Genomic DNA, 72,089 nt, shown 5'->3' on the forward strand with positions numbered 1-72,089 from the left:
AAAGAAATATAAACTAGACTAGACTAGAACTAGCATAAGAAAGGCAATGTTATTGATAATGTTTCTTTTTTTTCTCTTTTTGTGTGCAGGTGTTTGCAATTACACAAACTAGACAAAGTCTGCATTTAACACCAAACAAGCTAAATATAAATCAGATGAATCAACAATTAAATGGAAGGCTATAATTGAGCGGTATCAGATCTTACTGTACTTTAGCTGCCTGCAACCCTTTGGCTCCTGGAGGAGTAATGGTAACACATTAAAGTGTGTGTGTTATCCTCACCTGCTGTAAGAAATAACCTGGAAAATACCCCCTCTCCCCCAACAAAAGAAACTGACATTTGGTTTGGGTTTTTTCACTTTATAAAAAGATTCAGTCCACAGTAGTTCAGATTTTGGCACCAACAATATAAAAAAAACAAGTTAATCAAAAAAGTGTACACCCCAATGAAGCATTGAAAAAAATGCATGAATAATAAGGGATAAATTAAAGAAATGAATTAAAAATTTTAAAAAAAATACAAACATGTATGTAATTAAAATGCATTTCACTTGGAAATAATGGTGAATTTTACAATACTTTTTTTTTTTTAAATACCAGTTTCTCTTTTGGTCAGTCAGCTTTTGCTTTGTAATTTCATACATGCTATACCTTATGTACTTTTAAAAGAACCAAATTACAGGTCACAGAATCCCATCTACATGATGACTCAAATATCTGTATTAATAGCAAGTCACATTTTGTAATAACTCAAAAGAAACAGTGCTTATTTTTTTAAGGAAAGTTTGTTTTGAGTTTCTTGAGATTTAAATTGAAATCTTAGTGATCCATTGCTCACATAAACTCACATTCCTGATTCAGATATGCCTTCTATCATTACCTAAATATTTTCTGAATAGACAGTCACAGTGAGACTCAAAATCATGGGAAATGCAACAGATGTGGCTACAGTCATTAGGGATGTCTAGTCTCAGTCAAAGGAAGAGAACTGCCATGGAATGTTTTTGAAATATTCAAAAAAAGTCCCATTGCAACAGTAAAAATACAGGTGTGTGGGTAAGTGTGTGTGTGTGTGTGAGTGTGTCAAGAGTTTATGGTGTAGGCAGGTTTGAGGGGGTCAAGCAGCAGGATGTGTGCTCAACAGGAAATCCTTGTTTCTATTGAAGAAGGACCATAACCAACATTAAAAAGATGAACATATGTTTGAAAAGGCACAGGTGTGTGTAGAAATGTCTTGTTAAGGCACGTTCATTTGGTGAAGGTAGAACCTTTAAGTACAGATCTGATGGAAATGTCTTCTCTATAAAACTAAACAAACAGGAGAAGGCTTCCTTCTTGAAGTGGTCGTGACGCTGTAGTAGTGACACTTCATCCTCCTGTACTCCTACTCCCCTCTAGTCTAATCTAAGGGGTTGTTAGCATCTGCAAGCAGCTCCGGCCTCAAACATTCAATGGACACTGGATGTTCTGGAAAGCAGAGAAAGACAGGGCAAGAATGGAAGGAAAGAGAGAAAATGACATGTTGTGATTTATTAGTTTTGACTGTATTTTTAGCAAAAAAACTCCAGCTTACAAAAAGCTGAATTCAATAATTAATACTTTTTTAAGGGTGAAAAAAAAAAGAGTACTGTGCGTGTGCTTTACTTATACCCTTCCATTTAGGCAAGTTTAGATAAACCAAGTCTCTTTAAATTTGAAGGATCAGTGGAGATGATTAAGTTGTTAGAGTATGTATACAGTGTGTCAATGTCTGTGACTAAATAGGAATATTTATGTATTGGGTTTCTTTTATCAGAGAGCAGAACAGTAGTAGCAAAACTTATTGTGAGGAGACTGACCAGTTTGCGTAGAGCGTTTTCTCTGTATCGGTCGAAGGTATCAGAATGAACCGGTTGAAGGAGGCTAGCGTCCACATCAGTCTGTCCTCCTGGCCTTCGGCAGTTCTCACAACGCCAGCCCTAAAGAGGTGGAGGGAGAGGTTAATGCTCTTCTGATGGTAGGACACATAAACCTATACATAAAACAGCAGTGTATACACACACAGTGTACCTGTTGTCCTCCATAGCAGGTACAGGTACAGATGGCGCCCAGGTATTCCTTCTGCCACTGGTTTCCAACCTGGTACATTTTACCATCGTCATAACAAGTCGACTCATCTGGAGGGTGAGAGGAACATTAAAGTGTATTTAAACGTGTTCTCACTTCCTTTCACAATAAACATGAATGGGCAATTGAATTCCCATGAGAAATGATTGAAAGAAGATATATACTTAACAGAATCAGCCTGTATCACAATACTGCAAGCCTGATGTCTCAATTATTGTGTGTGTCCACATAAAGTATACTTACGGGGTTCACATTTGAATTCTCCCTTGCCATTTCCCAGGCAGGTGCAGCTCATCATGTGACCGTTTTCAGCCTGGCGATCCCACTTCTCGCCGACGCGGTAGTTGTTATTGTTGTCATGACACCACTCTGAAGTAGGAGGAGAGGTAGTAATAAGGAGAGAGAGAGAAGTAAAGGGAGTGAAGATGGCATGGAGAAGGAAGAAGGATGGTTTGAGAGCAAAGGTTGAGAGTGTGGAGGAAGGAGTATGAAGTGGATATGTGGGGGAAGTTCATTAGTTGATGTAGAGAGCAGCCGAAAACAAACATTTACAAATTAAAGAATTACAGCGTTCACAGAGACCGGTTGTGACACAGCTAAATTCACTGTAAAACAAGCATAAAACATATTTGTATTTCAAACTACATGTGATCACATCCTTTAAATTTAACAGAGCCTGAGGGAGCTTTACTGGTTCCCAGTTAAGTATCGTCCCAGTGCGGACACACACATAGACATCATCACTCAGAGAGTGAAATGATGATTGGTGATCTCAGTTTCTGGTATTGTAATGTTAGCTAGATGGACAATACAAATAACTGAGACCGTCATTAGCTTAGCTTTCTGCTGTCTGTTTTCACAGTATACAGAGGCAGAGCACAGAACAACATGGGCAGACTACAGACACACTCACATATAGTAAAGAAATAATCATCTTTATAATGAATGTATGTATTAAACAACATATTACACTATAAACAGTTGAACTTCACACGAATACAAAGGCTGCCCATGATGTGATTGTATTACCGTGTGCTGCAGCACATAGAACTGCACAATTCTATGGCATTCTGTAGCTAAGGAATTTATAAAGTATATGATGTCAAATGTATTTTTTGTTGTGTTCCACATACTGTAACTCCAACCATTCTTTAGCATTTTCTCAATCTATTTGTTTTATTATTTTCCTGTTATAAATTCCTCTTGAGTAAATCACATGGTGTGTGGCTGGGTGAGCAAAGCATGCTGTTATGGGGTTATTAAGCCACTCACTGGATGAATCACACCTAAAATGGCCACTGCCCAGCCCCAGGCAGCGACACCACAGCTTAAAGCCCGTCTCAGACATGCGCTCCCACTCTGAGCCCACCTCGTGGTAGGTCTGTGTGAATATGTCATAACACACATCCCGGTTGGTGGAAATGGGGATGTCACCTGGAACTAAGGGATGGAAGAAACGCATGTTTAGAACAGAACTGACATGATACACACAATCCATCTTGGGATTTGAATGCTGCATTCATCAAATTGTCCATAATTAAACATTGTTAAACATTTATTACAGTCTTTGCAAAGATTTTTACGATTAAAGCTATAGTGCGTAGTTTCTGTCTCCTCCATGAGGAATTCTAAGTAAAGACAACAAAACGGTCGGTGCATTCTACATGATAAAGCCTTCCCTATTCAGCCCCAGCTCCTCCTCCGCGCAGTTGCTAGCAGCCAAGGAGGACACAGAGGATTAAAAAAACATGATGGAGTCATTATCTTCACTTGAGTTTCTGTGCACGAAAATCGCCAGAAGACACAATCTTGTGAATATTGATATACTGAGAAATACAGAGAGAGTTGTACAGGACTAATAGTCTTAATTAGCTTTGTAGCAAATCATTTGGCAATGACTGAAATGTAACGGACGTTCAGTAATATCAAAAAGTTACGCACTAAAGCTTTAACTCGTCTTTTTGTACACATATGCTACATAGGAATGCACATTAAACTTTATTTTGGTGTGAGAGAAAAATTCTCCCAGCACACTTTTGTCAGTGGGGACTACTTTACCAGCGTTGCCAACGGTTACAACTTCCTCCAAAACCTTCTCTTTAGACCCGTCCCTCATGGCCTCTACAACAACGTTATAGGATGCCCCGGATGTCAATCCTATCAGTGTGGCACTGTTGGAGGTGCCAGGAAGACGCATCTACATGGAGGGAGAGAAAGTTAACAAGCAGTTCTTGCTTCTCCAGCAATAAATATGTGTGTGTGTGTGTGTGTGTGTGTGTGTGTGTGTGTGTGTGTGTGTGTGTGTGTGTGTGTGACTATGTGGGTGCATATACCTGAAAGCCCCTTTCCTCCAGGTGTGTAATAGGATTACAGGACACCTCATACTCTGAAGTATGAGGAACGCCAGACCAGGAGATGGTCGTGATTGTCTGTGCTTCGTGGGGCAATTCTGTTTCGTTGTCAGGGAAACCAAATGCAAGACCTGGCAGGGGACCCTCGCTCACCTACAGGATCGAACAAAACGTTTAGAGATAATGTGAGCTCATAAGCTCACCAAATATTTCACATACTGTGTACACGTTCTTGTTAAATATGAAAGAATCGCCTGCCAATGTAAAAAGCAACACAGGTGTTCAGCTTCTGGTCAAGTTTTACATTTATTAATAAGAAAAAAATACATCATGTATGAAAACTACATATCTTAACCCTTGATATTTGTTAAAGTAAGACACTTGAAGTTAGGCATTACTGAACAGTGATTATCGATCATCAGAGACTTATTAATTTAAACCACGGTTTCATGTGGCCAGCTGCAATCCTGAACTCAAGATAATATAAATCTAAATGATAGTGGATACATATAACATTTGTACTACAGTATTCAAATATCATGAGGTACATCAGATTTACAACAGATCATTTAAAGTCTCACACACCTTGACCAAGGGTACTCTGTTTCCATCAGGGCCTGCAACAGGAATATAGATCAGAGGTTCTCTGAGAGTTGGTCTCTGGCCTTCTCTGGGTCCACTGAAGGGGCCATGCAGTCCATTATTAGGGCCCAGGCTCTGGTACTCGGTATAGATGTGCTGGCCCTGCTGGCCTGGTTGGTTTTGGCCACTAGTGCCAGACAAGTGAACATGGTTGGTGTCAAAACTGGACACAGAAAGAGAGAGGGATGAAGAAAGAAAAGGAACAGGAGATCCAAACGGAAAGAATAAAAAAGCATGAAAGGCAAATGGGGAAAAAGAATGAACAAAAACAGAGAAAAAATATGATTAAATAAGATAAGATCAAAAGCACCAATTCACTGCACATATATTTTATGCATTTTTGGTTTTGCATTTTTTTAGTATGGTTATGCAGGCTCTTACATCTTGTCATTGAAGGACTCTGGAACATCCAGGATGTCAGTGGTCGGCCGATGAGGAACAGGAAGCTGTGGCAGCTCGGGAACCAATAGGTGATGATCTGGAGCTGGCTCTGATTGGACGAGAGGCATACGTATGTTAGCTGTTGCAAGCAAGCAAGGCAAAGACAATACGCAGATCCACTAGCTTAACTTCTAGCAGGTAAAACACAAGACGGTTGTGTTTTCTCTGTGCTGCTTAAAAAACAGGTAACTCATTTACCCGCCTGTCTCTAATAATGCAATACACAAAGAAAACATCTTATCTAATTATGTTCAATAGGAAAACCAAAACATATTGAAGATTTGAGGGGTGAAAATGCAGCTAATGGATCCATTCAAGCCCACACACAGACTGAGGTAGTACAAGTTATGGGAAAATGGGATGATAGAATAGTTTGCTGATTAGTGTTGACTAGCTAGCACAATGCTGTTATGAAACATAGATGGTTAATAGAATAGAATATAAATGAAAATCATTGTCAAGGGCTACATGCTGTAATTCTACATTGGCAGCAGTTAGACAAGAAAGGCAGCAGAGGGCAGCAGAGCATAGCTCTCAAATACATGGCTTACGTACAGTTATAAAAAAAAGAATTAAAAGTGTCTGTGAGAGAAGTTATTCTTCATTACAACAGTCCTGACAAATAAGCATAATCAGACCAAGTTCTCTCCTTGAGTGGAGACACTAGATTACCCCCCCTAATTCTTGACACAATTCCTGAAAGTGGGTTATATAAAAACAGCCCATAATGTTGTATTTCATAGTTTTATGATCACTTTGTGGAAATTTAATAGCAGATAGTTTTGTTATTCTACAGAATCAGTTGTGTTAATTTTTCAAGAACTCAAACTCTAAGCTGAAAGGACGCTCATCTTTGCAAGAGAAATCCGCAATGTTCTGCTTCTCCAAAATGACAGCTGAATGTCTTTTGACGTCACAATGTCTTCCATATTTTCAATATAGGAGCAATCTTTACTTTGATAAAAGAATTAAGTTTGCACAGGCCATACATGCTTGCAAGTGGATGATGGGTGTACTCACGTGTTCTGGCTTTGCCTACAAGAGGTGTGCTTCTTAAAGCATTCTGCAGGGCGACAATCTTAATGACATACTCTGTTCCTGGTTTCAGACCTTTGACCAAGCACAAAAATTACACAAAAAGTTGTTATTTGCTTTTTAAAATCATTTGTATTTGCGTGTATGTTGTATTTGCCTGAGTAAATCTGATGCTCCACACTCACCATTAATAATGGTGTAGCTCTGGCCTGCATGGGGTCTGGGGGTAACCTCTCTAGGCAAACCCCCGGCTTCCTCATAGGTGACATAATACCCAGTAACCCCTGGACTGCGTGATGGCTCCCAGGTGAATGAGATGCTGTTAGGGTTCAGGGAGGTGAAGCGGATATTGGTGGGCGGCATGACCACTGGTTTGGCTGGAAGAGACAGACAAGTAAGTAAAAACTGCGTCTTATTTTGCGCATGCGTACTAGCTACACCTACTGAAGAAATAATAATTTATCTGCATGTAACTAAAACACTGATTTGAATGTATTGAATTGTGTCTGTTCAGCACTATGTAAGGGGGGTCAATTTTATATTTACAAATTACAGCAAATCTTACAATATAAATATGCCAGTTTGGGATATTTTTATTTAAAATTTTAAGCAGTACTACTGGCTTGACCAATATTGTAGGATTGAGATGAATAGTTACCTGTGGTGGCAGTGAGTGTGAGAGGTGCACTGCGTCCGTTTCCTTTCAGTGTATAGATGTTGATCTTGTAATTGGTGCCTGGCTCCAGACCTGAAGTGAAGAAGCAGTGACAGCTTAGTGTGGGATCATGTGCTTTTTTTTAAAAAAGTAATCCTAAAAAACTGAGGTTATGATTGAATTATGCCATATGCAATTCTAACTTATTCTTACAACTGTGTGTTTACACTACATCTTTGTGTACGTAAATGCATGAATATTGTCCTATCTGTGTACCTGTAATAGTGAATGAGCGTGAGTCAGAGCCAATGGTCTTTTGAATGGGTGTGTAGCCTGTAAAGAGGTGGTGGGTGTGGCCTCAACCAGGAAGCCAGAGATGGGTTCTGTCTTGGAGCGCCAGGTCAGGGTGATGGAAGAGTCATTAACGTCAGAGATACGAACACGACGAGGGGGGCTGATATCTTGAGGTGGATGAGGACAGAGAGAGTATTAAGGGTCAGAAGGAACAATCCCAGTTGTGAGAGAGTATAGATCTTTTAATGACGAGATCAACGCAAGAAGAGATTTTGCACAACCCAAGAACTGGCAATGTTACTTTAGCAAAAATGCCGTCTCTCTGTTTTAATGTTAAATCAATGCTTTAATTTGTCAGAATTCCACAATTTACATGTTACAAACTCACTCTCCAGAGTAGTGACCTCTCCTTGGACTGGCCTGCTGGTCAGAGAGTTTTTCAAAGCATAAACATGGACTTCATAGGCAGTTGCAACCTAAGGGAGATAGAGAAAATGAGACTTCCCAGTCTCTGACGGTGTTGCCAGTTTCCACAGGACTGAGTTTTCCGCAACAATATTGTAGCGTTGACTATTGGTGCTTTCACAAAATATTTACACAATGACATTTTTGATAAATAATCATCCGTAATGTGGATGTAATGACTAAGTGGGTAAAGGCAAATAATAGAACAGTTACAACAGTCTGGTAAGTTCAGAAAATTACATAATTTTATTGTAATGCAGCATTTTAAACCAGGAAAAGACAACACTTATGCCATATACAATATTATCTAAATCTAAGACGATAAATCTAAGACGTTATATAGTCTCATATCACAATATCGATATAGTGGCCAGCTCTATCTGCAAGTCCATTTTCATACTCTAATAACATAAATGGAAACCAATGGGTATCTGAAAGGTCAAAAAACAAACTAAAAACTCATTAAATTCTAACTTCTCTTCAAGAGACAAATACAAATGGAGTCCTTCATTCAGACTCAGAGACCCACACTTACCATGAGTCCAGAGATGTGTGCCTGTGTGGCGTCTGGGGCCAAGTTGATCTCCTTGGTAGGACCGCTCTTGTTCTTTGGGTTCACCACCACACGGTAGCCTGTGAGGCCCGTTAGGCCAGTTAGTCGGTTTTCCTGACCCGGCACAGCCCAGCGCATGGTGAATGAGGTAGGGCCAACCTGGGAGAACTGGAGGTTGGTGGGGGGGGAGATGGCTGTGGCGGGGACAGAAAAAAGACAGTTTGAGGGAGACAGTTCTGAGTATTGACAGAGGGAGGTACTCATTGAATACTGTCAAGTCAGAAATAAAGGATTTTACACCAAATACATTTTCTGTTTGGTTTCGAAACGTTTTGTTGGATCACACTTTTATCTCATATATATATATATATAATAAAAACATCTAGAATTAATCTCATTGTATACCTGTAGCTTGTGTCCCGACCAGTGGTGTGCTGGCCGTGTCATCATGCACTGCGATGACTTTCACAGTGTATTCAGTGCCAGGTTGCAGACCATAGATGGTTGTAGACTCAGCATCTCCTCGGGGAGCAGGGCGCAGCTCTCTCTCACCCTCCTCTGGACTTGAATACAAGACGCGGTAAGATGTAACAATTCCCTCAGGACTGTCCCAGGTGATCTTCAGTGAGGTGGAGTCAATGTCTGAGAATGTCAGGTCCTTGGGACGGTCTACATCTAAAAGGGTGATGAGAGCGGACAGAAGGGTGGCAAGGTAGTGGGGTTGAAGAAGAAGGGGGAGAGGTCACGGTCTTGTTTTTCAATTTGTGAAAAACAGATAAAATCTCACCGATATGTCTCTACAAAGTTTATACCCTCACTTGTTAAAGCATTCACCACCAGTGGGGAGCTCTCTCCATCTTGTCCAAGTGCATACACACTCAGAACGTACTCCACAGTGGGCATCAGTCCTGAGAAAGTGATCTCTGTCTGGTCTGGAAAAGAGAAGGAAAAGGATACAAAAACAAGAAAGACAAAGAAACATTAGAGTTTCCTAAACTGAAAGCCAGAATTTTATAGCTAATTAAGCTTTAAAATACTGACAAAACACAACATACTGGAAGCTTTGGCCAAACACCATACCTGGAGCCACCACCTCAGAGAAAGACTGTCCCTGTCCATTTCTGGGGACCCCAGTCACCCTGTATCCCTTGATTGGGCCCTGAGCAGGGCTCCACTTCACTGTGACACTGTTGTCATTTACTTCCATCACCTCCATTTCAGAGGGAGAGTCAACACCTAAGAGGATGGAGAGATGAAGAGGAGAATGTTGTGAGTTGAAACATGAAGAGGTTGGATAATCACAAAAAAAGGGTGACTGTTTGGTCTCTGGGGGCGTCTGTGTGTGTGTCTGTGTGTGTACCTGTCTTGTGCATGACATAGATTGGAGTGCTGGAAGCGGGGCTGTCTCCTCTACCAGTCACAGCGTAGACGGTGATAGTGTAGTCAGTACCAGGCTTCAGGTTATTGATTGTGGCAGTGGACTGCGAGCCAGGCACTGTGAACTCCTTAGGATTACTGTGACCTCCTGGATGACAAAGGATCGTGTGGTTAATATTAGAGAAACCAGTATCTTAATACTTAATAGACTGATCATACAGTGACATGAATCTCCACAATAAAACACTGTATGAACTACAGGAAGGGAAAATACACTCAGAAAAAAAAGTTTCTTGGCGAAAAAAAAATTATTACTAACTCACCGGACTCTCCATGAGTGATCCTGTAGTAGCGGACAGTGACCGGTGGGGCATCCCAGCGGACGGTGATGCTGGTAGGGCTGGAGTCTAGCACTTCCAGGTCTGTGGGAGCATCAGAGACTAGAGAAAGAGTGAAGAGCCAGACACAAAAACATGAATAAACACCATGATGATGATAAAACGGTGCGCAATCAATCAAGTATTCAATTAGGATTTTCATACTTGTCTTCTGTTTCCCACTGAGCGGCAGGCTCTCTTGGGTCCCGCTCACAGCGTAGATGTTGACCAAGTACTCTGTGTCTGCAGTGAGTCCTGTCAGGGTGAAGTGGTTCCTGGACGGGGGCAGCCTCTCATCCTTGGCTCTCCCGCCACTGACCATCTGGTAACGCATACGGTAACCGGTGATTTTGCTCTGGGGAGCAAGCCAGTGGATGGTAAAGGAGTTGGTGAAGATCTCGGAGAAACGCAGGCCAACTGGTGAATCCAGAGCTGAAGACATGATGAAAAACACAGCAAAACATTTTTGTAAAGATCAGCATTTATATGATCTGTGCCCCGAAAAAGAAGCTATTTCTGGCCTTACCCTGGACCTTGTTGTTAAATTAGATTATGTTAGGCTCACCTGTTTTCTGGGTGCCAACGAGGGGCGAGCTCTCTCTTTGCTCATACACACACACCACGCTCACCAGATACTCTGTGTTGGGCAGCAAGTCTGGGGACAGTGAAAGAGACATGAATAAAAATGTAGTTGTTTGTGTGTCTGTGTGTTGTGTATTATTTTAATTTGCTTCAACTTACGCCTTAGCACTATGTTGTTACTGCCTCCTGCGTTGATTTCTGTAGTGTCATCATCATCGTCAATGGGATGATACCTGAATAATGAGGATACCAACTTAAGACCAGTATGTCCTAAAGATAACATCTGAATCAGAAATAAAGTAATCCTGCGTTTTAAAAACATTTTATGTTTTCCTCGTACCTGACGAGAAAGCTTTTGATGTCAGCGGTGTGGGGGACACGGGGAGCGACCCAGGTGACTTCCATGCTGTCTGGACCAACCTGGCCAAAGCCCAAATCAGTGGGTGCTGGTACAGCTATTGAAAAGAGATAGCAGGTATAGAAAGATATGAGGTAAGGGAAACGAGAAAATAATGTTATGATAATGATAAATAAAATTATGACTAAAAGAGAAAACTCAACCATCTATTTGAGGGAAGAGTCTATATGTTATATGTGTGTCAGTGTAAATCCGTCTTAAGTTTTACGACATCTTAAAAGTGAGAGAACAAGCAGTGTTTGCATTGGGAGGCAAAATAAGCCTCAATATGATTAAACCCTGCATCTTAAACCAGATGGACCTCACATACACATACACACACACAGAGGATTATTAAACTGAAAACACAGCATGCTATGCAATTACATCAGCAGCTTTAAAGGTTTGATTTACAGAGCCATGTCTTAGGGTTAATAAGAACCCTATTATATTATATAACTCACCACACACAATGTAATGTGTGAGACACACGCAGGCAACTCTAGTAAATCCATGTATCTACCTAAACAACAGTTGTGATAGCTCTGTATTTGTATTTATAACTGAATGGCTCTTCCAATCAGAAAAGGTAATGACATTAGTAATAAAGGGCTTCTTACAGGTCTGCTGAGTGACTGTGGTGGGCTCGCTCTCGCCATTCTCCGTCACAGTGATCACACTGATGTCATAGTCGATACCAGGTTCCAGTCCGTAGACGGTATAATGACCAGTCGTTGGCTGAACCATGTCTTGAAAGATGGGTACGCTCTCGCCGGCTGCCACCACTGTGATCCTGTAACCGGTGATGGTTGTGGTGTTGAGCGGTGACCAGCGGAGACTGATAGAGGTGTCGCTCACGTCCTTGAAGGTGAGGTCCGTCAGCTGTGGGACTTCTGGGTAGGTGGGAAATAGGATTGGAGGGAAGGGGTGCAGGGGTGCAGGGGAGAAGAAAAAACAGAGAAGACAACAGACACACCAAACAAACGAGAGGCAAAGGTGGAAGGAAAGGGAAGAGGTTGGACACGAGGACCAGAAAGAGGAAACCGACAGACAAAGAGACAGGAGCGGTGGTCAAGGCGAGCAACTAAAATTGTCTGCTTCCAGTAGGGTGAAATATTCAACATATCACACCAGTGGAAGAGCTAATGGAAAATAGCTTTCCCTGGTATATATTGTCATATAGTGAGGTTTCAACTAGTGTTCAATGAAGCTTCTCCATTGAACATTCTTAATATATACACAGGTAATATAGCATTAGTGCTGTATGAGTAAGAGCGGTAATGCTTACAGAGCAGAGGTAGTATCTGTTAAATGTTGGAAGCTAATGTGTTATTTTGACACATTAACTTTCAACATGGTAAGTTAAGTTAGCAACTGGGACAATGAAGATCCATTCCCTATGGTCTCAGAAACCCATCCAACCCCCAGGATTATGAACTGACCCCTCACTCACCTGGTGTAATGATAGTTGATATAGGAGTGCTCTCCATATCATCCTTAACAGTAACAACACTGATGTTGTATTCCACTCCTGGACTGAGATTCTCCAGGGTGCAGGAGTTCTGACCTGCCTCCACAAACTCCTCCACACTGTTTCCTTGCTGCCCATTGGTGGGAGCGCATGTCACTCTGTAGCCGGTGATGTCTTGGAGGGAGAGAGGAAAAGAAGAAGATTTACATGGGATGGGAGGAAGAAACTGGAGATAATGCATCAATATGGAACAATTACATGCTGAGGAAAAAAAGAGACTGTAGGTCACTGACGAATGATTCAAACAAAAAGGAGAATAGTCAATCAACCTACATTTTGATTATTTTTAATGTTTCATGCACACCTAGGTAGGTGGCGATGTGGCTGTGTGTGTGTGTGTGTGTATGTGTATGTGTATGTGTATGTGTGTGTGTATGTGTGTGTGTGTGTGTGTGTGTGTGTGTACCTGGTGTACTGGCCCCGTTCCATTGGACTGTGAGCTCTCCGGTGCTTGGGTTGGACTCCAGGTTGAGATCAGTAGGAGGAGACAAAGCTGGAGACAAAAAAGACAAACAGGAGTCAAAGGAGAAGGAAAGGAGGATGTTTAAAAATGCATGAAGCAGAAACATTGGGGGATCAAAGAAAACAGCAAGTAATGAAAGGAAAACCCGAATAAAAGGTGACAGGGTAAAAATTGGTTTGTTCTTACGTGTGACAACACGGCGCGTGACTGGGGTTCCCTGCTCGTGGCCGTTTATTACTGGCTGGACGCTGTATGTGTACTCCACTCCCGGAGTAAGACCAGAAACGTAAATGCTTCCTGAGTCAGAGGTCACATCTCTGGGGGCTTCTCCGCCTTGACTGGGACGTACCGTCAACTGAAAGATAAGTGCACACAGTGTTAGAGAGACAGCAGAGAGCGAGACATGGATCGTAGGGTACAGGAGGTAAAGGTCAGAGGTCAATGTTTTCCCAAGAACATGGACGCCAGCAGAAGATTCTCATCTCTGGTGTGACATAGTCTGACCAATCACATTTAAACCCTGAGGTCTGTAGTTCCCATGTTATCTAACTGCAATGGGGCCGACACTGACCCAGGAATAACTGGAATGTGCTTTCCACAGCAAACAGAAAAAACAACAATTGCATCTGAAGGCAATCACACAATCCAGTCGTTCATTTAACAAAAAGGGACAGAACAGGAAACATCAGCTTTATGAATATGTGGCTATAAAAACACTTTGTATGTCATGTATTAGCAGAGAGCATACCTTGTATTCAATGCGGGGAACTGGAGTCCAAGAGATTATAATGGAGGTGTCAGTCACATCAGTGCTAAAATGAGGAGCGTTGCCCATTGGTGGATCTACACATACACGGAGAGTAAAAGTGTGTTCTGATTAGATAGTGTGACACGGTGTGTAAAGATATATAGCACCCCACCCCCCAGCATGAAGATTGACACATGAGTGCATGCATATTCAGAAGATTGCACCTATCTTTCCACTCTACTGTATCCATAATGCCAACGGGTCCTCTACTCATCTGAAATCTTGGTTTTTGATGATAGAAACCATACCTAATATTTTCGGATTTATTATGAGATGACCATTGGCAATATATGTTGTTGTGGCAATATGCGTATTCTAAATGAGACATGTAGCATGGTGCTTTTAAAAATCATACCCTCACTTTGTATAACAAATCTTAATCTAGGCAAAGACATGCACCCTTTGAGCACATGCACAGTGACCACACTGATTTAAACTATGCATCAGACACTCACTAGTGGTAAATACAGCAGTCTCTCCTTCACTGAGTGTGTAATCTTGCTCGGCATGTAGCGTAGCGGTGTACTCAGTATCAGGCTTGAGGTTGAGGAGGGTGTACTGAGTAAGGCGGGCAGGCAGGTGCAGCTGCTTGGGGTTAGAGCCCTCAATGGAGAGGAGAAGACGGTAGCCAGTGATTTTGGCACGAGGGGCAAACCACAATATCACAGCACTGTCCTCCGTCACGTTGGTGAAATGGATATCTGTGGGAGCATCAGGCTCTAAAAAGAGACGACAGTAAAAACTCTGTTAGATGTGGACAGTTTGATTGTTTTATTATTATCATCAATTTTCCACAGAGACAGTCTCAATTCATTTCATTCATTCAAAATCAACCTGCAGACACTTGATATTTTGTGTCATTATCCTTGAGTGCATCTGTCATACTTACTGGTAGTTTGCTCCCCAATCAGTGGTAAACTTTCCTCTCCATTGTGAATGGCGTAGACGTGGAAGCGGTACAGTGTTCCAGGCTGCAGGTGTGACACTTCAATGTAGGAGTTTTGACTGACAGGCAGGGTCATCTCCGTCTGCGGAGAACCAGACTCATCCACAGGGACAGCGGTGACCCGGTAACCTGAGACGTCGCTGCCTGGGCCAGACCAGGTCAGAACGATTTTTTTATCGGACACCTCAAAGAACTGCAGGTCTGTAGGAGAAGTTACTTCTTCTGTGGACAGGAGAAAAACCACTTAACATTAAAATTTGAATTCTTTAATATCCATTTTGATTAAATAGTCATCGTAGTTTTTAAGTCCCTTATGTAACAGAAAAGTTGATGCCTCCTACCAATTCAGTAAAATGGAGAACTCATTTGAAATGTTATGTGCTAAATAAGGTAAGGTATGTGGAAAATTAATTAAATCTAATTCTATGACATCATGGCACTTTGATAAATCATTCAATGCATTTACTTTTACGTTGTAGATCATCAAAACCCAATAGACAATAAGAAAAAGAAAGAAAAAAAAGAGATGTCTAGACCGATTAACCATTCTTTCATTTTGAACCTTGATATACTAAAGTGCAGATGCAAAGTTTAAAGTGACTCATGCTCTCGATTTAGCTCAGACAAAGTAATGTGTAGACGGCCGCCTTGGTCCATTTGACCTAGCGTACATCTACTGTCTAAAGATGGCAGGACACACTATTAACTAGGTCACGTATCTTTTTCTATACACACCACACACACACACACACACACACACACACACACACACACACACACACACACACACACACACACACACACACACACACACACACACACACACACACACACACACACACACACACACACACACACACCACACACACACACACACACACACACACACACACACACTCACACATTTCCAGCATCTGCTCAACAACATGTTAGACCTGGCAGACTGAAGTTTTACATAACTCCGTCAGAAAAAGAGTGCAACAGCTGTGAACTCAATGACTTCACTTTCCATTGGAAAACTCTTCACTTCTAGTATTAAGAATTAGAAACATTACATTAGAACTGTGACTAGGCCACAGGATGACTTGCAGGTTGATTCTGGAGGGTGCCCCTATGACTACTAAGAGTAATAAGTCAAATTCATTCATACATACAGCAGATCAAATGATGATACTTAAGGATCAAAATCACCTAAGCGTTTTACTCTCTACATCTTTTGTCCAATCATCACGTAGTATATGGAGTCTCCCAAAAGATGTTCTCGGCTATATCCACTTCTGGAATTGCTCCAGTGCTGCTGGATGTTCCGCCATATGCAGGTATTTTTCGTTTCCTTCGTCTTTCTTAAATATAGCCTTTATTATTCTGTTATTTCTATATAGCTAGTTTTTATTATTTCTCATGAAAATGAGTTCTGCTCGTCAAATGGTACTTGGATGAAAAACCTAAATATACACATATGGAAGAAACTGTTGGCTTTACATAAAAAATAAAGACCCAAATATTAAGGATTGCTTTGTCAAACTTGTCCTAATTTTGCCCAACACTCTTTCTCTCTCTCTCTCTCTGTGTCTCACTCCCTCTCTTTTTCTCTCACAGACAGACACACATACACACACACACACACATACAAAGCAACCTTACTGAGTTCAACCTTTCCAAATAACAATTGTGTCCCCTTATTTTTTTTACACATCTCAGTCTTTTACCTGGCAGTGGGTCTCCAGCGGTGTGGACCTGCACAAAGATAGGCTCACTCTCCAGGCTGTCCTCCACAGAGTAGATACTGATGTTGTACAACTTCCCAGGTAGAAGGTCACTCAAGTCACAGATGTTGCCGTGTCAGGGAGAGTCAGCTCCGTGCTTTCACCTTCTAGCGATGGTGTGTAAACAACACGATAGCCTGCGTGGAGGAAGAGACCACATGGTCCATTGTGCATTTGGGAATGTCAAAGATGAATAGGCGGGGGTTCAAATTAGCAACAGAATGGTGATAGATTTTGGCTGTGACATAGCATACCAGTGATGGGAGCCAGAGGTTTTTCCCAGCTGATCACCATGGAAGTTTCTCCCACATCCTCCACTTCATGCTCAACGGGAGCATCAGGGGCTATGGAACAAATGGGGTTTAGGTGTGAGAGAGAAAATTACAACCACTGATGTTTTTACTGGATCACTTCATTTATAGTCCCTCATGCTCATCAGGCAACTTGCAGGTCTGGGATTTAAAACCACATTTCAGTCTTGCAGCTGCGATGTTTGTGAGAATGTTAAGAACATAGAAGAAAAGACAGGAATATAAAATGTATGTGCCTACTGACCAGTGGTTTGTGAAGTAGTAAGAATTAGGTTGTTCTCTCCGCTATCTGTAATCTCATAGACGTTAACAGTGTACTTCCTCCCAGGTAGAAGCTCATTAATGTTCACTGAGGTAGCTGTGTGGGGCAGGTCTGATAGGAAAAAAACAGATTGTATTAACACATTTGTTTTTATACATAGAAATATTTTACTTACTTACTAAATTTTATTTTGAAATCAGGCCAAAAATACAAATCACAATGTGTTTGCCGCCAACAGTATATAACCCAACTGTGTATGTTTTCATGTTTTTATATGTGTATATATGCACTTACCTAGCACCAGGGGTTGTCCAGAAGCCTGTCCCTGCTCACTGAGCTCATACTCTATTCTAAAACCAGAAACTGTGTCAGAGGCGGAAACCCAAGAGATGACAAAGCTGCTGGAGGTAATTTCGGTCACAGACTCTGAGATGTCAACCATAGGTGGAGTTTGGGTGGTCTCGCCTTGCGATGTCGCCACTACAGGAGAAAAAGACAAAGACAGAGATGGAAAATAATTGAGTTGGCTACTTGCTGCCTCTGAGATCAGAACTGGCAACAGGACACTCTGGGGATGAATGTTTTTTAAAGAGTTCTTGGTTAAATAAAATAAAATAAAAAATGTAAAGAGAAAGAGCACAAAGGATTTATTGCCATTTCATGATGTTCCAAGCTAATTTCCAGAGCCCTGTCTTCAATATCATCTTTCATACTTACTTTACAAACCAGTGCACATTAAGCAGTGATGTGCACAAAAACATACACATGCCTAAACCAGCTTGCATGGAAAAAGAAGCCACATTAACTGAAAATACTGTTGGTTAATCAGCGATGCGGCAACTAAGCCAGCATGGAGATCTGTCAACTCCCTTAACTCACATGATCCATAATTGGTAGTGAAGTCAAAGCGTGTGACCTCTCTGCGCCCAAAGCGCAACACGCTGATTAGCTGACCCTCGTAGGTGATGCCTGGCTTCAGACCAGAGATGGTGTAGGAGTTCAGATGGCCAGGGATCATCACCTCTCTCCATGGGCTGCGAGTGTTTTTCTGTAAAAATGTGATGAAGGATGTTAGAAAAACTAAAAAATAGATGCAAGAGGTTTTTTTAAAGCTTAGCATGCAGAGCAGGAGTTGAATGTCAGATGTCAATAGAGGCTGTGTCAGCATCAGATCCTGTGGAGAGATGCAAGACAAGGCATCATTTTCTAGTTAACTGTAAAGCTCAACCAGGAAACTCACCACTCTCCATTTGAGGATGTACTGGGTGATGTGAGCAGACTGTGGGGCATTCCACTGAATAGGGTGGGAGTTGGGTTGGTTTCCAGATTCAGTTATGATCACCTGGACAGGACGACTCCCACCTGAGAGAGATAGAGAGAGAGAGGTAAGCAGTTATTCACAACAGACCAGAAGCTTCACTGTCTACAGTAAAGATATTATCATAATTTGATATATTGACAACACATGAACAGGAGGAAGCATTTACAGTGTTGTTAAAATCAAATATCTTAGTTAGAGCTTAACGTTAGGAGGGAAACATGGCGAGATACTGGCTCTTCTACAATCTGAGAAATTTCAGAAACTTTCAGTGCATATTGCTGAACAGAACACAGAAATAGTGAGGGAAAACTAGCATGTCCCTGTGAGATTCCAGCCCAGTTGGGAAGAGGGAAGAAGCCCTTTACCCTCCTTTTTCTTCTCTTTAACCTTCTCTATTTCATCATGTTTCTAACCTTCACTCTTCTCTTGCAGTGGCTAGGTTTCATTAAAAAAGCAGCACTTAGAGGATACTTTGAAAACAAAAAGTGTAATTATTGTGGACTAATTTCACAGGGAGACTGCTCCCTGTGTTAATCTTCTTTATTCCCTCTTCCTCTTTAATCTTTTATCTTTAAACTCAGGATTTCTCCACTTTTGACATTACTGAAAACAGCAAACATCATAAACACAATAGTGTATAAGCTGAACAATTCAGCAATCTTTATCATAGTGGTTTTGTCATGGAAACACTCACATGCTAGGCTTCATAAAACACTTGCAGAAGCATCACAGAAAGGTAAATGACAAAGCTCTTTAAACATGCAACCAGTAAAAAAAGTAGTGCTGCCACAACAAAAAGTTCCCTCATTGAAAACGATACAGTCAAGCTGGTAACAAAAGATCATGTAATTTTTTGTGTTGTATAAGCCCATTTCAGTGCTAGAAACGTGTGTTTCAATGCCTGGAAAACCTTGTGTTGTCAAGTTTTGTAGTTGACAGGAGCTCAAACATGTGTATCGTGTCATTACTACATCTGACAGAACTCTGGAACTTGGATTCTTTATTGAGAAAAGTTGCAGTCCCGGCTAAAGTGTGTCAAGTTACCAGACAATGGACGGGACACACAAGTTAAATATGCTGTATATATAAAGAAAAGGCTTAGCAGAAGAAGAAAAATTAAATTGTCAGTAGCTCAAAATGGAAGTTTCTTTTCTGGTTTTGGGAATGAACAAAATCGAGTAATCTTTAATGTAAACAGAAGTCATGTGGCAAGCAGACTCCTGACATAAGTCGGGCTGATAAAAACTGGTAGCTTCTATAAAGAACCGAGGTTTTCTAACCACTTTTCCAAATAGCAGACCTGTAATCAAAATTTCTGAGCAAGTGGCTCGGTTAACCAGGAGTTGCAAGCAAATACACAAACCTCAAAAACAATCTGGGACCAATTACTGCCTATTACAGACCCACAGGCCACTGGCGAGGGTAAGGGTTACATCGAATCAGATGTGGGATGCAAATGAAAACGGATGCACACTTGCAGTGGATGAACTGCACGTGCACACACACACAAAATCTTCTAGCATTGCATACACACATCTGTGTACGTTACAAGCACACATATACATGCACACCCCACCCCACCCCTTTATTTTGCACACACAGACACAACATTGATTCTTGATACAGACAGATGCACCGCAAGGTTGTGATAAGGACCACAGTAAAAGGATGTAATGTTGAGAGTCATCCTAACAAAAAGAAATGCCCCAAAAGATTAAAGAGTAAATTACACTCCAGACAAGGCAAGATAGAAGCAGACGGCAGAAAAGAAAACAACTTTTTTTTTTTTTTTTTTTGGAAGATCTTATCAATGTAGTGCTAAATCTGAGACGCTGGTAAAAACCCCTCAAAATATTCTTCACTTGGGTTTTCCATTTTACCTTTTAGGTTTTACCCACCAACTGACTTGGAGTCTGGTTTTTGCTTCTTGCTGCCCTTAAATCTCAGCATGCTGTTTTTTGTATGCCTCGCCAAACACAGACGCGCGCGCGCGCACACACCACACACACACACACACCACACACACCACACACACACACACACACACACACACCACACACCACACCCACAACACACACACCACACACACACACACACACACACACCACACCACACACCACACACACCCAGCGAGTTCACAGCTGGTTGCTATTATAGCCACTTACGGAGGAATAGTGCCCTGAATTTTCTATCTTCCGTCAACCTGCTTCCTACACAGAGCAAACAAGTACGAGTTCAAATGTTCCTTTTTGTAAGATTTGTTGAACTTCAAGTTTTGTTTCCATAAGCATAGCTTCACAGCCTCACCATTACTGTACATGTGCATCATTATTTTACAAATAATAAGAGGAAATGGGTATAGAATGGGAACATAACTGCATGTTGTTTTATTTGGGGATGCCATTCAAGAAGCTGAAGAATGTGATACATTGTACTGACAAAGGGGGAGGAACACTAACAAGTCAACAACATTAGTATACGTTGTGAAGAAGGGACACAGATCTATGCAGGAGAGAACGTAAAGTCAAGACCAAACGGTGAGAAATCTTTTTCTAAAGATTGGTGTGCAGGGATGCTGTCTAGCCAACTTTAGTTTAAAGTCGGTAGGAATGAGCTTAACCATCACGCCTGCATAATGTTGTGTAATGGAGCATGTCTTTGTTCCAGATTATACTGTCTAAGGGCTTAAACTCTAAGACATGAGGTTTAATTTAAAGTGCTTTCTAAAAGACCCAAAATTGAAAACTGTTGTTCAACACAGGCTTTAAAGGTGTGCCTGTGGTAGGTAGGTGTGTGTGTGTGTGTGTGGGGGGGGGGGGGGGGGGGGGGGGGTGTATACACACACGTGCACTGTGGGTTTTTGTACAGCTGTGGCAACAGAAAAGGGGATGTACCACATGCTAGCAAGAACAAAGGCTCAGAGTAGGGGGTGTATCTGTAAAAGAGGAAATCACACCCCCTCTCATTTCTGTCTGTTTTACATCAAAGTCAAGGGCCTCATTTTCAAGGTGACTTAAACAAATAGGTTTCACTGCAGGAGTTGGAGTGCAATTTGTAAAAGTTGGCTCACTTTACCATCAGTACAACTGAACACAACCTTACTGAGGATTACATATCTATTTTACAGCCACAGTGAACATTTGCCCATTCTTTATCATGTACAGGCCAGAATATATATATATTTTATATATATATATATATATATATATTATATATATATATATATATATATATATATTATATATATATATATCAACCTGGCTTTCCTATTAAAAGACCCAAAGCTTAAACTACTTACTACCACTAAAAATAGATTGTGAAAGGTGCCACCTAACTCTGAAACAGCAGTCAACATAATCAAACAATACAAGAGACTGAAACAGGACCAGGAGACAGAGTGACAAGATCAGGACAGGACTTTTTTTCTCAGAAAGGTGTCTAGGTGGAAAAAGATTTAGTCATTATAACAAGGATAACACACTAATGTTTCTGAGCGGGAAACTCTACATGTAAGTTGATTTGCGACAATCCCACAGCAAAGCCTTTTACAATCTCAAAGCCATAGTTTCAGTAGCAACATCTCTTGACAGCTTGACAATTTCCTTACATTATATACACTAAATTGCTGAATGTATGTTAAGCATCTTACCAGGGTAGGACTGCTGGGGCTCGCAGCTGAGCTCTCCAATGCCATTGCCATAGCAATAGCACTTGTACATGATTCCTTGGATGACTTTATCCCAAGACTCTCCAATCTTATAGAAGGCCCTCGTCTCTGGCTCCTGGCACTGATCTGAGGGCAGAGTCACATAAAACCAGGTAATGCAACAGGGACCACTGGAACTGGCACTAATGCTTCTCCCCTCAAATACGCGATGCAAACAGAAACCAGCAGATTTAAAAAATAACTAGAACTTAGACTAATACAAAGTTTAGAAGTAGAATTTGGAACAATTCATCAAAGTAATGTTTGCGTGTCGTTGAGAGAATCACAGACAATATGGAGCAGCCTGTACGATGGTAAACTCACCAATGGCATCACACTTCCAGCGACCACGCCCCTGTCCAAAGCAGCTGCAGTTCATCATGTAGCCCTCCTCATGTTGTTTGGTAAAGGTTTGGTTTACCTCATAGGTCAGACCATCTACAATACACTGGTCTGCAACCGAGAAACAAACACAGATATGTGAAAACATGCAAGGAGGAAATGCTAAGTACCTCACTGCTTTTGCAAATCTGCTCTTGTGTGCTCTTTCACTGTGTGTGTGTGTGTGTGTGTGTGTGTGTGTGTGTGTGTGTGTGTGTGTGTGTGTGTGTGTGTGTGTGTGTGTGTGTGTGTGTGTGTGTGTGTGTGTGTGTGTGTGGTGTGTGTGTGTGTGTGTGTAAGAGATGCAGGTGCAACTAAAGTGCAGGTGGCCAATCTCACCTTTGGCCTTTTGGCAGGTGAGTGATTATATCTCACGTGACCTTTCACCTCTTCACTCAGAGTATTCTAATTGTACTCTCTAATTATTAACCCACACACATAAAGACAAAATCACTGCCCCGACAGCAGCTCTCAATCACCATTTCTTCCTCTATGTAACCTATTCTGTCTCTCGCTGTTACCATCATGCACACACACAAACACACACACCTTTAATCTGGGAGTAAGCAACACAACTCCATTCCCCTCTGCCATTGCCGATGCAGGTACATCGCATCATGTGACCCAAAACGTCGTGCCGTTTGTCCCATTGGTCTCCCACGCGGTACATCACCCCTTCATTGGCCGTACACACTTCTTCATGGTCTAGAAAACACAGGACAAAACCAGTTACAAAAGCACATACTAATATGTTGTGATCTTCATTAAATCTGAGTCCAGCTTGGATTTTTGGGCAAAAAGATGCACACTAAAGATGCACACTAAAGATGCATCCAAACACATTTGAACACATCTTACAACCCTTGTTAGTAGCACAAGCGGTGCAAACCAGCTTAGAGATAAAAGCAGACACAAACGAAGTATGATGAATGATTTCCCTTGGAGATCACCGATTCTACCTTGCAATTACGACACACTGTCACGTCTGTAGAGGATACAACCACCACAGAACACCTGTGTCCATGGAAACAAAGAAGATTTTCCTAAATCAAAAGCCAGAAACAGCTGTCTCGTGTTCTTGTGTGTATGAATGGCTGTGTGTGTTCTCCATATGTCCTCGGGTCATTAAAAGAGTAAGTAGTATCAGGAAAGATAGAAAGTTTGTGAATGTGGTTGAGACAGGCAAAGACATGTCCTATGTATGTATCTATTATTATATATATATATATATATATATATATATATATATATATATATATATATATATATATTTTGTATGTATAAGCAGAGCTTACAAGAGGTTACAATAGTGGCAAAAACTAGCATTTATTGTTAAAACACATGAGTCAGTTTCACACTAAGTGACATTTCTTAAACAATAGTGCTGTAGAGCTAGAGGAGCAGACAACGCTGATATGCTTGCATGCCCGTGTGCGTATCTGTGTAACTCTCCATATAGGGTAGATCTGCTCTCTTGGAACCCAGCCCAAACTTTTTCAGCCAAGCCGATTCTGGACAAGAGCCAGACCATCTGGTTCCTGGGAGTAAAGATCATTTGGTTTGGTGGTTATGAACCAAGACTGTGGCTCGGGGGCCGAAATAAAATAAAGTAAAAGAATAGTCTTGAAACTGGTCAGTGGTTTAAGAAAAGTGAATTTAGCCATTTAAATGATCAGAGTATGTGCTGGTGTACTAAATATGATTAATATTGTAAGTATTCATAACAATCTTACTCTTTCATTTTCTATTCAATTGTATTGCCGTTGAAACAATTTGTAGGCACATATTGTATGTAACGAAATGTGGCAGATGAGACATTAATGGTCTAAAATCCTTATTTTAAAAGGTATGGGATAAATGTTATATGAATGTAGTTTAAGCTCGTATTCATCAAAGCCTCAGTCAATGAACAAAATCCAGGTTTTTCAATTATGATTTGTGTTTAAAATGATTGGAGGCCATGTCTGGGTGTGTTTTTATCCAATCCTTTCCAGTTGACTATAGCAGAAGGATGATCTGTTGCTTTTCACCATTTACAATTTAAATTTAAAAGTCTGCTTTCCATACATGCTTTAGAACTGCTTCAAACTGTTAAACCCCTGATTGCAAAGAGGGACTGATTTACAGTGTTATGTTTTTGAGTGTCACAGAGGTAGAGAGACAGTGGATCTAATCATGTAAATGGTGCAGTTAGCATAATGGAGGTGGAGACCGTTACACTGCCATCCCAAGAACACATGGCAGACACCAGATAACCCTATCCGGCATCTTCCCGGAGGACTGCCACAGATGGAGCAGAAGGGGCTCCAGACTATTACCGTCCTTTAAACACAGCCATTAACATCTCAAGCACCTTGTTTGTTTTGACAATCCCTGTGAAGTAATTAAAGTTCATATCAAAGACCCCCTGGTGCTTAAATTGCTGGACTGACACGGACACTAGCTGAAGGGCATGAATGCGTTTTTTTTCCTCTTTAAATCTTGACAGGGTATTGTTAACGACAGGGTGTCGGCCAAAAGGTGGGTCCCAGGGCTGAAAAAGGCATAAAGAAATTCTGAAGAAAATTATAGCTTTAAAAAAAAAAAAAATCGTAAAAATCAGTACTATACATTATCCCATTACATTCTATGTTCTTGATAAGAACAAGGGTTAGGTTTAGTGCTATTCCATAGGCTATTTTCATACACATGTGCCAAGTCTTAACTTATGCACACTACAGAACCCTTTGAGTTCAGATTAGAGTTTTAAATATTTGAGCTCCTTAAAAAGGATCCCCCATTTGTCTTGCCACAGTGCATACAAAAATGCAAAAGTTCATATGAGATCAACTAAATCCAGCGCTCCATGTTTCTTAGAATTCAAAGACTACTTTATATTAGAGTGGTCCATTAAATGTTTCCACTGTGTACTATCGACATTTTACAGTCTGCTGCCAAACAGGCTATTCCATCTACTATTGGTTTACTTATCGGTAGAAAGAATGATTTCCTTTAAATTAAAACATCCTATTTTTTGGATATTGATAGTGTGTCACTACATTTGACTGCACCCAAACCATCTGCATACACTAAATTCAAGCAAAGCCCAAGATAAACCTGTGTTCATCTTGGAGCCGCCTTTAAAAAGACATTCACAGCCATTCAAAGACATTTGTTGTGACCACTCAGTTGTTTTTGTTTTAACTGGCTATAGCAATACCCGCTATAGTTATGGAGTTTATAAATTAGACTATTAGATTCATCTGGACATCAACATGCATTGGCTCCGATATCTAAATAATTCCTCTAGTTTGTCACAGTTTTACTCTTTGTTTAATAGCATGTTGGTATAATCACCATTTCATTATTCCTTCACAGACGTGAGTGCAGTGTCAATGACCCCCTAGTGTTTCATTGGCTTAAGCCTCTTTTGTTACCCATGGTGACTTAATTGACACTGATACAACACATTTCTTACAAGGCAATGACCTCAATGTGAATTTAGCTACAGTTTAAATAAAAGTTGTAAGATCTGTAAATTAGATTGTGGCTGTGTCAACAGCCCTCACTGCTTTTTAACATCACTCTGATAATAGCTTTTATGTAAATGTATAAGGTTACACATCAAATCTTTTCATCCTCAAAGAATGGTCTTCATACAAAGGCAACATACATGGTAACTTGTTGATTCAGACTGGGTGGAGATACATTTCATTTAAGACTGGGAGGGACATTGCAATTAGGTGTGCTAATCACGTTGGTGGCCCCTGTGGCAAGCAAACTTTGCTGAAAAACAACCATTTTGAAACTGATGTGAAGAATGTGAAAATGACTTTTAAAAGTAACTCTTTTTATGGGCATTTGAGTGTCATTTTAAAATTTAGAATTTATTTAGAATAGCATGGCCTTGATCTGCTTTCAGCACCACACAACTTCCTTTCCTCTCTCTCCAACACACACAGAGACTTACCAGCCATAGGACAGAACCCAAAGCGTTGTTCTGCATCATAGTCTGTTGTGGTGCCGCACCACTTCATGCCATCTCTACGTCCATCTGCAGTACAGTCAGTGTAGTTTCGGCCGTTATAGAGGTAGGGGAACTGGCACAGAGCACCGTTAGAATTACCGCCTCGTGTTGCCACAATTACTGTTAAAAAAAAACAAATACAACCATATAAATTATAATCACTATGAGTTATCAATATCCAAATCCCAATGCAGCTCCCGTTTTTACATTTGCATGCAACTAACATTACCACGCTAGGCTAGCTGCCTTTGTTAAATTAAAGTTAAATCTAGCAAGTGTTACGTATCTGGGAAGATTATTCTCAAAAAGACTTGCCACTGTTTGTCTTTCTGAACAGCAAAAATAAGCAGTCTACTCTCTTTTATTTCAAATGTCAAAATGATTTACAATACTGTTAGTATCAGTATGTTTAACATTAGAGAATATTAGCTGAACAGCCAAGAGACTCCCAGGAGTAGCCTAACATTAATTAGCTGTAGCTGAGCACATTTTCTAGCACTCTTCCAAATAAAGGTTGTTATGTAAGAACAATTGTTCCTCCCACAATTCCTGCCTTTAATAATAGGCAACACATCTGCTCACCATTCTTCTCTGTACAGAAAGAATATTTCTGGTCTGTCTCATAGTCAGAGGAGGTGGAACACCAGAGCTGTCCATCACTGCGTCCATCCGAGATACAAGAGTGGTAAGTCTTCCCCTTGTAGACGAAAGGAAACACACAGGGCTGACCTCCAGAGTTGCCACCATACACTGGAGCTGGTCCATCTGTGTGAAGACAGAAACACACACAAATACAATAAATATGACTAAACATAGCCTTGTGCACTCAAAATGCACAAATAATTATGACCACTGTTGATGAATGCTGTGAATTTGTAAAAACAAGGAAATATCTCTTACCCCACTGTTCACAACTGACTCCGTTGCCAAGACAGGTACAGATCATCTGCTTGGTTCCCTGGTTCTTTATCCAGCGTTGGCCGATGAAGTACGACAGTCCCGCATCTGTCCGACAGGGTCCTTCCTGGGCATGCTCAGGCAGAGTGGCAGGCTGGTAGACCACGGGCTGGATGTTAGTGATCACACGAGAGCCAGTGCCTGGAATGTAAAGGGTCCAGGTCAGGGGTAGCTATGTTATCACATGAAAACTTCCCAAATTAAAAGATTAAATGATCATGTACATCGAAACAAGAGTAAATATCTCTGAACTGTCAGTTGAAGAAAAGGTCTATACATGACTTCAGCTGAAACAACATATAGTTATGTGTGTTATACTGTATAATGTACACAATCAAATAAATATCTGGCTTTTATTTTGACTGAAAGAGGACTGCACAGGGTTATTAACATGTTCCATATGAGTTTTTTTACTGTCCCAGAGTCGCAACAACCATACATTTCTGTCTCACACCCAGTAATCACTTTAAGCACGTTTCTCCCACTGGCTTTCCCATGATGATTTGTTCCTCTTCATTTCCATGTTCCCCTTCTTGCTTTCTCATGAGCTCATGGTCATGAGTTACATTTTTCTCACTTCAACACTTGGACACAAGGCACTTCTTATCACTCCCTCCTCACATCATCTGTCTCTGATATACATTATTCCCTCCATACGCAGAGCAGGAGGAAAGAGACAGGGATGTTATCATTTCTCACCCAGGCCAGTAGTGTGAAGTGAAGCATGGTCCCTTTTCCACCCCCCGGGGCTTCCCGTGAAAGGAGGGGTGTGGCCTGGGCGCGTTTTGGGCCGGTATCCCAAGGTGGGAGGTTGGTACCCTGGTTTACGCGGTAAGGAGAGTAGTGAAGAGGGGAATTATTAGAAATAGAGGGAAAACGGAAAAGCAACTTTTGCCTTTGGGTGAGAAAAATTTAGATTAAGTGCAAGGATGTTTAAAGTTGCTATTTGCGGGGAAGTCCCCTTTGGCCCCCCATGTTTCCCATGTTTGTGCCTTGAGAATTTTTTTAATAAAAGCTGAATAAAATGTAACCTCCCTACAAAGTGAAAGGGCCACCCTAAAGTTTTGCCGCGACAGCAACAAAGGGAAACATTCCGTTTCACCCGTTCATCGAAAAGTCAGAAGGGAAGCAAGGGTTTAATTGGAAACAAAACTGGAAACAATTTCCAAAACAGCCCTTTTAAAAATCTTCCAAAAAACCACAAATACACTGTTGCTCTGTGTAGGAAAGAGAGGGGGAAAAAAAGGGAAAACTTTTGCAACACAAAAAAGAAGGGGCCCGATAGTTCAATGGAGGGAAAAAATAAACAAGGTTTTTTTTTTTACTTTTGGGGTGCATGTGATGCGCCACTTCCCTCCCCCAGACAGGGCAGTCCCCACCATATCCCGGGTACGGTTTTCTCCATCCCCCCCCCAACAACATTTTGGTCCCGCCAGGTTGTCATACAAAAGCCAGCTGGGTAACAGAGACCAAAATTTCTAAATAAATTTAAAAAATGTTTTGTGCACATTTAAAATTTTTGTAAAAAAAAAAACAACCAAAAACCCCCAAAATTTTGGGGTTTTTATTAACCCTGTAAAACTGGGGAAGAATAAAAAAAATAATGATAACCATCACCAAATTTATCAAGGAAATACAGCGTTGTTGTCTGGGTGTCTGAATGACTCACCACAGGTTTGCAGGTCCCCTTCCCTTTCCGTACCCCCAAAAGCCACTCCCAAATGAGCCTCCCTTTTATGGGTCTCCTCCAGGTGTCACCCATCTTTATGAAGCACCACCCCCTGACGCGGTCTGGGTTTTACGAAGGAAAAAAAGGGTTTTTTTTTAGACAAGGTCCATAGCCCGAGGGGTTAGATAATAGAAAAAAAGAAAAGAAAAACAAAATCAGAATTTTCCCATTAAATTTAACCCCACCGGCTAAGTGCAACGCTAAGAAAAATTCTAATCCTTTGGGGGGAAAAGGAGATTAAAACCCCTTTACTTGGGGTCGGTTGGGAGCCCGGTTTCCAGAAACACTTGACTGGATGTTTGGTCGGGGTTAATCATATCAGTGGGGGAGCCCTGTGAGCAGGCATCACGAAAAAAAAAATTTTTGCCAATGGTGAAAAAGTTTGCCCTTTTTTCCCCCATCCAATAAAGGTACGTCCCCCGATCATGCCATTTTGGGTCTCTCATAGGTTTCTCCCACATTGTAGGACTGCTGGTTGATCTTATCGAAGCACGTTTCCTCTGCTAGAGAGAGAAAACAATGGAAAAGGGGTATGTTGTATGTTTTTGTTAAAGGAGGAGGGAAATTAAGATGGATTGGTGAGAGAAATGATGCAAAACATGCGATTTCTGGACACAGTTTAAAAAGAATGAGACGAATACACACATACTAACCTTCAGGTTTGCTTTTACACTTGATGCCAGCGATTCCATGGCAGGTACAGACCAGAGTGCTGCCCAAATACGGCCGTTCCCACTGGTCATTAATACCATAGAACTGACCGTTCTCTCTGCAACCATCTTACAGGAGAGGGGAGAAAAGAGAACAGAAACTAATACAGCTGATGGGACTTTGGTACCAACTCGAATCAGGCAGCAGGAGGTCAAATAAAACGCACCTCCTCCCTTTGCTCCTACACAGTGTAGGGAAAATGTGAGCGAAAGAAAACACACTCCACCCTCACACACCCACAAACACTATACCTGCTTACCATGTCCTTTTTCAAAATGGAAAGACAAATGGAGACACTGGAAAATGGGCTATGCCTGACCATGACTACAAAACACAGACCAGTATCATGGGTTAAAAGGCAAAGTTTTTTTTCTATCCTAAAATAAGCAAAGCCTAAATAAGAATAAACATTTTATTGTGGGAGAAGACTCCACTCATGTCTGTGAAATTGACCCTGGATGTGTTGACTTAACTTCAAAGGCCCCCAGGGCTGAGTAATAAATCAGTTGCAGAGTGGAGAATTATATCCACCTTTAGTCCCCCACCCCACCCACCAGGCATGTTCTTTGTTCACCTCTCAAGACTTTTTTCAAATTAAAAATTGAAAGAAGAAAGCTTTTTTATTTTTTTTGTTCTCCCCTCTCTCTCTCCTTTTCCCTCTCCCCTCTCTCTCCTCTCTCCCCCCCCTCTTCCTCTCTTTTTTCTGAATTTTGGGTCATCATCCCAACCGGATGAATTTGGGGGGTTTCGGAGTTTTTGGAATGGGGTTATCCAGTGACTCCAAAATTTGGGAAAGTACAATTACCTATGCTTTTTGTGGTTCAACCTCATTACCAACTAATATGGGGGGTTTCCAATCGTTTTTATTAAAAATAAAAAACAAAACCCAGAGACTAGGGACACAACCAAAAAAGCAGTGCCCCTGTTAAGTATGTTGATTATGACTTTTCTTCCATCCAACAAACATGCACATGCCCTTGGGTTAAGGAACTTTTATTTCAAGACTTAGACTTCTCTTAATTAATCCTTTTGGGATGACTCCCGAAAGGAACAATTTCTACACGAAATCACTCCTATGACTAATTAACTTACTTAAAAAAAATAAAAAGAAACACTTACCCTGAGAGACTGAGGGGACCTGATGATGCTGCCCTTGCCTCCGAGTCCTGTGCGTCCCTTTGGGCATGCAGTTCACCGCGCTCCCGATACAGAGCGCAACCAGCACCCTAGCTATGGTGCTGCCGGACATAATGTTTAATTCGAGCCACTCAGCTATGGCAGAAAGTGTTTACAGGTGCTCCTTGTGCAAAGTTTATTTCACTCAGGGACGGAGAGAAGTCGGTTCCAGTGCAACTCTTTTCTGCCGCGCTCCTACCTCCCAGATAACTCCGCTCCTCTCCTCTCCAGTCTGCGGCCCCAGTGTGCAGGTTACCAGTCTGTGGGAGTGATTTATCTGGGCATGGCTTAGTTTCAGCCGGAGGAGGGAGGTCCAACAAAAAGACTGACTACCCACGCAGCGCGTACCAGAAGTTAGGCGGACAAACTTTTTTCGAAAAACAAAGGTTCAAATTCCAGAAAACTCTTCCTCCTACTATTTTCTCTTTAAACCATAAGGTAAGACAAAGGTATTCTTTTGGAAATGCCATGCTTTTCTCCATGCAACCCTTTCAACCCTAAGTGACCTAACAACTTTAAAATGTCTTGAAACTGATGGGCAAAGCCCCATTAAAAATTTTTATTACCCACCTGGTTTAAAAAGTAACCCCTGCAATCTTAATTGCATTACTTTAAAAATTCTGGGGTTGGGGACCCTTTTGGCTACAGGGTGCAGCCCCGGTGTCCTTGGGCTTTCTCCCCTTGAATTCAACCAGGAGAAAATTAAAATCCACCATCATTGAACTCAAACCTCATATAATTTTACTGCTGTTTTAGTCACTTATACAACCAAATGCCCAAAAAGGGTCTGAAAGTCCAGGGGTCTTGAACATAATGAAATCACTAATTGAAAAACAAGGGGAGATCACAGTGTTTTTTTCCCTGAAGGAAAGCCCTTTTCCCTTTATTTTGCAAGTTCATACCTAACAGAAATATAAGGGGGTTTTGGGCTTTTTTGCAGTGATTTGTCTTTAGGGTTAACACACAGCTTTCTACAGGCGTTAAAGCCCTGCATTAATTTGGGCCCACAGGTTTTATACAGTCCGGGTAGGATCTCAGGGTTGGGCAAGGCCAGTGTCTGGAAATCTCCCTGTGTAATTTTAAGTTGGAAAGTGTTTAATTCCAAAAAAGATTTTACTGTAGTGGCTAACTTTTGTAAGTGCAGGTCAAAGATCACCCCTTTCTTTTTTTTTTGTTTTACTCTCTGGTCCTTCTTTTTCATTTTTTAATCATTGATATTTTCTCCTGTGCGGATCGTTGTCTTATTTTTTAAAAGTCTTTAACAAATCTAAAAAAAGAAGTGTCTTGTCTGTCCCCTATTGACGGTTTTGTTTTAAAAACATTTTTCCTCAGGGGGAAAAGCCTTGTTACATTTTTTAAAATTATTATTTTTGAAAAACCCTTAGTTAGGCATTTGGTTTGGGTTTTCCTTTTGCTGCCTTTTTTCCTTTTTTTTCCCCCATTTTGGAAAAAAAAAAATTGTTAAAAAATGGGCCACCCCTTTTTAATGGAAAACCTAATAACCTTCAATTTTGTCTTTTCACTCATTTTTTTCCCTTTTTCCCCCAAGCTTTTGTGACTTCTGACTTTTGAGGTTGAAAAATCTGGGGATGGTGAGTCCCCAATTTCTCTTTTTGCATCATCAAGTTTTTTAAAGGTGCCTGCCACACAAAATGTTTTTTCTTGCATTTTTTGAAACATTTTGCCATACAGTAGGGTTTTGGTTATGTTGGAAAGTGAAAAGAACTGCCCCAAAACCCTTTTTTCGTCAGCTTGCACTGGAAAAGAAAAAAAGAGGAAACAGGCCAACCAAAAAGGGTAAGTCTGAACATGTTTCCTCGCTCATTAATTCATGAGCCGCCAGTTGCTTGGGTAAAGGGCTGATAGCTAGGCTTATTTATAGCTGTTTGCCAAAACAGAGTCAAAAAAAGTTTAGCTCGTTGAATATCATTTAGAACGGAAAAATTTAGCTGATCTTCCTGCAGGTTTCTTACCCTAGAAGTTGCAGGACCGGCATTTTTTTTCCCCAAAAAAAATTTTTCGAAACCCTGGGAGGGCTAGACATTACCACAAGTGTGGCACCTTTTTAAAAAATGTCCCCCAACAAATGTTCAAACAACCGCTGACAGCGTTTGGGCTTACAGACAGTAAGAGCGTTCACATAAAGCACTTTTAAGAGATCCATTCCTGCAAAAAAAAAAACGGCACACTGGGGCATTTTTTCCTTTTTCAAGTTTTGAGCTCAAATGTTACAACAGGAAAAAAAAATTAACCCAGCAGCTGGCAAAAACTAGCAATCAAGCCATAGTGAAAAGGGGGCAGGGTCTCTAATTCGGGGCCCTGGGGTTATCTTTTGGTGTGGGATCTACGCACATTTTTGGGGGTGAGGGGATTTATGTAGGGCATCATTTGGCTCGTGTTCACACTGTCTCTTATTGAGCATTTCCTCCCTGCAAAATGATTTAGGAGGAAATTAGTTTGATACACCATTGGACTCATCTGTTGCATTTTGTCCCATGCATGGGAAAACTGTTGGCTGGAATGTGAACATGCCATAACACTGTCTGTGGTTTCTTCTCTTTGAAACCAAGACAGAGAAGATTGATAAAACTCAAAGACTCAACAATTTTCTTTCTGTAAGTAGCTCAGAGTCATTTTATCAAAGGGATACTTGCAGGTCACCTTGACTGAAGCCCTGCATTCATTTATTAATTTTGCGAGGGTACATGTTTTACAATGTGTTTAGCCCAAGAAGTAAGAAAACATCACTTCTGAGCAGAGCATCCCCACATGTGTTTTCAATTACAGACTCAGTGTAAAGGCAATCTGCTTGTTTTTAACTAATCTTCCTCTGATAGTTAACACTACTTTATGGTCTTTCTTTCTATTCATCTTCTCCCTCCCTAAGCCCTCAGCATTCATTCATCTATAGTATATATAGACATGTTTGTCTGATGGCAACGTCATGCATAGGTGAAGAGGTGAAAAGGTCATCTGATACTACTGACCACAGTTTTACATCTCTAGTGTGTTTCTTATTATCCGTTGAGGCATTGACAATGATGTTTTTCTATGTTGAAGTTGAACTTAGAGCTCGTGACAACAGAAAATTGCAAAATTTGGACCGCACAGGGACAATCAGCTTCGGGACTCATAGCAGAGGAGAAGAAACTTCATCATGCCGTAATAATGAGGTAATCATATCAGTCTAATGTAGTGAGATAGTCAGGTTACATTAAAATGTAATTGTCCACTGAAACCAACTGAACGCGCTAACCACTAGATGTAATACTTCCACTGGGTGGTGGCTTGTTTTGGTGCTCTTTGATTTTTTCATCCATACTTTGACATTCTTTCAAGTTTGTCCGACAACTGGGTAAAGTAGCTTTTTCACCATCATTTAATTACGACTCCCTCACACGACTACCCCCAAAGTGAAATAATTTCCCTGTGGTTACCATCTCTAAACCACTGCAGCTACTGCAATGCCGGGATGAATGTTTATGAAGCCGGAAATCACGTCTTTTAAGCCATTTTCTGGTTATTGTGCAAGCTCGCTGTGGCTGTACATACAAATATACAACATTCTTATGGTTATAAAGCCTGGTTTTAAATGGTAATTTGCCATTAAAAATGAATCACGCAAGATGGTCACAATGAAACCTGCAACAATCATTTCCTGTATGCAGCTTGGTCACGTTGTTGAGACAGTCCGAGACACAAAACAGACTTCTTCTCCATGTGACTCGAGCTTCTCTGCATTAAAGGGGCTGTACTTGATAATCAGAAATATAATAAAGAAGCAAACACATAGTTGCTTTGTAAAGAAATAGTGGAGTAATAGCGTCCTGAGGAGAGAATGAAATCCCACTCCCTCTGTGTGTTATAAAGAGCTTTTCTGCTCTTTGTTTGGATGGCCGTGAAAAAAAACGCAGGTATTACAGGCATTTACAGTGTATGATTGTATGAGACAATGTACGGATTTCTATGTATTTTGTCCCTAGTAAACTTCTCAACTTGGATTTAGCAGAAAGCTTGCAGACACTGGAACAGATACATCTTGTTTGGATGTTTGGAAAGATCCTGATCCTGAACATCCTGAAATGTGAAAGGTCAGAAAGAGTGCATGAAAGAAACTGGGAATTGAAAGTATTGAGTCAAGTTTAGAGAACAACTGTGAAAACCTGTTTGAGAAACTTACAGTTGAGATGAAGATATGAATAATAAGAGACAGTGGGTGAAGTGAGTGTAATAGAGTCGACGTGATGCGAGTGAATGAAGAGTTGAGAAACTTTTGAAGAGCTAGTTGAGTTTTTTGCTGATGTGTGGAAAACAAACTGTAACTTTGTGATTGCAACACACTCAGAGTGATCATCCTGAGAAAGGACAGCTGCGAAGTCTATGTACAGCTGCTGCACATTTTCATCCAACTTTTTCTTTCTAAGCCCCTCTCTTTTTCAAATCTTCTCAAAATGTTACCCTTTAGGTGCTGTCTGACCTTACTTTCTTTCTTCTCTCCCCCTTTCTCACTGGGGTTTAGTACCATGAGGTGTCCTTGCACTGAATAATTAGCCAATATCTCACATATTATTGCAACATCCCAGAGCAGTCTCCGCTTGCTTGTTCTTCTCGTCTTACACTATTCTTTTCATGCCGTTCTTACACACAGTGTTTTCCATTTTTAAAATGTCTTGCATTCCTCTTTCTGACCCCTGCATCTAATGTCCTGATGTTTCTCCATGTGTCCATTCCCTTCACTTTAAGCACATTTAGTAGAATATTTTCTGTCACAAAAACAGGAATGCACATTAGGTTTCTGCAAGAGACTATAGTTTATAATGCCATGCACTTTACCACAGTTGGTCTATATAGCTGTGTCCAATTTCAAGGGCAGCCTCTTTTTAGTCAAATTTGGATCATAGTATCCTCTTTTTTCTGATGTTGTTAAACAGTCCTCATCTACTTAACTGAAAATATAATCATGTCACATTAAACAGGTCTTATGGAAGTTATTGGTGAAGAGATTCCATTAACTTGACCAATGGAAATGCCTTGAATTGATGTTAAAACAAGACTAAAGCTGCATCTCATGTCGCTTAAATTGAATCCTCATGGGAGGAGAGAGGCAACGAGCAGATGTGGTTAAGAGGGATGAGACGTCCTTTCCTCTGAAGCGTCCCATGAATTCGTCAGCTGTTTGGGAGGAATTAGCAACTCCTTCAACTGCACGTCCTCCAGGAAGGCTGCTCTTGTGTATCCTTGGCTATAGCTCCTCTGGGATCCCTTCTCGATGCTCGCTCCTTGGTCCTCGGGGCAGAAATAAGAGCTTTGAGACGGCCTTTCCCTAATGAGTGACAGAACAACTTCCAGTTCAGCTGAGGACCGAGGAGTCGAGGAGCTATCAAATAAGGGACATGGGATATACAGTACCTCAATACAATGGTAGCGGCTCTGTAAAGCTCTACTTACGCACAGCAGTGCCTTCAGCAAATTGCTGTGTTCAGCACACTGTTGTGTTGCTGTGTTAGGTATAATGTTGTTAACCCTCTTGTTTTAGCGTTAAAGAAAACAAGTGTTAATTAGCACTAAACAACAGGTTCAGCTGAGACAGATGGGTATGAGATTAGTTTTGCAGGTGTTTAGGTGTGTAGGACACATTCAAATTGTTCTTTATGATGACGCTAAAGGAAATGTCAGAGGATCACCAGACTTACCATAGTTCATCCTGAGGGGAGCATACATGTGTATATACCCCATTTCACGGAAATCTATACAATAAGATTTGATACATTTCCCTCAAAACTCCAAATGTCAGGAGATCAACAAAGTCAGAAGGCTTCATCCTCTGGGCACCATGAAGGTCTGTACAAATGTTTGTATCAATCTGTCTAATAGTTGTTGAGATATTTCAGTCTGGACAACGCCTAATCAAAATTGCAACATTCTCCTGATACCTGGATAGTTAGCATTTGCTTTTTACATCATCCATCAAGTTTAGACATAAAGAAATTATCAATCATAAACTTGTGCTATCACGGAACGTCCCTGGTTTACCCCTGAAATTTACCACATTCTCCGCAGTCAAAGGGCAACCTTCTGGTAGTAAAACATTTCAGTCTTTATGAGTTGATGAGGACCGCCTAATTGCAGGATGCTTTTTGTTTCTGTAAGGCAAGGGGTGGGAACCCACAATGATGCATGCTGGTGAATCTTCTGTGGAAAAATTTGGAAAAAAGAAGAAGAGAAATTGAAGCCATGGGTTACACTTTCAGTCTTGTGACATGTTCATAAGTATAAGGAGGGGGATGCCAATATGATGAATCCAATTCTTTCATATCTTTCACCCTGTTTAGTCATGTATTCACCTTTATTTTTTATGATTGTTGTGTGTCTGGGACTGCTTTTGCTGAACCTACAGTATTGATCTGTAAATCTTGCAGCACTCTACACTATGGCACTTAATGCACAATAAGGCTTTCATACATGTATTTTATTAAAAAGTTGAAATCTACAAAAGGAAACAAACACATTTCTAATCTCTGTCAACAGCTTTTCTGTTTCCCTCCCCCCTTTGCTTTCCGCTCTTCCTCCTCCTCCCCCCTCCTCCAGGGAGATGAGGTCACAGTTTGAGGAAAGATGGAATGATTTCTTAGCTGGATTAGTTCTAGATATCTTCAAAGGCATCTCAGTATTTCTAACCATTCAGACCTGGTTTGAAATGTGGCATAAATCATTGTGCAACTGAGTAGGCTAACTTATTGTGCCGTTATCTTTCATCCATTTGGTAGCCACTGGAGCAGCTACTGCCAACGTCTGTCTCTCAGCGTCACAGATGTTTCACAGAAAAGATTAAGTTGCTCAGTAGTGGGTAATTGTCATGCATGAGAACACATTATTACAATACACATGAAGGCAATTTGTTGCTTTCTTTGTTTAAATCTGAAATGTTTTACTTCTGTTTATTTGTTTTAGCGGCTAATTTTGTGCAGACTTCATGGATGTTTGATACTTTAAGATATCAAAAAGCTGTGAAATGCAAAGTTTTGGAGTGGGTGCCGTCCCCTGGAGATTCTGATACCCCCCACCCCCACCCCCACCCCGTCTCTGTGAGACCTTACTCATTGCCATTTGCTTCGGAAATGTGCAAGAAAAATCACAAGAGAGCCCAAGAGAGCGTGAGAGCAACATGGCCCCTAACCACATATACAACCATTAGCTACAGTACACCACAGATATGAGTGATTCAGATCTCTAACCATTGAATTATAACGGATAGACTGGAAACTTCCAAGTGTGTCATATACACCTCATGGACCACTTCCACTGTTATTGTCATGGGAATGAGGATTGTTGTTGTTTTTTTCTTTAACCATATGGAAAGGGTGACAAAGGGATTTGGATGTTATCTATTAACTTGAAAGCTCTGGCAGTCTTATCAGCTGTAACAATGTAAAAAGTAAATCGTTCCATGCCTTGCATTACTTTCCGAGTGCTTTAGTTTGATTACAACTTACTGTATACATTTTAGTTCAAGTCACCGAATTCCACCTACTTTTTTGTTTTTCTGACCTCCTTTTAAAAACTGACGTTAACTATCATATTGATTTAACGGTAGATCTTTAGAATCTCAAGAGTATTCACAGAAACTTGCCAACATTTAGGATATAATCATTTAGCTTTACTGACTTCAAGAAGCACGTGAAGTGGTTGTTCATGTGGCTGCTGCTGTATTTCAAAACCAGCAAAAGGCCCGTTTTTATGTTAGTTAATTTTCAAACTGAATGAAAAATATAAATCGATGTTGGCCTCGACTTAATTTGACTTTTTTTTGTTTGTTTTATTTTTGTCCAAATAATACTTCTAAGTTGTTTATCAGAGCCCCTGCTTTAAGCAATATATGCGTTTAATACTGCATCATCACAATTATTTATTCTTTATTTATAATTTGTTATTCTAACTTAAAGTACAGTTTGGTCAACTTTCTACATTTGTTGCTTGTAATTTTTTTGTCACCATTTCTGATTATAGAAATTAACTACATTTTTCACTTTTTTTGATTGCTTGTACCACAGTATGTTTTTCTTTTTTTTTTTTACATACAGTATCTGTACCATTTTCACCATATTTCTCATAAGTTACAAGCATGTTTTGGAGACATCATATACACTGCCCATTACTGAAACATGTATTTTCTGTAGGGACCTCCTACATCTAATATTGCAGGTATCAATAGCTGTCCCCCACATGTCACAAGCTTTTCCCCAAATGAAAATGATGGTAAAAGCCAAAACCTGACTAAACCCAAAACAAAGAATACATCAAATACACAAAAAGATTGTAACTGTATCTGGCTATTTGGAGATTTGCGATACAAACTAACCCAGGCATCTGTCAACCTTAAAGAATAATACACAGATGGAAGCTGCACTTAATTGAAAAGCTCATCCATAGACTAAGCAGAGTTCGGAAAGCAAACAGCCAGTAAATGCAAACTGTGAGTGTTTGATTATTCAGTGAATACTGCGGGCTAAACAAACAAAAAGGAGGAAAAGTGGATAACGTTTGCTTTTTCATGATTTATGATCATGACCACATCTTGTTTTATTTGTTTGACTTCAGCTTCAGAGTCGTTCTATGTCTTTGTCTTTCTCAACACCCTTAAATGTCCCCAGTTTTTCTCTCTTCCATCATCTCTCCATCTCCCCCCATACCCCCCTCCCCCATAAACAAACAGACACATGATGTCATCACTGCAGTATTTGGTTTATATCCTGGTGACAGACCATAATGCATTGGGATGTTGACCCCCGCAGGGAACCCAATCTGGATGGGAGGAAGTAAGAAGTTGTTTGTTACTCCACCTTTTTCCCCAACAGCCAACCATTGAACACAATTTATCTAATAATGACCAAATAGATCTAAAGCCCTGCCTCGTAGAGCAGCTGTTTTTTAAACATTTGTGCTATAACTCTATCTATTTGGTGTGTGTGTGTGTGTGTGTGTGTGTGTGTGTGTGTGTGTGTGTGTGTGTGTGTATATATATATATATATATGTATAGAACAATTGTCAATTGAATTAAAGTGGACTCAATACTTTAAAGAGTTTTGCTGACCAGACCACATATATTTAACATTGGATAGATATATTCTTCCAATGCATGGGTGTTTCTTTTTTATTTAAATAATTCAGTTGTTTGAATGAAGCAGTATCTAAACAAGTACACCGCGCTTTGTAGTATTACTTTAAACCCAGATTTAGTTATAATTCCACTTTTTAGTGGTCACTACTTATTCTTTCATGTTTTATTAAAAACCATATTCATTACTTTCCATATTCATTATTCGTAGTCATTCAGTAAAGTGCACAGCATGCAGTGCACAGATCATACTAAGCAGAGATAACTTAGAATGTTAAGTTTCTGTATGGGAGGGGCTGGGTCGTTTGAACTGTTCTGCCTGAAATGATGCAAAGGCTCATGGGAAAGAAATATGTTTTAAAGGGTCTCTGTCCAAGTTAAAGTGTTTTTTAATAATTTTCTGTTAATGTTGTGTTGATGCATTTATGTTATCTGGGTTTTAGTTTTGCATGTTTGATTTAGTGTTCGTGTTTATTTTTGCACCATGACTCAGACCCAGGTGGGGTCTGGGCAGTGACGTGTTCACAGATTGAAAGTTAGTAGCTCTGTCACCTGCATGAAACTTTCCATTCACTCTACTAATAAGGAATATTGTCTTTGTTCCTCTTTAAGTTGCTGGAAAAAATCTATTCAGTGCATTGATCTTAAAACTATTCTGTAATAAAGAAAACAACATAATTATATATTGGAGGGTCTGTTTAGCGGTCACAAATAGCGTGATGTGTATATATGCCTGGCAAACCCGGTTCTTTTTAAGGATTCGGGTTATTCTGAATCACTCACTAAACTGAACCGAGTTGTGCGAGTCACTTGAGTCAGGATTGCTAGAGGCGAGCCTGAACCGCGAGGCAAGCTTGCAATGTTACGCACTGTCTGCTCAACATACTACATGTATACACCAAACCTACAGCAGGCCTAGCTAGGCTACTTGCAGAACATTGTATGTTATTTCAGAAGTGAAAAATGGCTTTTGATGTTGGTTTGCTTTACTCTGAGCTCGAGGAGAGACTTCACTCGCTCTTCTGATTCAGAGTCACTCACAGCCGGCTGATTCGCGGGATTCACTGAACTCACGAGTCACAAGGACTCACTAGTCATCGAGGGGCTGTGAGTTCTTGAGTGAATCCCATGGTCTGCGAGCTCTGGTTCTGAGTCTGCGGGTTGGACTGTCTCTCTCTGCTCACTCAGTTGCTTGAGTTGACTTGTGGAGTTGTTGTTGCCTACGAAATTGTAAGGTAAAAAGCTTTTTGCAGTGAAGATGGCTAGGAATAGTGGTAGCTCATGTTGCAAGAGGTTTGCGTGTGGTCCTGTTATCATTTTAGACTGAATTGTAGTAGGACTCAACTGAACCAGGTTAATGATACTAAAGACAGTGACAAACAGTGTTGTTCTCCACCATCCATCCAACTTTGACCGCTTATCCGTTATCGGGTCGCGGGGGGAGCAGCTCCAGCAGGGGACCCCAGACTTTATCACCTTTCCCAAGCCACATCAACCAGCTCCGACTAGGGGATCCTGAGGCGTTCTCAGGCCAAGTTGGAGATATAATCTCTCCACCTAGTCCTGGGTCTTCCCCGAGCCCTACACCCAGCTGAATGTGTCTGAAACACCTCCTTAGGGAGGCGCCAAGGAGGCCTCCTAACCAGATGCCCAAACCACCTCAACTGGCTCCTTTCGACGTGAAGGAGCAACCGGTCTACTCCGAGCTCCTCTTGGATGACTGAGCTTCTCACCCTATCTCTAAGGGAGACGCCAGCCACCCTCCTGAGGAAACCCATTTCGGCCGCTTGTACCCTGGCTCTCAATCTTTCGATCATGACCCAGCCTTCATGACCATAGGTGAGGGTAGGAAGGAAAACTGACCGGTAGATCGAGAGCTTTGCCTTCTGGCTCAGCTCTCTTTTTATCACAACAGTGCGATAAATTGACTGTAATACCGCACCTTCTGCTCTGATTATCCGACCAATCTCACGCTCCATGGTCCCCTCACTCGCTAACAAAACCCCAAGGTATTTAAACTCCTTCACTTCGGTAAGGACTCATTCCCTACCTGAAGAAGGCTCTCCATCGGTGTCCTGCTGCGAACCATGGCCTTAGATTTAGAGGTGCTGATCCTCATCCCAACCGCTTCACACTCGGCTGTGAACCGATCCAATGAGCGCTGAAGGTCAAAAGCTGATGATGCCATTAGGACCACATCATCCGCAAAAAAGAAGCAATGAGATCCCCAGCCCACCGAACTGCAACCTCTCCCCACCCCAACTAGGCCTTAATATCCTGTCCATAAATACTACAAACAGGATTGGTGACAAAGCGCAGCCCTGGCGGAGGCCAACCCTCACCTGAAACGAGTCTGACTTCTTGCCGAGAACCTGGACACAGCTCTTGCTTTGGTCGTACAGAGTTTGGATGGCGAAGGGACCCCCTCACCCCATACTCCCGCAGCACCTCCCACTGTATCTCCCAGGGGACCCGGTCAGACACCGTCTCTAGATCCACAAAAAAGACCAGTTAGACATACTCCCAGGCTCCCAGTGTTGTTCTTATTACTTAGAATTCATTATGGGGGGGCAACATAAACTATGCACCAAAGCTTTAAGGCAATGGGTTTCCACGCAAATTTCTGGTAAAGTCAACTAATTCGGGATACCAGTGTACAGTATATGGTATGGAAGTGGCAAAGCTGGTCTCTCTCCCTTTGAAGGATTTATATTCCCGTTTTACATGCATTAAGTCCAACTGCAAAAAGATCCTTTCTAGAAAGATTGAAATTGAAATGATGTGGGACAAAATCCACAGTCTTAGTTCTGTGTAAAAATGCATGCTTAAGTTCAGCAATCTGAGTCACTCATAATCACAAATGCATTACTTTGTAATGTCAACACAATATACAACGGAACAATGTAATAACTGCTGTTTTGATAAGAGTCCAAAGGTGTACAATCCTGTATTATAAACAGTGCAGTGTTGAGAAGCCTTCAAATTCAAAGTTATGTAACTGTCTCATTGCAACACACCACCGCAGCCCTGTATCTTGTTTTAATGTAGGGCTGTTTTGGTCTGAAAGAGTTAGACTGTTAATAACTCATTTTAGCTGAGCTATAGTTTTTCACATAAATAAGACTGTGGCTATTGTCCACCACATAGATATAGAAAATATATCTATGGTACACAATCTCTTACATGACATTTTACACGCCCTGCATGCCAAAATCCAAAGTGTTAAGGCTGAATCTCCTTTCTCTAGCTTACCCCTACCCCTTACTCCTTCCCCTGGGTTTTGCGCATTCACTCAACACTGACGGCTGTCCCTACACTGATTTTGATCTAGGGCTAGGGTTAAGACAATGGGGTGACGAAGGGGTATATGGCCCTTGTACCTGAGTGAGGATGCGATCTGACTTTTTTTTAACCCCTTGTAAAGGGGTAGCCATATATGTTGCGCAACAAGCAACAATGGCTGCCACATTGAGCAGAGAGACCCATAAATGTAAGTATTTTCGGCTTAAATAATTGATTTATGACTGACAGTCTTGTTTTGTGCACTGAACAGTCTTGTACATATATACTTGCAACAATTTATTTAATTGAAACTTTTAAAAAAATCACTAGCTTGCTATGCTAACGCTAATCGCTAAAGTTAACAGTTAATTTTACATTGCCGATTTGCACTACAGTCCCGCATTTCTCTGCCTTGAATGGACTCCATTAATTTCTGCAGTTTTAATTATTAGCAGAGAATTTTTTTTGATATCAACACTACTTTCTTTGGAGACATCGATATGTGCTTTACATATACTGTCCTGTATCACACAGGGACGCAGGAGGACACAGTGTGTATGTGTGTGTGTGTGTGTGTGGGGTGTGTGAGAGAGAGACTACATAACTTGTACTGAAACTGTGCTCTTCTTTCTTTCAATGCAGCAAAGCGGTCAATGACTTTCTCATTGAAATCAGGCATGTTGAGGACTAGTTCCCTTTTAATGGAAAGCATGATCAGTGCATTCAGACGTTCCTGATCCAGTGAATTTTGCAGGAATGTCTTAACTAACATCAAAGTTGAGAAACATCTCTCAGCTTTAGCTGTTGTCATGGGAGTAGTTATGAGGATGTTCAACAGATTCACAGTCTCAGAGAATGTCTTTTGGAGGTTGGAGCTCATGAGAACCTGGTACAGTGCCAGTGCGCCACAGCAGCCCTTGAATTCAGGATTCTTATAGATCGGAGAAAGTTCTGTCTTGAGCTTTGGCTTGTTTAGCATGGGGTATGCGTTCACAGTGGCATTCAGAGCCTCGTCAGGAAATGAATGGCAGTACCTTTCAAACATATCTGCTTGCAGTAAGTTAGCATTCACAAGGTGGCCAGTGAAAGAGAACCTTGCTTCGGTGCGATCAAGGATGGTATCGCAGACCTCTTCAGTCAGCCTCAGCTTCTCCTCTTCTCTCAAAGCCGTTCGGGGTCTTTTGGCTCCTGTTGCTTCTTGCAGCTGTTGTTAAGAGGAGTCCCTGAAGGCAAACAGACCAATGTGTTTGTTAGGCTATGTACAGCACTGTAGTCTATATTTGATGTATAAATATATGTAATTTATCCACGTATAGTACAAATCTTTCAAATGGATGCATAAAGTTTTTAGTGTTTAAGTTAGCTTGTGTCTCACCTAGCCTGGATGTTCAGCACAGTATACAGTGGTGCTCATAAGTTTATGCTAAAGTTGACTAAAAAGAAGATAAAAGAAAAATGTTAATTGGTGTCCTTAAAGGTTGTATTTTCCTATTGTTTTAATTAAGGCATTCAGATCAATATTACATTTTTTTTTCCTCTTTTTCGTCAACTGTAACATGGGTTTATACACTTATGAGCACCACAGTAAACAGTAAAGGGCCTTTACTGTATATGTCACTGACTGATGAATCACGATCAGTGGTTGTACAGGAGGAATGTTAATGTCAGTTTTAAGGTGTTGCAATCTTTGTTCCACTTTATTTAACTGTTTTGTAAGTCAGTATGACAGTGGTCTAGGTTTACCAGACCGTCTTCCAAAGCGCCCTGAAGTAGGGTATGGCTACTTTACATGGCATTCGAGGATAGGAGGAAAATGTTCTCTGGTTTTATGCTATTTAATGGCATTTCACATGGGCGGTGCTGAACTCCGCAGGGAGCCACTGCAATTTCCTGTGGTACCGGAGCAATCTCCCGGAAGTGCAGCGCGAAGGATTTAGACTAGTAGAGAAAGGCACTTTTAAATAAAAATATATTATTATTTTTATTATTATTAGTAGTAGTAGTAGTAGTAGTAGTAGTATGGCATCAATTTGGTGACATTTTACATGGGAAACATTATTTGAGTGTCATCATCATAACTTTTCAGAAATCATGAGATATGTAACATTTTACCATATTAAAAAATAACATGGGGTCCCACTGATGCCCTGTTTGTAGTTCAGACCCAGACTTTGGATAAACACTTTCTGTGCACAGACTGACAATGAGTTTACAGGCCTCTTCGAAGTGTCATCACTATATATGGCAGAAGTACTTGTTTTCATAAGTCTGGACCCATGTTTTAAATGCGAGTACTGGTCTGGGAACACAAATCAACCTCTGGTTTATTTTTTTAGTTTTGGTTCCCAGATTAGGTGTCCATTTCCGTTAAATACAATATATCTCCTAGTCGAGAATAGTATTTCTGCCTTTGGTTATTGAGGAAAGAAGGGGTTTGGCTTGCAAGCTTCTTGGCAGATTGAAAAATGTTACCATGTATTAGTGGTTGAATGGACAAAGTGCTCTTTGGGCTACTTAAGAAAGATGTCTGAGCCCAGACAGTGACCCATCTGACCCTGCTGTCCCCTGTCTGACCTGGAACATTTAACATCCTCATTTGCGTATGTGTATAGGTTTCTAAACAAAACGTATCCAATAAATAATGCAATAAGATAAAAGCAAGAGAATAATGATATGTCATTCCTGTAAAATAAGTTATTTATTTCAATATTTAAAAATGTTTTGCCTACAGGTAATTATGATAAGAAATATATTGCAAGATGTAAGTAAAATGTAAATGAATAGTGGCTTTTACAGTTGCCAGTATTGACTGTTTTCTCCACTCAATATGAAACTAAAAATATCATGTTAGTTACCAAGGGGATGGGGGTTTCCATGGTTACCCCATAACACTGGTGAGGAATTCCAGAGTCATAACTTGATCACAGAAAAGAAAGCTCCAAGAGGAAAGGGGGGGAGGGTGAACCCAACTGAATGGAAGAGTAAAGGGGAGTAGGAAAAGTGAAAGAATGAGAGAGAGAGAGAGAGAGAAGGCAAAAAAGAAGAAGCACGAAAGAAGGCAACCTCCGATGGCATCGTGCACAAAATGTGTTTGGTTGAGTCATTATTATATTGTAGAAAAACAGTTACTAAGCACAGAGGGCATGGAAAGTTGGGAGAGCTGGGAAATGATGACTTCCCTCAAACATCTGAGTCATACACAGTCATATTCTAATTAGAGGTATATAACTACAGATGGAGATGTTTGGGAAGAGCTGTGTGTGTGTGTGTGTGTGTGTGTGTGTGTGTGTGTGTGTGTGTGTGTGTGTGTGTGTGTGTGTGTGTGTGTGTGTGTGTGTGTGTGTGTGTGTGGTGTGTGTGTGTGTGTGTGTGTCTTGGATGGAGGAGTGAGGGAACCTATTTGTATGAGTTTTTATTCTCTCATGGCAGGGTTAAAGATGCCGTAGGTAAGACATATAAAACTAACTTTCTGTCATATTTTCTGAAACTCTGACCCTATGTTCCAGTAGAACTACATGAAGCGGGTAATTTAAAAAATAAATCCGGCTCCGCTGGCACCACCTACATTCTGTATTGCAATTTGCAAAAATCCACCGCTCCTTGTTCAGATGCACCAATCAGGGCCGGGTGGGGTGTCTAACTGTGTGTCAATCACTGCTCATGCATTCGCATTCTTTCTCCCGTGTGGGGGAAGGGGCTTAGGAGACTGTTTTGGGCTGTAGCAGAAAGGGGGGAGGGACTGAGAAGTTGTTGATGTTCAAACTCTTTGTCTAAGTACTGGAGTACCTTTAAGTATCATGACTACATTTGGTGCAGAACACTGCAATGTTGGATCAGAGGTTGAGGAATATCTTCCTGTCCCACATTACATTTTTTCCATTACTCAGCCATGAGGTAAAACAACGCTAAAACAATCAGTTATTGGAATTACTTGCATTATCAAAGTAGATGGCAACAGACAAAGAAGCTTTACATTAGCCACATAGGTCATCCCACCTGTGTCAGAGACTCTGCTTGTTTGGATTTAACAGATCAGGTAGGAACATATCTTAATTGCAAGTCCTGATTGCCAGAACTACTTTCTTTAAAGGAAGAAATAGCCCCAATAAAAACCGTATGTGTTCTGTGGATTATCCTGGTTAAGGGTGACACTGTTTCTTATTTCTATGAACGGATATCTGCAATTTAATTCCCAATCTGTAAGCAACGGCACAAGATTTGGTTGTTGAACGTTCTGGTTTGTAGTCCGCGTAGTATTGACCAATCGTGTTTGAGCGGGCTTTGGTTGCATGCAGGTAAACAGTCCATGTGGAGAGCAAAAGAAGGGGAACGCATTGGTCAAAATGCAATCGCTATTGTCTGATAATGGTTTAGCTTTTTATATTTATTTATCTGCATTCATATGTTGTCATCTGTTTATAGAAAAAAAAGAGGAAAAAAAATGATTGATTCTGACTGTAAAAAAACTATAACAGGCGCAGGGAAGAGGACGTCTTGGCTTGGATATCCGTAATCCGGATATCTGATGGATACACCAGAGCCCCATATAATGGTCGTTGCCCCCATAGGCCAACTTGCTGTCATCTCGTCAGACTGATGTTTTAAAAAAAGAGATGTTGCTTTTATTGTGACTTTTCAATGTTGTGTGTGCCACAAATGTAATTTCATTCACCTCCATTCAGAGACTAGTGTCTTAAAAACATTCTGCATGGAGAATTACCACTAGAAGTAAGGGAGAAAATCAATGTGAAGGAATCCTTGAGTGTCCTGTAGTCTGGTATTCTTGTATTGGTTAAATACCCTATGCCATACATGAGGTTTTTGTATGAAATGAGTATAAAATGAAACCTGCATGAGTCAGTTTGGGCTGAGTGGAAACCAATGAATGGAAACAGACTGGGAAATTCACAAACTTCCAGATGGCTCTGTACTGTGGGCTACTAGACACTCCACTGGCACTGGAAAGACATCAACTGGGCTGTTATGACAGGGGCACCAGAGAGTGAGTGAGGGACGGACGGGGAGGAGAGAGAGAGAGAGAGAGAGAGCTAGTGTGTGCTCATGCTGATGCAACGTGTAATAATCCATGTGTGTGTGCTTCTCAGTACATGAACGGCATCATGTATGTGGTCAAATGTGTTATTGCATGTAAACATTATGTCGGTATTCATATAAACTTGTATTTTCTTTTGATCTAATTAAAAAACAACACTGTTGCTTGTATTCAGTTACTTTACTAGACATCTGGAAATGCCATAAACAGTAAGGAAACCAGAAAGAGAGAATAAAGACTTAGAGGGAAGTAAAAGAAATAGGCTAAATGAGATGAGAGGAAAAATTATTAGATAGAAATAATTAGAATGGGATTTCTTACAAAGTAGGTTTTCACATACAAACGATTTGCCATGGTGATAAAAAGAAATCCACTTGATATCCTACAAGGATATACAATTATAAATAGCATAACAGGTCCAGTTCTCATTGGGATTGAGCTGGATTTATTTCTGTATTCTTAGATCTTTGTTGGGGAGTGGGGATTTTATTCTACACCATGAAAATTAAAAAAGTGTATGTGTGCAGTAAATAGAAGGGATCAGGATAAGTTTTTTTGTTTTTTCTTCATGTCTTTTGAGGGGCTCTATCATTAGAGGAGCTTCTATTCCTTTGCTACCTGTCCATTGAACCAGGACAGATAAATCAGCTCAGTTCTTTTGATGTTGCGCACCGACCTGCCCCCAAATATCTGCTCAGCTATCAGAACAGAAGAGTGACTGTTTGACTAAGGGCATGCAGCCCACTCTCCTGAAACTCTTTATTAATCCTTCTGATAACATGTGATGCAGATGGACAGGAACGTGGGAAGAGACAAATGCCACATTATACTGTAAATGCATCCGTTGTGAGAATCAACTACAGCAAATTCTAGCCCCTGCAAGAGTAAAAGTATAAGCTTTTTTAAAATAAGGCGAAACTATTTACAAACTGATTTTGTGTCAGATGACTAAAACGGCTCATATTATGTTAATGTTCAGGTTCATAATTGTATGTAGAGAATACAAAATGGGCTTAATTTTCAAAAAACACCATATTTGATATTTCATACTGCACAATAGAGCTGTTTGGAGCAGTTTGTGAATAGTATTTACTCTGGAAGATGGTAAATCCCTTTGGGGTGGACTTTGGGCTTTTTTACTTTGTAAAGCTAAAACCTGCACAAAAAAGATATAGAACACAATAAAGGAACAGGAAAAATCCACAAAGCATAATATGAGCACTTTAAACTTTACCAACTGCCTTTTCATCCGTGGCATTTTGTTCCTCCAATAAAGAATCACTGAAAAGGGAAAAGCCCCTCCTTGCTAGTTAGCTTTTAAGCTTGTTAAATCAGTCACTAACAAGTTAAGTTCAGTTTGTTCAAAAGATGTTTCATAACTGTATGAAATACAGTACATAACGTTTTTTTAGAGCACTGTAAACTCTGACAGAGAAGGATTAAATGTAAGTGAATAGCGTAACACATCTAAAAAACCACAATAACTTCCTCTATTTGGGATTTTCCGGCCCTCCTTCTCTTGTCAAAGGTCAGGAGTGTCGAGGCCGCTTGCTATTGGACAACTGTCAACAGCAGCAAAGTTTGCCAAAGTTGAACTCAATGTGAAAAATGTGTGTGGATTTACTTTCCCCCCTCGAGGGAATACACTGAGTGCGGTGGATCCATTGAATTGAAATTATTTTTACTGCAAAATGTTATCTTATCAGTTTTGTATCATTGCTAAACCGTTCTGGTGGTGAGTCACAGTCATTGTACATTTGTTTTAACGTAACACAAGCTTCAACGTTTTCCCCACTGGTATCAGTGGGCTTAAATTAATACACAGGCCAATGCCTCCCCTAAAATCTATTAACTGTACAGTAACTGTAATCATGCAGTTCAGTCAAGTTCACTTGTAAAGTCGATATAACTAACTAATGTGTGTGTCATTGTTTTGTAGATTTCCCAAAAGTCCCCTCTTAAGAAACAAAAACTCATTTACTCGGATTTACGTTCCGATTTACTCAGTCTGTGTGCCGTCCATCTTGTTCTACATTTTTGGCGGTTTGACCTCATTTCAATTACGCATAATTTCCTGTACATTTGAAAATATATATGTGACCTGTCAAATGCAATGCAATACAGAAAAAAAGAAAAACCTGATACCTTCTGTATCACATCTGGAATTGATACACTTGAAAAGAGAAGATCAAGAAAGAAAATGTTGGAAAAAATTAGCCAGTGGCTCAAACTCATACCCCACTCACAGATTTCAATTAAAGCCACTTATTGTTGAATCAGTGGTGAACCAAATCAACCATGTATTTTGTTTTTGTCTCAGCATTATATGGTGCCATTCATGGTAATTAAGCTATACTCTATCTGATGAAACCTCAACTAAAACCTGGATGGTGTCTTTGTACTTTATTTCAAAGTTAGAGTAGCCAACAAACCAATGCAAGACTGGGTGCAACAAAGAAAATAACGGTTGAAGTTGATAAATTAAATCTACGGAAATAACAATGATTCATCACTTTTTTCTCATTCTGTAGACTCTGTAACACTTTCCCCACCATAGATGGACTGCTGCCCTGGTGGGGGGTTGTGTGTGTGTGTGTGTTTGTGTTTGTGTGTGTGTGTGTGTGTGTGTCTGTGTGTGTGCGTGCATGCGTGCGCGCGCGCGCATGCCTCAGACATTGCAACATTGTTTTATGAAACAACACTCCTTTTAAAACCCACCAGCTGTGGGTTATCCAAATTATTTCACCAATAAAAAAAAGAAAAGCACACACACTCAACCTCCACATTGGTTGTTGGTGTAGTCCAAAAATGTGATATTTTTTTGTCAAAGTAACCCTTGAATACTTGGCGATTATCACAACAATATTTTGTCTAATGTATAATTGCACAGGCTTAAAATAAAGTGGCTGTACAAACAATCCCAGTGACCCGCAAAGACAGAAAAAAACAATAAAGCAACTCTAAATGCTTTCTGACAATATTGCTTCAGGCTGCTGTTACAACCGACTTAATGCTGAGAAATCTTTTGTAGAAAATCACACACATAAAATGATGACTAAATTATCTTATCATTCCATATTTACACATAGGCTGTCTCTTCTGTCTGTAAGACCCAGATGAAAGAATTGGCCCGCCCCCAAAAGTGCACCCTTAGCACCCACATCTCACTACATCCTCATGCCACCTCACATTGCATAGCGCAATACTTGAACACACCACCTTTCAGAATGCTACATTTTAAAGGGTCCCTTACCATTAGAGCAACAGTTGAGGCGTGGCAGTATTAAAGATGAACGACAGGAGTCACACGCTCCAGAAAGGTGTGGAAACCATGAGAGGCCGAGAACATAGGAGAGACAGGCTGTGACTGTATGGTACTAGAGGATGGAAGCTAATAGGCTCACAGCAGACACACTTCCTCACACTAGACAAATACATGCTGTAACAGCTATTAATTATATAATGCTCACTGGTTATACCAGGAAAGAATTTTCTTCCTCCCATGCATCCCACTTCTATCTTTTCCAGGCCAGATTCCCGGGCCTGCTCAAACAGATTCTCACATAAAACTTTTTCTTCTACTCATTAGCAAACATCCCCTCCATCTCATCCAGTATCTACATCATTAGTGTTTTTGTCGACACAAGCACAGAAAATGTAATTTTCATTTTATCGCATATTTTGTATCTAAATTCATCTATACAACATGTCTCCTAAAAGCAGATAATGCATGTGTATATTATAAATAAGTATTAGTGTTTATATCATAACAAGTTACAGTGTTTTAGATCCATCCAGATGTTGTCTCCATTCAGCTGAGAGGCACATCTGGTATCTGATGCAACTGATTTGTGTTTCAACTTGTCCAATTTAGCTCCCCTGCTCACATTTGAGGGGAGCAGCCACCAGTGCCAACCACAACACCACACACATTCACAGTCTTCCATACAGCAGCACAGGAGGATTGCAGTGACTTTTTGGTAGTGCGGTACTGAAAATGTGTCCAAATTGTCTGGCAGAGGTGTTTGTCTTTTTCTTTCTACGTCTACTCTCGCAAGCCTCTGTTTTTCTCCTCCGCGTTCTACTGTAAATGTCGTTCCTCATGCTTGTTTATTGCTTTCGTGAAGTTCTTTCACACGTCTTTTTTCTTTCTTCTGCTTCTGTCATTGTCCACACCCATATTTTTTATCCATTGTCTTTTCCTCTACTTGTCTGTAATCAGTTTCATTCTCCTCCCTGTCGGATCATTCTTGATGATCTGAGAGTTTTCATTCATCCTTCAGCTGTATCCTCTAATCATTTTATCTATTTTATCTGTGTGTGTGTGTGTGTGTGTGTGTGTGTGTGTGTGTGTGTGTGTGTGTGTGTGTGTGTGTGTGTGTGTGTGTGGGCGTGGGCTTTTGAATGTGCATCTTCTGTAACTCTGTGTGCAAATGATAACAGTAGGATTGGACCTGGTCCTAACGGAGTTACAGAAAGTGTGTGCATGCGTCGATGTGCGTGCAGTGTGCCATCAATTCACAAAATTGGCCGCTGGCCAATAAGATAAACACTTAATTAGTCTTCTACTGGGGTTGCTAGTCAGAAAACAGATTTGAGGGTTTCCTTACATCAAAGAGAAAGAGATGCGGCTCTAATTTGTCACGTTTTATCTTCTTTCTCCCTTGTAATCTACTCGTCTCCTCCCCTTTGCTCTTAATTTCTCTCTCTCTCTGTCTCTGTCTCTGCCTCCATCACTCTCTCTCGCCCTTTCCCCTGCTTCTCTCTGTGGATTCACCCTCTTCTCAATAAACAAACCATTTCCGCAACCCAGACTTTGTTTGTTCAAAGTATCTGAAAGTGACACTGTCATCAGTTAAACACACGTGCTGGATACAGTGCATTTACGGAATTACTTTTTCATTTTTAAATATTTTTAAAATTATAGATAATATACACATACTGTTCGGTTTATCTACGGTGAGCTGCAGGCCTCTGAACAACACATGATGCTTCCCACATTCATCTAATATAAACAATGTGTATGTTTATGGTAATATGTTTTTCTTGGGTGAAAATAGAAACTCTCTATTATTGAAGTTTCCAAGTTTTTACCCTACAGCAAACATAAGCACGCTTATGCACGGATAGTAGGTGCAAGTGTAACCTCCCCTAATGAGCGTAATTGCTCTGACCTTAAATCATCATGCAGCCCTCACGAGACTCCATTTTCAATGACGCAGACACAAAAGAGAAAGGAAGTGATTGCCAACAAAAGAGTTTATAGCGTTGTAGTACAGTCAAAAATGGCAACTCTTCCGAGAGACAAAAGGAAAGAGCATGCGACCAAGCTTTGCTTTCTCCCCTTGTCACAGAGCCAGAAGTTTGCCAGACTTGCCCTCTATCAACAATCTGTATATCAGAGTCACTTTCCTCCTCCTCCTCCCCCATTACCGTCTTTCACATCCCTCACCTCCTCCTCCTTCTCTCTGTCTTTCTTTTTCAGACGTCTATCTTATCCTCAGTCACTTCCTCTGCTCTCACCTCCTCACCCTCCTCCTACATCTCTTCTCTAATTTCATCTTCCGCCTGCCCCCATCGCTCCCTCTCCTTCTCTCTCCTCCATATCAGTGTTTTAGACAAAGATATGGAGTCAGTTCAGTAGGGCATGCCAACTTTCCAAGTGTTTCAGCATGTCCTCTTTTCCAGGAAAGAAATAGAAGATTTACAGTTATTCATTGCATACTATACTTGTATTATGTTTTATTAAGAGATGTCATGAAGGGAAGACGGCATCCCTTGTTCCAAGGACAAAATAATAAACAATTTCTTTGCAAGTGCAAAGAAAAACCTGCCTCAAGGCTCCCGTGACACTGATAATTGTGGCTGAGGTCAAAGAGCTTTGATCCTATTGCAGATTACAGAAGGTGCAACGAAAAGCTGAAAAGAAACAAATTTGTAGCAACTCTCAAATTGGTAGTAAAGTTTGGAATCTCATTCTGTGCCTAAATCTTTGTTACAGTTACACGTGTAAACTGAATCTCCTCTTAGCTTCAGTCCAACATGATGTCAGTGAGAATGTGAGGGCCTTTTTTGAGAGACCTAGAGCCAGTCATGGTTCATTTATGATGCTAAAGGCTTTGTGAATCATAGCCAGGAATAACAAACCCAAGAGTCCCTCGCTGTGTTGTCTTAAACACTGAGATCCCACTGTGGGTCATTAAGGGGGGGGGGGGGGGGGGGGGGGGGGGGGTTCATATACGTAAGTCTTGGATCAACACTGCTTTGAGTTCACACAGAGTGGAGAAAAATGGGGTTAGGTATAGAGAGAGGGAGAGAGACAGAGAGCAGTGTGCACAGACAGTGATGGTGATAAAATATTGAATAGAGAGGTAAAAGGGGGGTTTTAGATGACTAACTACTCACCACACACACACACACACACACAAACATCCAAGTTCCCAGCATTGGTCTTAAAATAATGCACTTCAGATTTTCAAAAATGGAAATAAAAAACATGTAATACATGTAAGGTGGCTTTAGTCAAAGAACATTCTAAAAATACTTAAGTGTCTGCACAAAATGGAAGACATTACCTTTCAGCTTGAGGAAAAATTGGATTTGAAACTCTACAATTAGCAGTCATGAGGTTTCACATGATAGCAGCATGGGCTCTCTCTGATTTTTTTTAGATTAATCTGAAGTGCCCCTTAGAACTTCTATACCATCTGCAGATATACTTGTTCTCCTCATGGGCTCCTATTTGTGGTTTTAGTATCACTCCCTTCTCTGCCTTCATGTTGAAGCAGCTGACTCTACTTTCCTCTTTGCCCTCTGCTCCTCTGCCTAACCACCACTGCACTCGCTCTCTGTCATTTAACCATACCACACTGAGAAAAGCCTTCTTTTTCATAGGTCTTGTGTGTGTGTGTGTGTGTGTGTGTGTGTGTGTGTGTGTGTGTGTGTCTGATGTGTGTGGGAGTGGCGAAGTTCTTGTATCTGATGGGATAATGAGCCAACTGACATGCATACAAAGGAACACATACACACACACACACACACACACACACACACACACACACCACCAACGGCACGCAGACAATAATCACAAAATGGAAAAGTCACACATTCAGGTTGGCAGTTGAAGTTATTATTGCAATAATCATTTTCACTTATTAAAATGTTACATAATGATTTGCTTGTGGCCATGGCCCTTGAGCCATATGCTGCATCCGCGCCTGAACCAACTTGTCCTCATACCTGAATGATAGAATAGGGTGTTTGCCTATGACTTCCAAAACAACATAAAGCAGGACCAGCAACACGAACACACTAATAACAGATAATCCTTGTTTACAGTAATACAAGTTCTATATAGTAACATTGTACTTGCCAAGTTAAATGTGGTAAAATACATTAAATGAGCCACAAAAAAAGCAACAGTAGCAGTCAGGTGATCATTCTGGTTTTAGTTAACAAACCACCAGGTTGGCCAAATTTATTTGAAAGCTTAATAAGCTTAACAAGATCAAAGATGTGCTAAATCGGAATTATTCCTTTGCTAAAGTCAGATAGACAAAGTGAAAAAAGGAGAGACTGAGATACAGACAGGATATTTACACATAAATACAGGAAGAGTCAGATAAGGGGATAGGCAGGCAGCTAGACACACGAGGCTTCCCCCTGAACTGACCTTTGTGAGCGAATGGCAGCTGTTTTTCAATGAGCTCATAGTGGTGGAAGCCCAGCACTTGTCCTGTGTGTACACCTCCAAAAGTGAATTTTTAGCCAGTGAGTCACAGAAAGTGGAGATCGCAGAGTCAGGCAGATACATATCCCAGTGTCCCTGAGCAGAAATCCCCTCCTTACCTAGTCACACAGACACAGGGATTCAGAATCACCTCAGTAGCATATGTGCTACGTTAGGTGTGTATAGTAGTGTGGCTGTCTGTGCCAACTTGTCTACGCTCAGTCTCACTCATATCCTCAGGGGGGTCTGACTCTACTACTACAGCATCTGCACTACAGTGTAGGACATGTTTCACTTGCTATATTGTGAATCCCTTTTCTTTCAAATTTATAACTTGTTTCATCATTTCAAATACACATTTTGCAGTCTGTAGGCAATTTGTTTTAAACTTTTTAAAATAAGTAAAAACAATTAGTAAGTTTGTAATGTGTAACTGCCTGTTAACGCTTAACTTACTTTCTAATATAAGACCTTTTTATATATTGTGATCCGATTCCATACGTAAACCCCTAGTCTCCATTTTGAGAAAATCATAGAATACAAATGAAGTGATGAGACATACTTTTACTTCAACATAACTGTTAGCTATCATTCACATAAACACATTAATTAAAGAAAGAGATCAAACGTTCTACTGTAGCATGCTGAAAGGCATGAAAGAAATGATGGATGGGTAGAAATGATGATTGGACCTTTTATATCAGACATCAGGATTGATGAATCATCCATGAGGTCTGGCAGCTTTGAGCAGACGTTACATGTATCCAGGTTCACCAAAGATATTATCTACTGCAATTCAAGATGAGACGATGACTTCATCAGTTCCAGATAACGGAAAGGTTGCATCTATCGTCAGTAAACAGCAGCTTAGAAGAACATTAATGTATCTATATCAGTGATGACTGCAGACACTTTTTACAATGATGGTGTGTGTGTGTGTGTGTGTGTGTGTGTGTGTGTGTGTGGTGTGTGTGTGTGTGTGTGTGTGTGTGTGTGTGTGTGTGTGTGTGTGTGTGTGTGTGTGTGTGCGTGTGCCTGTGTGTGTGTGTCTGATGTGTGTGGTAGTAGCAAGTGTGTGCACGAATCAAAAGTGACAAAAGTACATGATGTACTACGTTTTCTTTTTAATGTGTTGTAAAGTAAATCGTATTAAATAGACATGTTTACTGTAGACATCCAAACCAATCTTGGAACTTGAATTTGAACTGAACTATGCATCAGTGTAATTATGTCGAGCTAATGATGTCGATCATTACTTTTTCAACAACATACTGTACATTCCCATATTGGTCACATCATTTATTTACGGATTTTTTTTTGTATAATTTGGATTCTGGCAACCTGATGATTCAATATTCATTCTCCTTTTTAGCTGTTTTTTTCTTGACTATCTTCTAAAAAAAGTCAGAGTCTTTAGCTAGGAGATTTTCAAATGTCTTCACCAGCATAGCTGTCAACGTTGTCTGTCTTCAGGGTAGCTTATTCCTCTTTGCCTTACACCTTCATTGTTGTCCAAACATCTTCGTTGAGTCTCAGTGAGCCACTCTGTTGCAAACGTATTGTTCTTACAACGAACACAGGCATTTTAACTTATTTTAAATCAATCACACAACTACTACTTTTGGTGCAGTACATGCTAACTAAAAAAAAAAATCACTTACTTACTTTTTCAACCTGTTTGAGTGATTACTAAAAAATAACAGTGCCCTGTCACTTTTCAAAGTTGCTTAGCCTTTAAAAAAAAGAATCCATATATATACATACTGTATATAGGACCCATTTTTAAATATTTAGACTCTTGAGGGAACTGATGGGCATGGATCTAAGTGCCAAAAAATGGGGACCTTAGAAAATGCTGACAGAGTTATGCATTTGTTGGTTCTGGTATTTTCATTGGATTTGCTATAATGAACAATACCAGTATTTCTCTATAGCACATTGTAAAGTAAAATATTTGTTTCAGCTTTAACCTGCCTCAATCTGAACCAATAACGTCTAATTTACTCCCTCATTCTATTCAACTTTTGTAATTCAATACACCATAATTAGAAGAGAAAATACTTGCTGGAAACACAGCTAAAGAGACAAACATAGAATATGAAGTCACTGACCAATCTTGTGGTAGATACATCATGGAATCATAATTAGAATTCTAATAGTATTTCAGAACTGCTTCTATTTCTATGAGGGGACACTTTTTTTCTTCTATGATTGACCTCCCAGCTGTGGCACATACATTCCAATGTGGTATTAAACACACACACACACCACACCACACCACACACACACACCACACACACACACACACACAACACCACCCACATCTCTGCCTGGTGGTGATGTCTTAAACACTGGATTGGTCTGACTATTTTAAGGTATGAACACCATTTGTTTATGCTGTACAGTGGGTATACCTGTGTGTTGTGTGTGTGGTGTGTGGTGTGTGTAGTGTGTGTGTGTGTGTTGCTGTAGTGGGTATGTGTGTGTGGTGTGTGTGTGGTGGTGTGTGTGTGTGTTTGTCTTGTATAAAGCAGAGCCACTCTTCCATCTGCACCATCATTACATGACATCATCCATAGTCAGGGCGTCTGTTACAACAAATGGAGCCGCTTTTCTTTTTTTGTCAGTATGGATGCCGTCTGTGCCACCAGTACAAGGTGCTGAACCAGCCTCTGATTCATGTCAAAGGAACGGTGAACATGAACATGACTGGGTTGGAGTGTGGGGCTGTCAGGTAGTTTGAGTGATTGACAGAAAACCCAGCCAGGTGATCATACGGGGGGAGTGAATCACTGTCTGACTCTGCCCTGGAAAGAGGGCCAAGGGAGAGATGAGGATGACAAAAAGAATGTTTACTCATTACTACGTTTTCTTTTGCTTCCTTTATCTTTCTTTCACCCACTGGTTTCTTAGTTTCTCCTGTTTTTTTTTTTCCTTTTTCTTTTTTCACTTACAAAGGATGTTTCTCTATAATTCTCTCCTTTCTTACTTTTGGTTTTTCCTTCAAACACACAATAGGGTTTTTATAATGTCCAATGCATTGTATTCTAACTTGTGATTTGGGACTAAAATACTTTAGTCAGCTTTAGTGTGTGGTCATAGCAATAGTGTGTCCTTCCCCACTACAGTGCCTACTGTGCCCATGTATAATAGGTTTGATGATATATCATAAATGTAAAAACGGCAATTCCAAATACTTTATGAAACGGAATACGTCCAAATCAGTGCTTTTATTTAGTAATAACCAAAGAAGACATGTATACTTTTTTTTTTTTCTTGGATGTGAGCTTTTGGCAGGTTGGGGGTAGGACAACATCTGTGTGAGGAGACAACTCAAACATCCAAAACCACATCAGTAAATGCTGAAACACACATGTACTAAACACACAGCTACAATCTGGAAGTATCCTTATTCCCATGATAAAGCTGGTTGGCTTAAACCAGGAGCCATGAGTAGATCATGTGAATGAGATGTGTGTGTCCTCATAATCAGCTGTAATCTCCTTTCAGTTGTCTGGAAACACAAGGCCTATCAAAACATGCAGTACTTACAAAGTACTGCTATTAGATGCTGACCCGCCATGTAGTGATCTTTCTTTTGAATCCCTGAACCAATGCTCTTATTAAAATAACAATTGCAGTATACAACAATATGTGTACATGCAATGTTTGTTCCATTTATCTCCTTCAATCACGTTCAATATGAGAGAAATAAATCAGGATATTTCAAGAGCATCGTTGGACTTGTGTTATGACTGACCCAAACTGATGACCACAGATACGCTGTAGAACACACCCTGCCCTCCTCACAGGCTTGCTCAACCCATCTGTGGCATGTGTGTTGTGTGTTGTGCACATGTGTGTGTGGTTGTGCAGCATTATTCTCTGCCGGCACTGAGCCACTAAGAATGAAAGTGATTTGAGAACAACATGCTGTCCATGACTGTGGTGTCTGTGAAACCGTAAAAACAATACAGAATTGTGAATCTAGAACATTTAAAAGCAGCTTAAAATTAACCCTTGTGTTGTCCTTCTGGGTCAAAATGACTTTTTTTCCGTTTATTTTGCTATTTATTTTATTTATTTATTTATTTTTAACGTTTTTGTCTCTTTAAAACATTGTTCGACATTTTCGGTGCTTTTTTTCCCCCCACTTCCACCAGTGTACACTAACAACAACTTATTACCACTATATTTTGGAATTTCTGGTCCCTAAACCTTATAAAGTTTTTGAGAACTTTTGAGTTAAAAAAGCAGAAAGTATGACTTATTGTGATTAACATTTAAGATCAGAGGATGTTGATGGATAAAGTTTTGTCAGAATAATGCTGTAAAATTGAATAAAACGCCCAAAAGTCAATGATAGTAGTGAACTGATCCTTAGTTTGACTTGTGAAGAGTGTTTCATGGAACAATCTGTTTGGTAGAAAGAAATTCAAATTGCTGCTAACAGAAACTTTTAAAACGGGTCAAATTTGATACAAAGACAACATGAGGGTTAGGGAAAGTTGATGCATTTAAATAAGAATAAACTGTCATTGCAAAGACCTTGGTACATCTTGTTGCCTCATAGTGATGCAGCTAAAATGGTACAGGCTGTGGCTTTATAGAAATCTGCTTCTTGCAACAGAAGATATTAAAATTGCTGTTGGGAGGGTTTGACTTGAAAGCGACATAATAACGCTGCCTCTCCTGAGCAGACTCTTGACCTCTGACCTTCTGTCGGGAGTCAGAGAGGTCAGCACACCGTGCCTGGTTCTCTAAACATCCGTTACAAATTAGTGTGTGTGTGTGTGTGTGTGTGGTGTGTGTGTGTGTGGTGGTGTGTGGTGTGTGTTGTTGTTGTTGTGGATGTGTGCAGTGTGTTGTGGGTGTTGGTGTGTACATATTGTCTGTCAACCCTTGTGTTGTCTTCCTGTCAACCATTCAACTTTTAGTTTTTCTTGGTCAAAATTTAAAATTAAAACCTAAAGACACTTTTACCGCTTTCGCCGGTGTTTTTGTCACTTTTCCCAAAGTTCTTTGCCACTTTTTCCAATGTTTTGGTCGATTGTTTTCTGCGCTTTTTGGGACATTTTTGTTGTTTTTTCTGACATTTTTGTCACTTTTCTCAATGTTATTTTATAAAAAAAAGAATTTTTCAAATTCATAAAATTAAATAAACACCTAAATTAAAGACACGTATACATAAACTGATCATTCATATTGCTCCTGAAGAACGTTGTACAAATTTCTGATATAGAAACTTTTTGAAAATGGGTCGAATTTGACGCGAGGACAACAGGAGGATTAATGTTTGTGTGTATGGTGTAACACAGCTGTCAACACTGCCTTGTCATACATTATAATACTCTGTGGGACAAACAGTGAAAGTTTTGAGAATTCAAAATAAAATTTGAAAAATCATATTGCCTGGTTGAGTGAAACTAACTGTGGACAAACTAAATCTGTATAGTTTCAATTTGGTCAAGGGGAACACATTCATTCAAGCCCTTCCACTGTATACCTTCACTATCAACCTAATTAATGGAGGTATATCAAGGTGACCTGGCGCTTACTTCCATTCAACTCAAATCACCATATGGCTCCGGGTAAAACAACATCTAATGTACGTAATTTGAATAACACTTGTTATTCTAATTTCGGGTTTAAGCTTAAAATTCCAAGTGTCTGAAAATCATAAACCATCTCATCTCTAAGACAAAACTAAAACAACACAGATTATAACCTTGTCCTCAGCAAAAGCTGTCCTGAAGACTAGCCACGCTAGCTGCTCTTTGAGTCTGTAGGCTACATAGGCACAGCAATGCTTTAAGCTAAACGCTAATGTCAGCATGCTGACATTGTCACAAAGACATTTCTAAAACGTAGATTTTTGGCGGGTTTTAATTGTAACTTACGCTAGTTTAGTGAGTTGGCTTACATTTGTTAATCAGTGCTAAACGGAAAGCACAGCTAAGGTTGTCCTACATCAAAGGAGGATTAGAAAATTCTAACCACAACATTTTTGTGAAAATATTTTAGTCTGGAACAAAGTGGTGGAGCCCCCGACAAACATTGCCATCCATAGACTTGCCTGGCTAATAACGAGTCAAATGCTGAGACAACGGTGGCTCACAAAATTAAACTCTTCATGTCTAGTTGTTTCAAAAGTTAAACACAAGTCTGGCTAATTCAGTGTGTCAGGGCATCTGTGAGTGTGGCTCCTGTTTGTGCAGGGTAAAGAAGTGTTAATGGCAGGGATAAAGATAAATAATTATTACCATGTTTAGTCTCCAAGAGGATGAGTGAAAATGTGTACCTTGTTGCTGTAATGAACGGTGTTTATTGTCTGAATTATTCTGGTTGAGTCAAATTCTAAATTGAAAAGGCACTCCATAGTTCGTCATTACAGACTTTGATATTTAACTAAGTAAACTACTAGTCACTGTGCTTTGGGTCTTGACATAAACATGAAGGTTCTGACCTCATGAGTCATGGCTCTGCATTATGAACCGCCTCGGGAAGTGGATGGGATAATGAGACCTGTAAAGAGAGAGGGTGTGATGAAAGTGGCCTATGAAAGAAATGCACAGTTTGAGAATGAAAGAACAGAAACAACAGGGCCATTGGTAGCAATGTTGTTATTTTACTATTGGAAAAAAAACAACGAATAAGGGTATGGATGGAAAGACAGAATAAAGACTAGATGGACAGAACGTTTATTCAGACACAACTTCACTGTGAATACCCAAAGCTGACGAAAAAACCCTCACTCACCACTTGTGTGTGTGTGTGTGTGTGTGTGTGGTGTGTGTGTGTGTGTGTGGTGTGTGTGTGTGGTGTGTGTGTGTGTGTGTGTGTGTGTGTGTGTGTATGTTTCTGTGGACAACGCCCCACTAGAGACTTTCATAAAATATACTGTATGACCGTCTGCAGGAGCCACAGTCTGAATGAACATCATCTCTCCATGAGCGTGTGTGACCATAATGCAATGCACGCCCTGACCACTTACTGGCCTTTGGAAGTATGTTGTACACACACACACACACACACACACACACACACACACACACACACACACACACACACACGCACACACACACATAGTGGTATAATGAGAAAAAGGTGCAAGCAAGAAACACAATGCCTTTCAGTGCTGCCAGACCATTGGTCCGCCTCCCATTCTGCTCCCCTCCTCCTGTGCCCCCCCCTTCCCCCCCACTCCCTTTAGTCTCACATCTGTTTCCCAAACTTGGGGAAGGGGCCTTGGAGAGAACAATATCTGGGTCAGAGTAAACTCTCTCTTTCTGTGTGCATGTGTGCGCAGAAGCATGGGTGTGTATGTACGACATACCACAATCATCAGCTGCAATAAGACTGTCACCCAGTCTTTCAACCAGAAGATAGAGCAGTAAATCCCACATGGACGTGTGTACGGTTTAACTCTTGATAGTTATTCAAAAGCCAAGATGAGCCGATTTTGTCTGCATCCCGCCGAAATGTTAAAGAAAGGGATGTTCAGAAAATGAAGAAAGGGAAGTTCAATGTCCCATGGATAGACTGCAATACTCACATTGTGCACTATATTCTTACATTCTTCTTTTTTTAGTAACTGGTTAATTGTATTCCACATCATTCCACAAAATTGTTTCAACAGTAAATGAAAACATAATCTCTTCTTAATTTTTGTGAAGAAACTATGCAAGTTAAATAACGGGAGAAAGCTTTATCCCATTTGAAATACAGACATTTCCAACTAAGTATGTTGTTGTTGTTTTTTCCAGATTGATCCACAGGAACATGTCTACAGTGTATGCTGCCACCTGTTGGAGGAAGTGCCTAACTCAGTGGTCGACTGAGCCAAAAGACTGTATGTTTGAAACTGACTGAGCACATCCAGCTGGACTAAGCAAAGATTCTTTATTAGGGACAAGGTGAATAAACCAGAAACACACACAGTTTGTTATTGTCAGTATTTTCAGTTAACAACAAAAATGTTAAAGATGTTTGTGGCGAGATAAAGGAAGACATTTAAATCGTATTTAGTATAGACACCAAATACATATTTGTACCTGCAGAAGTTTACTTATCTCATTTTTGAATTGAGTGTCCTTGTACCTACAATACCTACCCCAAAAAACAACTGTAACATTGTTTATCAGTACAATCCTGCCCAGCTGAGCAACAGTGTAGCAGTGCAACAGAAGTGCTAGAAGAGTGAAACTTCTACTTTTAAAAGGAAACAAATACATTAAAAGCACAGTGCATACAGAATTACGAATGGTAGGCCAGTGATTCTCTAAGGGGTCTGCGAGGTCTGTGAAAAGATGCAGATGCATTCATTTAAAATATCATGATGTATTTATATTACAAAAGGCTTCACAGTTCAAGGAATAGTATTTTGATTTTTAAATCTATGATTTTAAATCTATAACTTCATCTGTTTAATGCATGTCTTATATTGTTCAAAAACATTTTTTTGTTTTGTTCCTTTACATATCTAAGACTGTAGAGGTGTAAAATAGGCTACCTCAAATCATTCCAGGGGATATGTATTAGGGTCCCTGGTGTTTTCTATCTTGAAAGGGTTCCATGGCTGAAAGAATGAAAAAAGGTTGACAACCTCTGGTGCAAACAACAAATGTGCAACTTACCAATACACAGTGGATTTAAATTCATTTAATCAAAAGGTGATGGGACATGTCAAAGGGAAGGTATTTTAAAATTTGCCATTTTCCTCTACAATTCAATGAATATTCTTTACTCTCCTCTCCCATCCTTTATGCCGTCTTCTTTCTGTCACTCTCTCTCTCTCTCTCTCTCTCTCTCTCTCTCTTTCTTTCTCAGCCTACTTTCTTGGGATACTTTTCTTTGGCCAGTCTGACAAAATCTTCAGCACTGTCCAGTGACACCAGGCGGTCCTGAGAGAAAGATAGAGACAGCATGATAAGAACAAAACACCTTTGATCGGAGGGTTGGCAGATGCAGATGGAGGAAGAGACAAACAAAACAACAGAACACATGAAGGATACAGGAAAGATACATTTTATTGTGTGTGTGTGTGTGTGTGTGTGTGTGTGTGTGTGTGTGTGTGTGTGTGTGTGTGGTGTGTGGTGTGTGTGTGTGTGTGTGTGTGTGTGTGTGTGTGTGTGTGTGTGTGTGTACCATGACACAGAGGTATGTGTTCTGGTGTTCGGTTTCAGGAGGAAACAGCGAGGTGTGGTCCAGCAGCTGTTTTAACAGTTCAGTTGCTTGTTCAGATGCTCCTGATCTCGGCTGATGCGGTTCTGTCTATTCACACACAGCAAGGAATCCACCTCGCACTGATAACCTGCAGAGAGATGAAGGATACACCACATACTGATAACAGAGCATACAGCAGAATGTAGCAGATTTGAGTTGAATGGCCTGGAGCAAATATTAACTGAACAGAAAACCAATGTCTCACCTAGCAGCAGCAGGATTTTCTTCCATCGAGATCTGACTTCCCGTCTGGCGTAGCGTAAAGTGTGGATGTCATAATTCAGCTTCTCCCATTCCTATAAGCAAACACACAAACAGAGACATATCACACAATAGGTATCTTTAACTTATAAGTAGTGGAGAAAGCGATGATTTTCATCCATTGTGAGACACATTTGGTCAGGTACAGTATACCTGACCGTTACTATTGATTACAGCAATGTTTCCCAAACTTAGGGTCGGGACCCAAAATGGGTCGCAGACCCGTTTTATTGGGTTGCCAATTGGCAGAGTAAAATGCATATCAATCTTATTTGAATGAGTGTTCTTTTTTGCTGCACTGGTCTGTTCAGCTCAGATGCTGTGGGGGGGGGGGGGGGGTTCTCTCTCTCTCTCTCTCTCTTCTCTTATCCTAGGAGGGGATAAGAAAATGAGTTGAGAAAGGGGTGAGACACAGAAAGGAGAATAGAGACCTTTTCTGTTTTTGTTTACTTTCATAATGGAATAAATATACTTTATATGCATGAAAAAGCATGGTTTGTTCCGTCTTTTGTCCACAGTTTAAAAATGTAGATGTTACAATGATTCATGATGTATTTTTGTAAATTTGGGTCCCGGGGAGACACCAAATTTCTCTTTTGGGTCTTGAGCTGAAAAAGTTTGGGAACCACTGGATTACAGTAAAGGCCCGACAGTCACCCACACAGGTGTTTTCACTTTTGTTTACTTTTTGTTGTAATATGGACAGTACTGACTGGGCTTTAGTGACATCTCTCTGACCCTCCCATTGGTTTGGTTTCACCTTTTAGGTTAGGGACATTACAGCTTTATCATTCTATGCAAGTGGGCAAGCCTCTCCTCTCTAAGCGTAGCTCCCATGGCGCCATTTTGATTGCTACCAAGCTATCACCCGCCGTTAGCATTCCATTGAGTGCAATTCATTTTGGCGCCACTTTGACAGCGATAACTTTAGATAGATAACTTTACATCTGAAGCGTTTAAAGACTCTATTTGTCCGTTGTTTATTTCTAAAGAAAAACACGACAATGTACAAAAGGCGCCATTACCTTGTATCTCACGTTACGGTTCCGTAGCTGAAGTTTTTGTAAAAATAGGCTAACAATTGTGTCATAACCACGCAACTTACTGTCACACAGTAGAGGATTCACTGCATAGTAGAGGGTAAGCTCGCAGACAGTTTGGACTTACATTAGCTGTTTTAGTTTAATTACTAATGTTAACTAGCATTTTAGTTAGCAATAATTAGCCTGTGCCGATGTTATCTTATAAAAGTTACATACGCTTTCAGACATGTTGCTCAGATCACATCTATGTCGTCAAGCTCAGTTGGAGTCTGCGCAGTAACGCTCAGCCATCACCGGAAAAGTGCTTTTAATATCCTTCACTGGTCTCTGTCCAGAGCAACGGGATCTGTTGGTTCATTTCTTTAACTGTCTATGATTATTTGTGTCCAATATAGTTTGGGGGCCCAACTTCAACCTGAGCAGAGATCCAATCAGCAAGAATCAGTTAACACCTGCAGAGTTATGCAGGGTCTTTATAGAATATGTCACTTTCTCTCTATTTTTTAAGAAAAAGAAACTGGCAGTCTTTCCCAAAGCAGACATTTTGACATACAGGAAAACCACAGGTGCATTTGACGTTAGATTTAGATGCTTCAGTTTCAGGGTTTTGGTATTGGGTACGCTTTAGACCATGTTTACACGTTTGTTTTCATAAAAGGACATTTCAACCTCTCCGGTTTCAAAATTAACATTGTGATGTGCAGAGCTGTCAGTTTTCAGAAAAATGTTCGGTTACACGTAACCCACATGTATATGCCCCCAATGCCTGTAGGTGGCAGTGTAACAAGAAGCTCAACCCCACATTAGCCAATCATAATCCAGAAAATAGCAACAACAGCAACAAATCACTAACTCTTTCCTCTTTTCCTCACTTCCTCTGCTGCTTAAGCCTCCGGTTTGTCTCAGTTTACATGCATGTGCAAATGAAGATTTCCAAAATCTCTATTCTGGCCAGAGGTTTTAGAAAGACTCTTTTTCAGAGGCGAATTCTCCGTTGGCGTCAACACAAAGGGTATAAATAAAGGGAAATGTCCCTGTTTGTCAAAATAACCATGTACGTGTAAACAGGGTCTATGTGGCATTGCTTACTGGGACATTTGAAAGGAACAAAGGCACCATTAAAGTTATCAGTAACACCTGTACACTTTGACAAGTTAAAATCTCTGGTGTGAATAAAGGCATTTAAAACTGCACACTTTGAAAGTTGGTTTGAAACAGATGTTCATGCTGGGCGAGAAAGAAAGAACTGTAACTGTAAATTACACAAAGCAGAGAGTTTATCTTCTATTTTGACTGGGCTGGTTTTTTCCCCCAGTGCTGAATTACCTTTTAATGTAACGGACCCAATTCTCAGTTTGTTTGGCCTAATATTAAAAGCAGTCTCACAACATATTTGGAATGGTTCAGTGAATATTCTCTTTGAATGGCCAGCCAGGCTGTTGGCCTACATCTCCATTAAGGAATTCATTTATTAACACAATGTGCCCACTGTGTCCTGCAGCCTGCTATTCTCTTCACGGAGACTGCTTCTCACATGTTTACCAAACTCAAACTTTTTTCTTCACAGATTGCGGTCACTGCAGCTCTTCAGTAGAGATTTACTGAGATCCTGACATTTTGAGTTTTGCGTTAAAAAAAACCTGAGTGATGTTCCCAATGTGTTCCCTCTGCAGAGAAATGGAGGAAAAGGGTATTTTATGTGTTGAAGGGATCATCATTCAAAGATACCATTATCCAAGCCCCGCACACGCACGCACACACACACGCACACACACACACACGCACACACACGGAGAACAGACATGCTACTTTATTCACTTACTCAATCACTGATTCAACACTTTTAACACAGTAACTTACCGTAGGTTGTTTATTAGAGAGTCAGAATGGGTTAGAATGTGTGTGTGTGTGTGTGTGTGTGTGTGTGTGTGTGTGTGTGTGGTGTGTGTGTGTGTGTGTGTGTGTGTGTGTGTGTGTGTGTGTGTGTGTGTGTGTCTGCATCTGTGTAGCAGTAACTATATTCTAGCTCACTTCTCGTGGTTCTGGTAACACCAGGTAAACGTCCTCTAATGTAATAATAATAATAAATTTAATTTGTAATGCACTTTATATTTGCAAAAATCTCAAAGTGCTACATGGTAAAAAAGTAAGTGATAAAAAATTCTTAATGTGACGTGATTATGAATGAAGTTATTTAGGAATCTAGGTCAAGTTCATTTACTGATGCGAGTCAACATGATAGTGAGTCAATGGCTTCTTTGAGAGCCACCTGTTGGTGTCCTCTCCCCTTATTGTATAATTACATTAGATAGCTGCAGTGGAATAGAAAAGGACATGTACTGAATTACTGTAATACCTCCTGGTATTGCTCTACAAGGAAATTCCAAAAGCATCTTTCCATGAAATACAGTAAATCTTTGTTCAGATGTGACTGATGATGAAAAATGTAAAAATTGTGATTCTTTCTGTATATTCAGCACTTTGTAATTATATTATGTATATTCACCATTTTGTACGGTACATGAACAAGTGGTGTCTACACTCTATATGTAACAGTTAGGCTACTTCAAAGATGTGTCTTTGAAGTAGTAATTGACATTACTATTCACACTTTTTATGGATTTCAAAAAAGAAATGCCATATCACCCAAAAGGGCCATTATTTCAAAGAATGTAATTTGAATGGAACAAATGAAACTGATTAACACCTTGGATGGTAAAAGCATTTTTCTAGTTAATCAAAATTATTTATAAAACAAATTTAAATATCTAAATAATAATATTAATAAATAATCAAATAATGGTGGCATATTTTTCTCCTGCCTCCTAGATTAAATTCTGTTACTTGTCACTTTTAAAAAAAATAACATAAACTTCCGATCTTTCAATAAAAAATCATACAGTGAAATGATCATTTTTTGTCTATGAATGTTCATTCCCTCTCACGTGGTGTCTTTTGCATCTTAAATGCAACATAACACACTTTCTCTCACCTCTGTAGCCTGGTCAGCCTGGTCTCTCATGCTGATAAAATCCTGTAACTCTCTGTCTGATCCTCTCCTGATGGGAGACTCCCAGGCTCTGTTTGTGGATGCCCACCGATCCACGGTGCTCCTCTGGCTCAGCTGGTGGTTTCGTGGCCTCCTTCTCGAAGGCTGGGGCCCAAAAAGGCTCTCCTCTTCTGTGTCACTGTCGCTGGACTCACTGGATAACAACTCTGGTTGTGTGGAAGCTGCGGTGGTACGCATACTGGAGGGAAGGAAGAAGAATTGGATGAAATACCTGGTTCAAAAGCAGGATTAGAGGCAAGGTTTTAGGGTTGTCATTGTGTCTATCAGGTGTTTCTCACCACAAAATAGCATTCTTCTCTTCCCGGTTGTGTTTCAGATAGTAATCACAACAGCAGATGGTAAACGAGGCACCCATTGGCCCTTTCCAAAACAACAAACAATCAAAAATTCTTCCTGATAAAATCCCCAAAACAATCACGCCTCCTCCAACAGGTTTCCTCCAGAATCCCAACAAAATCTAAATATTTCCGACCTGAAATGTCCTCACTTGCAAATGTCGGAGACCAAAATATCTGAGCAATAGTACTTGTTGTGTCCATCCCCCTTTCCCTGGGCCTTTCCTGACCTGAATGAGAGCCGCTGTCAATTACATTATCCACGTGAGTTGCAAATAGGGGACAACAACAACAACACACACACACACACACCGGACCGCTCAGGGATGAATGGCACATTTATTCAGCAACTCATGATGTTGCAGAATGCAGCACGAGAGGTATAGCTTTCTAGCTCTATCGCTGCAAAACACAGGCTCACTACACAACCTGTAATCTAGAGCTGGAGTTGTACTTTCATGTACCGCCTGCTTTATAATCGGCGATGTTACTGTAAATGTTTCTGGAGAAGGATGAGGGGTTTTTGAGTTTAGTATTTGACATTAACACGCGCAAGAAAGAGAACTACTGCCTTGTGACATCAGTTGCTATATCATTTTAGTGACCCTTCATAAACGTTAATAAATAACGGATTTTTAACTGTCTCTAGCATAATCCCACATAGCTGACATGCATTTACCTCGGTGTGCGGCTGTAAAACTTGGAAGTGATTTTGTCAAGATGATGACAGGCGACACCTGATGAGTAATGTACCTCTCCTACTGGATGTTACTAACAGCAGTGTTAGCTAGTGCTGCAGAGCTACAGAAGGGTGTGGAGCAGTAGCCTGACACCACTGAGTGAGCAGACTGTGAAAGTAAAAGTGAGAACGAGCAAATGGAGAAGAAGACACTAACATTTTGGATACTTGGTTTGTTCCAGCTGATTTTAAGCAGTGTTTTAGAGACTTCTAACAGGTGAGCTCTGCTGTTGTGTTGTGTTGATCTTAAGTTTGTATGTGCAAATGTCACTATGTTTAGTCGTGTGGTTTGTGAATCATATAAATTCAGCCATTTGTGAAATAAAGTGACACCACCCTGAATCTAGATCAACTTTCAATGGATCTGTGGTTATCACTGTATGTAGTCACAGCTTGTCCTAAAAGGGTGACATGCCATTAGGTCTAACTCAAACAATTACTACTTAGTTTAAAACGTTGCAAATAATACACATTGAATTCATAACTCTATTTCTCTTTTTAATTAGCAGTTTAGTGGAGAGTTTGGAATCAACACAGAGTTATGACTACTCCAAATATCACGCCATGGATGAGGTCAGTGTCTATTTAGAGCTCTAGAGAGATAAAAAACGTACATTTTCTTATGAATAATCTCTCTGGTTTTTGTCTCACTCCTCTTTTGTTGACTTTGATGTGAACTTTAATCCTTGTAGATTGCAGATGGACCTTGACCAAAGCAAACTATAAATACCATTGTCAGAATGAGTGATAACACTGGTTAAATTGCAATGCAGATCTACAAGTGGATGCAAGATGTAGAGCGAGGGAACCCAGAGCTGGTCTCCTCTGCTGTCTACGGACACACTTATGAAGGGAGAAACATCACACTGCTGAAGGTATTCAACAC

The 72,089-nt window shown here is 40.4% G+C and overlaps 3 protein-coding genes and 1 long non-coding RNA gene across 7 annotated transcripts in view; 1 reads left to right on the plus strand and 3 right to left on the minus strand.

Annotated features, from left to right (window-relative positions):
- Positions 1–340: 340 nt before the first annotated feature.
- fn1a (fibronectin 1a) lies at positions 341–31,618 on the minus strand. The gene is given in 50 exon segments (XM_032530354.1): positions 341–1,453; positions 1,456–1,468; positions 1,840–1,959; positions 2,051–2,157; positions 2,351–2,476; positions 3,380–3,547; positions 4,166–4,304; positions 4,441–4,611; positions 5,044–5,263; positions 5,482–5,590; positions 6,562–6,651; positions 6,762–6,953; positions 7,235–7,324; positions 7,508–7,565; positions 7,568–7,692; positions 7,914–8,001; positions 8,526–8,737; positions 8,949–9,218; positions 9,362–9,475; positions 9,624–9,779; positions 9,904–10,068; positions 10,244–10,360; positions 10,463–10,729; positions 10,863–10,952; positions 11,039–11,112; positions 11,220–11,334; positions 11,897–12,169; positions 12,730–12,921; positions 13,214–13,300; positions 13,457–13,625; positions 14,019–14,113; positions 14,534–14,797; positions 14,968–15,246; positions 16,734–16,847; positions 16,850–16,927; positions 17,045–17,134; positions 17,346–17,474; positions 17,658–17,843; positions 18,243–18,411; positions 18,604–18,725; positions 22,334–22,477; positions 22,715–22,843; positions 23,321–23,476; positions 26,721–26,897; positions 27,360–27,542; positions 27,678–27,875; positions 28,434–28,569; positions 29,893–29,966; positions 30,117–30,242; positions 31,294–31,618. Coding segments are annotated over 50 exon segments (7,149 nt in total). The 5' UTR covers positions 31,424–31,618; the 3' UTR covers positions 341–1,400.
- A 330-nt stretch (positions 31,619–31,948) lies between these two features.
- LOC116698227 (uncharacterized) lies at positions 31,949–41,495 on the minus strand. Its single transcript, XR_004334166.1, has 3 exons — positions 41,349–41,495; positions 41,118–41,121; positions 31,949–31,959 (listed from the first exon to the last, which is right to left on the minus strand). It is a non-coding gene; the product is annotated as an uncharacterized LOC116698227 (long non-coding RNA).
- A 23,857-nt stretch (positions 41,496–65,352) lies between these two features.
- Positions 65,353–70,730, minus strand: LOC116698228 (melanoregulin). 2 transcript variants are annotated; one of them, XM_032530033.1, is made up of 6 exons: positions 70,602–70,730; positions 70,408–70,489; positions 70,052–70,307; positions 65,961–66,051; positions 65,678–65,843; positions 65,353–65,433 (listed from the first exon to the last, which is right to left on the minus strand). In XM_032530033.1, the coding sequence occupies exons 1-5, from the start codon at positions 70,666–70,668 to the stop codon at positions 65,749–65,751; spliced, it is 591 nt and encodes a 196-aa protein (XP_032385924.1). In that variant the 5' UTR covers positions 70,669–70,730; the 3' UTR covers positions 65,353–65,433; positions 65,678–65,748. The 2 variants fall into 2 exon arrangements, with proteins under 2 accessions (XP_032385924.1, XP_032385925.1); XM_032530034.1 differs by having other exon boundaries at positions 70,617–70,729.
- A 477-nt stretch (positions 70,731–71,207) lies between these two features.
- The window catches only part of LOC116698229 (carboxypeptidase O), a 4,817-nt gene continuing 3,935 nt past the window's right edge, over positions 71,208–72,089 (plus strand). The window contains exons 1-3 of one of the 3 annotated variants that reach the window (XM_032530037.1): positions 71,208–71,420; positions 71,713–71,776; positions 71,977–72,078. In XM_032530037.1, coding sequence (XP_032385928.1) covers positions 71,341–71,420; positions 71,713–71,776; positions 71,977–72,078 — 246 coding nt within the window. In that variant the 5' untranslated portion in view covers positions 71,208–71,340. Of the gene's footprint in view, positions 71,421–71,709; positions 71,777–71,976; positions 72,079–72,089 lie in introns of all 3 variants that reach the window. The other 2 variants (XM_032530035.1, XM_032530038.1) reach the window with 2 other exon arrangements.

This window comes from Etheostoma spectabile, chromosome 11 (assembly GCF_008692095.1).
Source record: "Etheostoma spectabile isolate EspeVRDwgs_2016 chromosome 11, UIUC_Espe_1.0, whole genome shotgun sequence".
Lineage (NCBI taxonomy): Eukaryota > Metazoa > Chordata > Actinopteri > Perciformes > Percidae > Etheostoma > Etheostoma spectabile.

Excerpts from the sequence above, each read along its gene's own strand:
- LOC116698228 (XM_032530033.1), bottom strand. The coding sequence starts at position 70,668 with ATGGACACAACAAGTACTATTGCTCAGATATTTTGGTCTCCGACATTT. Across the intron at positions 70,308-70,407 it reads GAGAAGAATGCTATTTTGTG|TATGCGTACCACCGCAGCTT; the intron begins GTGAGAAACACC and ends CCTTCCCTCCAG. Across the intron at positions 66,052-70,051 it reads AGGCTGACCAGGCTACAGAG|GAATGGGAGAAGCTGAATTA; the intron begins GTGAGAGAAAGT and ends GTTTGCTTATAG.